At 47.7% G+C, this 72,089-nt stretch overlaps 1 protein-coding gene across 1 annotated transcript; it reads left to right on the top strand.

Annotated features, from left to right (window-relative positions):
- The first annotated feature begins 14,337 nt into the window (after window positions 1-14,337).
- On the top strand, window positions 14,338-42,608 carry LOC307096444 (protein Shroom2-like). Its single transcript, XM_079766059.1, is given in 6 exon segments — window positions 14,338-15,039; window positions 27,484-27,712; window positions 27,714-28,003; window positions 29,448-29,616; window positions 35,546-35,818; window positions 40,201-42,608. Coding segments are annotated over 6 exon segments (1,320 nt in total). The 5' UTR covers window positions 14,338-14,947; the 3' UTR covers window positions 40,468-42,608.
- The last annotated feature ends 29,481 nt before the right edge of the window (window positions 42,609-72,089 follow it).

Below are 72,089 nucleotides of genomic sequence, written 5' to 3'. Positions count from 1 at the left end.
TTTAGCAATCTCTATGAGCCCCGGTATCCACAGGTTGTAGTATCCAACTGCCTCTAAGAATTCCCGCTCCGTCCCCCTCAAAGGATATGGTGGCAGTCCAAATAGTTTCTGTAGGAGGTCACATCTACACAGGGGGTACGGGCATTCTGGCATGACCAGAAATGAATGCGTTACCGTGTCCTTCCGAGGTCTACAGTCCTTTTTGATGTTCAAGGAAAACAGGCAATTTGTCCGGTGGCTCCCTGGACTGGTGTCTTTTTAGAGGTCACGGGTCCCATTGGCTCTGTCAAGACTGAATAGGCTGCCCCAGTGTCCACCAGGAAACTAACAGGTTTGCCTCTCACTTGTAAGGTTACCCTGGGCTCCTGGGGGCTCAATGGAAAGGAGCCCCAGTCCTGTCAGTTCTCTTCCTCTAAGTTAAAGACCCTTGGAGTCTGAGTCTCCCCTTTTGCTTCTTAGGTAACCTGCCAGGACATTCTCTCTTGCAGTGCCCCCGCTTCCTACAGTAGGCATACTAATTCCTTCCTATTTGCTGCTGGCTTTTTTCTTTTTTCTAATATTTCTCTGTTCTCCTTTTTACTATATATATAAATCTTTACAAATTTCATAATTTTAAATTAGCCTTTAAACCTTCTTCTATGTCCTTCAAAAATGTATAACTATGCCTCAAATATTTTATTATTTTAAAATATTTAGAGAAAGGCAGAGGGAGGAGGGAGCAGGCCCATCACCCTGTTCCCAGGCCTCCAGCCGCTTGAAATCCAAAAATGCTACATTTTTCCTACAGATAAGGATCTCAGATTCTGATAAGCCTGAAAAGGGGAATTACTAGCTGTGTTTTCTTTAAGCCCCCTAACAGAACATGCCTTTAAGCCCCCTAACAGAACACGGTGAAAAGTGTCCAAGGAGTCGTCAGGGGTTCTTGGGTCTCATTGGGGCGCAGGGGGTCACAAGGGAATTTCCCTTTTTCATCGCTGCCTCCAGCAGCTATTCAAAACAACCCCTGAAGGGGATGGACACCGGGTGGGCGGAGGCAGGGAGAGCGGCGAGGGTCCCAGGTGGCGAAGGAAGGCTCCCACCGGGGCGTTTTCATCTGGCAGTCCACTCTCTGTTCCCACTGGGAAAAGCGCTTGTCTCCTGCCAATGAAGGTGGCATGGGGGGGGGGGACCAGTGACCCTTACACTGCAATCAGACTCCCTGACCTTTCTGAAAAGCCCCTCTGTTTGAGTGTGTTTCTATTAAAATTACTGATTTTAAAACTATAACTTAAGAGTTGATATAAACATACAAGGACCAATTGGCCCACAAAATATTTTCCTTTTCTTCCTAAAGATTTTACAATGTGCTGTAATCATTAATCACATCAAAGTTAAATGGCCAATTGAGACAAACACTTCTGAGACCGTTTCTCTACCACTGATTAAGACTGGGTGGCAGCAGGTATCAGAAATAAGATTCATTTAGTTTTTGAGCTTGCTGGGCAGACTTGGTGACTTTGCCAGCTTAAGTTTTCTTCTTATAAATAGTTAACTTTAAAATTTGGTCCTTGCTTTTAATTTCTTGGACCACAATTGTTACAACTTCATACCTTCAAATGAATAAACATAGACAGAAATGTTGTTAGGCGGGCCGATTCCCCCTCTGACGGAGAGAAAACACCCCCGGGGAAAAAAGAATCCCAGTGGCCACTCGGGGGGGTTGCTACCCGTCAGAGCACTCAGCCTTAAACAAATTAAATGTTTCTTATTTCTTTTTACAGATTTCTATATATGAACAAATAATTATAACCAGGCAGACAACAAAATATCAAACAAACATCTGTCCTTATATCCTTTCAGTAAATAAGTATTCTTACATTCTTGGGATCTAAGCAGATAACAAGAATACTGCCTCTAAGTCCCCTGATGGGGGCCTCCCTTTCCTACCGTCGCTTTTCTGGCTTCTGCCATAGGCCAGTGGGCGGGACCAGTGTGTTGAAGGAAAAGTCATCCTGCAGTCCGGCTCGGGGAGGGACAGTTTACACATAGAGCGTTATTTCAGGAGAGGCAAAACCTTGATAAAAGCTCAGTAATCCAATTACACAGTCAAAGGTTAAACAGGAAGGGAAGAACCACTCAATGTCCTTTGAGAGGATTTTAACAAACTGATAACAAACTGACAAAACCTTGACAAATCAAAACTCAACAAATAATATATACATATAGGGCCCAATTATGACAGAAAATATAAGACAAAAAGACAAAACAAACAGTCCTGATACCAACACGACAAAACACAAAACAAACACCTGTTGAGAGGGAGAGCCTCCAGCCCCTTCTGGGGGGTCCCTCTCTCCTCTCGCAGGAGAAGATTTCTTGTGAGCTGAAAGCCTGGATGGCCTCCTGAAAGAAAATATTTTTAATCCAGTTACAGATGCTATTAGAATCAGAATGAGAGAGGAAGGGAAAGATCAGGTTGTGTCCTCTATGAGGATCCTAATAACTGAAAACAGCAAGTTAAACAAATGGTTAACGGCGTCTATAAAGAGTTAATAGTAACTTCAGCCTTAGTTTCACGTTGGACTATGATGTCACAGGCAGGGACAGGACCTTGAAAATCTCTTCGCCCTGTGGAGCTGTTAGCTGGGAGTCTCCCAGCACTAAAAGAGATAAGGAAGCTGTAAATAAAAGTTCTTTTGTTCTTTGAAATGTTATAAATGGACTAGAGGCCCAGTGCATGATTTAATCATGCACCTGGTGCACCAGCGGGCTGTCCGCCGGTGCCCCAGGCCTTCCGAAAGCCTCCGGCGCTGCGGAGGCTTTCGAAAGGCCTTGCGCCGGAGCAGACAGGCGGCCAGGTCCCCCACTTTGGCCTTTGATCGCGGGGGACCTGGCCGGCTGGCTGTCCGCCGGCGCCCCAGGCCTTCCGAAAGCCTCCGGCGCTGCGGAGGCTTTCGAAAGGCCTTGCACCGGAGCAGACAGGCGGCCAGGTCCCCCGCTTTGGCCTTTGATCGCGGGGGACCTGGCCGGCTGGCTGTCCGCCGGCGCCCCAGGCCTTCCGAAAGCCTCCGGCGCTGCGGAGGCTTTCGAAAGGCCTTGCGCCGGAGCAGAGAGGCGGCCAGGTTCCCCGCTTTGGCCTTTGATCGCGGGGGACCTGTCCGGCTGGCTGTCTGCAGGCGCCCCAGGCCTTCCGAAAGCCTCCGGCAGCCATGGTACAGACGCTGAGCTCCCGGCGCCAGAGGCGCCGCGAGCTCAGCGTCCTTCTGGCCCAATCAGCTACCCCGGCCACCCTGGGTCCCGCCCCCTGCGCCTCCTGCTGGCCCAATCGTGGGCGTAGCGGAGTGATGGTAATTTACATATTACCATTTTATTATGTAGGATACTTTTAAATCAACCTTAGGACTTTAAAATTCAATTTAATACAGTAAATTCACAAATCAGAGCAAACTGAAACCTTCATTTATACAAACAGAGGAATTTTTGTCATCTAAGTGGGCTGATTCCCTCTCTGACGGAGAACAAAGGACTCTGAGAAAAAGATGTCTCAGCAGCTGCTAAAGACCTTTGTATTCCGCCATAGCAGGTCCGCCCTATTTTTAAATAAATTAAACAGCAGAAAGAGATAACAAATATTTTCACATTTATATTTATATACTAAATAGTCTGAGTTTTTGACTCCTATTAGATATTTACCAGAGTTTAAGCAGTCACCTTATTAATTTGCCTGAGGAAGCTCTATGGCCTCCGGGTGGGGGATGGGGGATTAAGCTCCCCTTTCCATTCACTTGGAGTGGACTGAGTCTATCCCATAACGTCCGTCCAGTAATTCCACAGAAGTCCACAGAAAGACACAGAAAGCAAACAGACAAAGACACCCGGGAACAGCTGGACGATGGCCCTGCGCCAACCAGCGGGAGCGACCCGCTTCGTCCCAGAGTTTTGAGGGGAAGCCACTCCCCTCCAGACGGGGGTTTTTACGCCCCTCCAGATGGAGAATCAGAGCGTCCTCTGACCCTCCGACCCAAGGTCCACCTGTGCGTCCACTTAGACCGTTTTTGGGCACTTCAGACTTGGCTTCAGAAGCGAGCTCGCACAGAACAGACAGTACAGACACTTACCGCGGTCAGTCAGCAGTCAGACTCTTCGGATCGGGTCCCTCGTGGGTATTGGGGAACCCCGGGCGAGCCCCCACATGTTATGCCCAGAGTTCAGGGTCCCCAATAATCAACCACCAGGGAGCCTTTTCTCCGATGCAAAAGCAAAGAGTCTTTATTCAAACCCAGGTTTGGCTCCCAGCCTCCTCCTGATGCAGCAGTGGGGCAAGAGAGAGAATCCCGGGGGAGGGGTAGTTTATAAAGGGTTGGTCATTTGGGTGGGCTTAGGGAAGTGACGTGGGTTACAGAGATTGCTTAATTTGGACTGAGTCTACTTCTCTACACTCCTATTGGCAGGTTTATGCAACTGTTACATTCTCGCGGTTTTCTAAGAAAAAGGAGTCATATACATAGTTACACAGGATGGAGGGTACAGTACATTTTGTGCTGGCCTGCTCTGCCCTTTCAGCTTCCACATACAGTGCATAAATCCTCTTATATTTCTGCTTTTGCTAGTTGTCGATCTTGCCATCACCAATGATTTTATACTTGGAAATATATTAACTATTTTATTAAATTTATTGGGTGACACTGGTTAATAAAATTACATAGGTTTCAGGTGCACAGTTCTACCCATCATCTGTACACTGTATTATGAGTTCCCCACCCAAAGTCAAGTCTCCTTCCATCACCATTTATTGCCCTTTACCCTCTTCTACCTCCTCCATTCCCCTTTCCTTCTTGTGATCACCATACTGTTGTCTGTGTCTATGAGGTGTGGTTTTTTTTTCCTTAATACCATCATCTATTTTATCCTGTTCCCCAAGACTCCTCCCCCTCTGACAGCTGACTGTCTGTTCTCTGCATCTAAGAATCTATTTCTCTTTTGTTTTGTTTTGTTCTATCTTGTTTTGTTTCAAATTATTTTGTTCATTAGATTCCACACATAAGTGACATCATATGTTATTTGTTTTTCTCTGACTGGCTTATCTCACTTAGTATTATGCCCATCCATATCCATCCATGCTGCCCCAAAAGGTAAGAGTTCCTTCCTTTTTTACACTAGAGTAGTATTCTATTGTGTAAATGTACTACAGCTTTTTTTTTTTTAATTTATTGGGGCGAACCACAGTCTGTTACCCATTTACTACTGATGGGCACTAGGGCTTCTTCCATATCTTGGCTATTGCAATTAACTCCGCAGTGAACATAGAGGTGCATACGTGTATATATACACATGCACATGTACACATCCACATAGATATGCCACATAAGGAATTAAATAATATGCATGATACAGACAGACACACATAAACATTCACATTACACAGTAGACATTTGGAAGCTATTAGAAACACAGCTTGGAGGAGAAACCAAGATGGCGGCATAGGTAAACACCTATACTGCTGCCTCGCACAACAATTTCAAAACTGCAACTGGAAGACAGAGCGGACATCGTCCAAAACCACTGGAAAGCTGGCTGAGTGGAAATTCTACAACTAGAAGGAAAGAGAAAAGGCCACTGAGACTCAGAGGAGCTGAGGAGGACAGAGGTGCATAGACCCGCACGTGCGGAAAGGGCGGGTGGCTGAATACGTGGCTGGCTTACTCGCGGCACACGGAGAGGGCGGGCAGCAAGCGCACAGCTAGCTTTCTCATTCGGTAAGGAAACAAAACCTCCCGACTGCACTGAAATCCAGTTCTGGGTGAGACTTTGGGTACCCAGACTCATTCGGGGAAAAACTGGACTGTCTGGCAGTGGGCGAAACTCGAGGGCAGCCTTCTCTCAGAGGTGCATGCAGCCATTGCCAAGGGACACTGAGAAACAGGGGCCTCTTAAGGCAAAGCTGACGGGAAACCAAGGCTGTCTGCTCCACCCTGAGCCTCCGCCCCATCCAAGCTGAGCACAGAAGCCCTCCCAGCAGAGACACTGCTGATCGTCATAGCCAACTGGCCTGGAGGTCAACTCCCCCCAGTGATACCAACAACAATCAAGGCTTAACTACAACAAGACTGCACACACAGCCCACAAAGGGCTGCACCAAGAGTGTCCGCTCAGGTAACTGGGGAGGCTGAGCCACTGGGCCCTGCTAGGACACCTAGCACACAAAGCTACCCTACAAACTCAGGAAAGCAGCAAAAATGTGGAGACAAAGAGGCAGGTCACAAATGAAGGAAGTGGAGGAAAGCAAATGACTGGATATAGAGTTCAAAATCACAGTTAAAAGATCTTTCAAGAATTTCCTAGAAAAAGCCGATAAATTTAATGAGACCCTCGAGGATATGAAAAAGGATCAACTAGAAATTAAGCATACACTGACTGAAATAAAAAATATTATACAGAGACCTAAAAGCAGTCTAGAGGATCGCAAGAAACAAGTCAAAGATTTGGAATATAAAGAAGCAAAAAACACTCCTCCAGAAATGCAAAAGCAAAAAGAATCCAAAAATATGAAGACAGTGTAAGAAGCCTCTGGGACAACTTCAAGTGTACCAACATCAGAATTATGGGGGTCCCAGAAGAAGAGAGAGAGCAAGATACTGAAAACCTATTTGAAGAAATGGTGACCGAAAACTTCCCCCACCTGGTGAAAGAAATAGACTTACAAGTCCAGGAAGCACAGAGAACCCCAAACAAAAGGAATCCAAAGAGGACCACACCAAGACACATCATAATTAAAATGCCAACAGCAAAAGACTAAGAGAGAATATTAAAAGCAGCAAGAGAAAAACAGTTAGTTACCTACAAGGGAGCACCCATACAATTGTCAGCTGATTTTTCAACAGAAACTATGCAGGCCAGATGGGAATAGCAAGAAATATTCAAAGTGATGAATAGCAAGAAACTACAACCAAGATTACTCTATCCAGCAAAGCTAACATTCAGAATTGAAGGTCAGGTAAAGAGCTTCACAGATAAGAAAAAGCTAAAGGAGTTCATCACCACCAAACCAGAATTATATGAAATGCTGAAGGGTATTGGAAGGAGAAGGAGGAGGAGGAGGAGGAGGAGGAGGAGGAGGAGGAGGAGGAGGAGGAGGAGGAGGAGGAGAAAAAGATAAAGATAAAAATTATGAACAACAAATACATATCTATCAACAAGTGAATCTAAAAACCAAGGGAATTAAAAATCTGAGGAACAGAATAAACTGGTGAATATAATAGAATCAGGGGCATAGAAAGGGAGTGGACTGACAATTCTCAGGGGGGAAAAGGGAGTGGGGGATGCAGGAAGAGACTGGATAAAAAGCGTACACCTATGGACGAGGACAGTGAGGGGGAGGTAAGGGCAGAGGGTGGGATAGGAACCTGGTGGAGGGGAGCTATGGGGGGGAAAAAGAGAAACAATTGTAATAATCTGAACATTAAAGATTTATTAAATTTTAAAAAAGAAAGAAACACAGCTTGGAATATGATCCCAGAAGAACCACAAATTCCCATTTTTGTTCCTTTTTTTTTGATCCTGATTCTTGTGAACTAGGGCAATAAAAACCAATTAGTGGTTTTATGGCTTTGATGTTACAGGTTTAGGGGAAATAAGAGGGCAGGGGACAAAGCTGGCCCATGAGGTGCTGTGCTCCTGTGAATGCATCTAAAAGGAGTGCTGTGGTGGAGGCGTGCACCACTCTCCCAGTAGGAGGAGTGACCGGGCAGTTGTACTACCCTGGGGAGTAATGCGCATGAGGCCCCACCAGGGAGATGGGAAGAACCCATGCTGGGCAGCAGGGTTTGGTTCTGAGTCATTATTTACTCCCCAAGGATGTGGCTCCCACAGGTAAGTACTCTCTGTAAGAAATAAGGCGAGCCCCCTAATCAGGCATCCTGGTAGAACACAAAGCACTTGGGATCCAGGCAGTAAGGTGAATATCTTTTCTCCTGCAGGAGGCTGTGCACACATGGTCTGGGAGCACCCGCATACTGAGTAGGCGGTCCGCTCGGCTTTTTCATCCTGATGCACGTTTTGATTAGAGCTCAGATGCACAGTTTTTCATGACTGGCTAATTCAAGGGGAGGGGTTGGCCTTTTCAGTTCAAGTTGGTGGCCCCCAGGGGGCTGCAAGTCACACAGGCCAACATGGTGGCTATCTAAACTGTTCTTTGACAGGAAAGATGATTTGTCTATTCTCACATCTCCCAACTGGGTGGCTCTCACAGCATGTCCTGTCCAAGGCGCTCTGCAGACAGAACTCCTTTTGAATAATCACATCCAATGTGGGCCTACACAGCCAAGGCGATGAGACCTGAGCAGTAAATAGCAGCTCCTTTCCTTCTCCCATTTCTCGGAGGTGCTGGGTACTGATTAAATGGCACGTGCCAGCACTTCCATGGGGGTCAGTGGATGCTAGAGTGGAAGAGTTTTAGCAGGAGGAGAAGAAAACCTCCCAGGATCCCCCACGGCTTGGACATTAAAGGCTGGGCAGGCATTTGTGATTTGTCATGAGTTAGGACACGTTTCCCTGTCACCCAGCGCCCCGCTGTCCAAGCAGGCACAATGCCTTAAGTGAAGGGGGACGTGGGGGTCGCAGGGCCTTCCCTGCCCGCTGGCCATCAGAGCCAGAGCCGCCCCTGTCAGACGGCATGGTCACGTGGACAGGATCACTGCCATTCTGAATTTTGTCCACACAGCTGCTTGTCTGTGCATTGTTTTCTGAAACACTCATTGCCATGTTCAGGTTATTTTGATAACTTCCAGTTTGTCTTGGTGTGTACCTAATACCCATTTTAAAAAAATCTGCCTCCCCACACTGGGTTGATACTGTCTAAGCTCTGACACTCAGCTGTTTTCTCAGCTTGTTTCTAAGCGGAGGCGGTGCCCACAGCCTGGGAGCAGAGGACGAACCTGTCCTCTCTCAGGTCCCAGTGGGACCCTGTTCTCTGCCAGATGCAAGGAGTTGCAGTTTCTGGCTGGGAGCAGGGTCCTGCCCTTGGACTTGCCGTAGTGCAGGGTGGGGACCGCGGCCCCGGCTGGTGGAGGCAAGGAATTAGGTGTGCGATGTGGGTTCTGCTCTGAAGCACCCACTGAACCTGACGGACCTTTCTCCTGAGGACACGAGAGGGACATGGACAGGACACTTGCCACTTAGTACCCAAGACAGGGTTGGAACAACTGTACAGTAGGTTCTCGGGTTCCATCGGAGATCCATTCCTACAGCATGACTGTAACGCGATTTTCAGTAATGCGATTTTCGCCGTTAAGTCAGAAACCCACCTACATAAGCACCTACGTCACACACATGGAGCACATACACAGCAGTAATGAAGTGAAACAGTAAAAAAAATTAAAAGATAACAACTCTTGACCTTTACTTGTGGCAAATTCTATATGATAAAGATGTAATATGCAAATTGACCATCACTACAACACACAAGATGGCCACCCCCTTGTGGTCAAAGATGGCCGCCCCCATGTGGACAGAAGATGGCCGCCACAAGATGGCCGGCAGTGGAGGGCAGTTGGGAGGGACCAGGCCTGCAAGGGAGGGCAGTTATGGGCGACCAGGTCAGCAGGGGAGGGCAGTTGGGAGGAACCAAGCCTGCAGGGGAGGGCAGTTGGGGGCGACCAGGCCACAGGGGAGGACAGATAGGGTCAACCAGGCCAGCATGGGAGGCCAGTTAATCAGGCCAGCAGGGGAGCAGTTAGGCATCAATCAGGCTGGCAGGGGAGTGGTTAGGGTGTGATCAGGCTGGCAGGCAGAAGCGGGTAGGGGCAATCAGGCAGGCAGGCAAGCAACCAAGTATTTGGGAGTTAGCAGTCCTGAATTGTGAGAGGGGTCCCAGATTGGAGAGGGTGCAGGCTGCGCTGAGGGACACACTCCCCCTGTGCACGAATTTCGTACATTGGGCCTCGAGTAAATAATAAAAAACATAAAGGAGAAACCAAGATGGCGGCATAGGTAAACAACTAAACTGCTGCCTTGGACAACAATTTCAAAACTACAAAAGACAAAATGTCTATCACCCAGAACCATGGGAAAGCTGGCTGAGTGGAAGTTCTACAACTAGAAGGAAAGAGAAAAGAGCATTGAGATGTGCACAAGCGCAGAAAAACTGAGGTACGGAGGCGCGCAAATCTGGTTGGTGGTGGGCGACTGGGTGTGCTGCTTTTTTCAACCTGAAGGGAGACAAGCTCCCGATTACTCTGAAATCCAGTTTCTGGGGAGACGCTGGGGACCCAAACTGCTACGGGGAGAAGCTGGACTGTTTGCCATCAGTTCGTAAAGTGAGGGTGGCTTGCTTGCAGAGCTGCACACAGGAATCATTGTTTATGGCACGGGGGTGCGAGACGCAGGGACGCGGAAACTCAAAGACGCAGAGATGGCTGACTGGCAGCCATCGCTGTTTGCCACGCCCTAGCCTAGTGACTCCCTGAGACCCTGCCCCACACAATATATAAACCCACCCAAGCTCCTTGCAGTGGCTTTTGAATATGAATGGCCTCCCCTATTCACAGCTTAACCTAACAAACTGCAGCTCTGGTCAGACAGCTCCAAAACCTCCAAACCCCAAGCAAAGAGGAGAAAACTGTAGTTCTCACTGTAGCTCCTGCTGGGTGGCCTCAGACAGTAGCTGAGCTGCACCCCATTGAAGATCCAGAAGCCAGTGTATCTAGTGGTTAGTGTGAGACGACACCAGATTTCAACTCCTCACATCCACAAGTGACACATTCAAGAGGCAGATTCAGTGAGCACCAAAGCCCCACTGAAGCAAGTCCTGCCCCATAAGCGTGTCTCCAGCACAGCAGTTCTTCCATTATAAACATAGTGGGTCCTCTCAGCCAATTGGCCTGGAGGTCAATTCCTCCCAGTATACCAACAGAAATCAAGGCTTAACTACAACAAGACGGTGCACCCAGCCCACAAAGTGGTGCACCAAGAGCATGCACCTCAGGTGATTGGGGAGGCTGAGCCACTGGGCCCTATTGGTCACCTACCACACAAAGCCACTCCATCAACACAGGGAAGCAGCCAAAATGCAGAGACAATGAAACATGTCACAAATGAAAGAAATGGAGGAAAGCAAACTACTGGACAACATAGAGTTCAAAACCACATTTATAAGGTTACTCAAGAATCTTCTAAAAACCGCCGAGAAACTTGATGAGACCTACGAAGAGCTTAGTAAGACCTTCAAGGACCTTAATGAGAATGCCAAAAAAATGGAAGAGGACCAGTTAGAAATAAAGCATACACTGTCTGAAATAAAGAATATACAGAAATTCAACTCTAGATCAAAGGACCCCAAGAATCAAACCAAAGATCTGAAATATGAGGAAACAAAAAACACCCAACCAGAAAAAATAAAGAAAAAAGAATCCAAAAATATGAAGATAGTGTAAGGAGCCTCTGGGACAATTTTAAGCGTACCAACATCCGAATTATTGCAGTGCCAGAAGAAGAGAGAGAGCAAAATATTGAAAACTTATTAAAAGAAATAATGTCAGAAAACTTTCCCTACCTGGTGAAAGAAATAGACTTACAAGTTCAGGAAGCACACAGAACCCCAAAAAAGAGAAATCCAAAGAGGACCACACCAAGACACATCATAATTAAAATGCCAACGGCAAAAAACAAAGAGAGAATCTTGAAATCAGCAAGAGAAAAACAGTAAGTTACCTACAAGGGAGCACCCATACGACTGTCAGCTGATTTCTCAACAGAAACTATGCAGGTCAGAAGGGAGTGGCAAGAAATATTCAAAGTGATGAACAGCAAGAACCTACAACCAAGATTACTCTACCCAGCAAAGCTATCATTCAGAATTGAAGGTCAGGTAAAGAGCTTCACAGACAAGAAAAAGCTAAAGGAGTTCATCACCACCAAACCAGGATTACATGTAATGCTGAAGGGTATTCTTAAGGAGAGGAAGAAGAAGAAAAAAGTAAAGATAAAAATTATGAACAACAAAATGACATCAAATACATACCTACCAACAAGTGAATCTAAAAATCAAGTGAATAAAAAATCTGATGAACAGAATGGACTGATGAATATAATAGAATCAGGGACATAGAAAGGGAGTGGACTGGCAATTCTCAGGGGGAAAGGGGTGTGCAGGGTGCGGAAAGAGATTGGACAAAAATCTTACACCTATGGATGAAGACAGTGGCGGGGGCGTAAGGGCATGGGGTGGGGTGGGGAATAAGATGCAGGGGAGCTATGTGGGGGGCGGGGAAGAGGAACACCTGTAATAATCTGAATAAAGATTTATTAAAAAAATAAAAATAAAAAACATAAAGCACATATGTACATATGTCAAAATGACAGAACTTTTTTTTTTATATATAAACTAGAGGCCCGGTGCACAAAATTTGCATGGGCGTGTGTGTGGGGGGTCCCCTCAGCCCAACCTGGACCCTCCTCAATCCGGGACTGCTCGGGGGATGTCCGAAACTGGCAGTCGGACATCCCTCTCACAATCCGGAACCGCTAGCTCCTAACTGCTCAACTGTCTGCCTGCCTGATCACCCCTAACTGTCCCCCCACCCCAGCCTGATCACCCCTAACCACCTCTGCCTGCCAGCCTGATCACCCCTGACTGCCCCCTCTGCCAGTCTGGTCATCCCCAACTGCCCCCCCACCAGCCTGGTCACCCCTTAGTGCCCCCCCTGCTGGCCTGGTTGCCCCCAACTTCCCCCTGCCCGCCTGGTTATCCCCAACTGCCCCTCCCCCCCCGTTGACCTGGTCACCACTCATTGCCCCCCTCTGCTGACTTGGTCACCCCTAACTGCTCCCCCTGCCAGTCTGGTCACCCCTCACTGCCACCCCCACCCTCCTGGTTGCCCCTCACTGCACCCCTGCCAGCCTGGTCGCCCCTCACTGCCCCCCTGCTGTCCTGGTCACCCCTAACTGCCCCCCCTGGCAGCCTGGTCACTCCCAACTGCCCCCCCCCCTGACGACCTAGTCACCCCACACAGCCTGCTGGTCAGTCATTTGTTCGTCCCTTGCTAACCCCCATGCCGGCCTGGTTGCCCCATGCAGCCTGCTGTTCAGTTGTTACTGTGAGGGCGTCATGACCAATTTGCATATTACCCTTTGGTAACCCAAGGACTGCCTGATAATTCCCAGGCCTGGTAGCATGTCCTGGGGTGCAGTTCATCCCTCAGCCACAAGGGGCGCTGGTTCCCAGGGAAAGGTGTCCTATCCGCTTGCTGGTTAATAGGTTGCAGGTCTCCCTCCACTTGCTGGTTCCTGGGTGTCTGCCCTGGTCAGGGTCTCCTTCAACAGCGCAGAGCTGGTCTCTTCAGCGGAAAGCTCTGGCCGTCCTGGGAGTCAGCCCCGGGCTCATTTTATTGCTGTTGGGTTGCAAGAGGCAGTGTGTCGGCAAAGGCGTGGCCGGCTGGTTTGTTGCAAATGTAATAGTTATGTCATGAGCTTTGCCTACAGCACAAATGAACATGTGTGTGAAGCATGTATGCATGTTTTTCAGGCATGTTCATGTGTGTATGTCTATGAACATAAATACATCTATATATCATGGGAAGACAGAAATAGAATATGGATAAAGAGACGGCTAAGAATTTGAAAAGATCAGTTAATTGTTGCAGCTTCCAAAAGCAAGTCATTCTTTTCTTGTTGATGTTGGATATTTTTCCACTGATTTTTAGGGAGAGTGGAGAGAGGGAAAGACAGAGAAACACTGATGGGAGAGAAACACATTGACTGGTTGCCTTCTGCATAGAGCCCCGACTAGGACAGAAGAACCTACAACCAAGGTAGGTGCCCTTGAACAGAATCAAATCCAGGAACCTTTAGTCTGTGGGCTAATGCTCTATCCACTGAGCCAAACTGGCTAGGGTATTCTTTTCATGTTTCACAATATATTATTGATTTTAAAGGCTTTATTAAGAAGTAAACTTGCAGCCCATCTTAGAAAGTTCTCTTTCTTTGTATGTGGTGATTTTCTGAATGAAATAAGCCACATAAAAATATTGTGGCAACATGAAATAAATCTTTCCAAATAAAGCAGTGTATGAGAATTTTCATTGTTTTCTAAAATGTTTTTGTAAATTTTTATTTTTGCTCCCAAATGCAGCTTGTGTGGACATATATGTAAGATTGTATCTCACGTCCTATTGTGGGATGTGCCCACATGTGGCCTAACGGTGCCCAGTGTGTGCTTGGACTCAAGACCTGGCATTAGGAATTGCGATGAGCACGGGTGTGGGAAAATGCCTGTGGATTTAATTCCTTACAGTGATTCAAGGAGATTAGCAAGATCTGGGTCTAGTCCCCTTGGGGAAGAAGATGTTCATTGGAATGGGTTGCTCATTGTTACTCGTTCCTCCTCTAGACCAGCAGATGCCCAGTGTCCGGAAGACCATCCGGGAGCACAGGGGGGCCTGCGGCACCCGGCCTAGGTGTCTGAGCCACCCCGCGCCCTGGAAGCGCCGGAGGTGCCCCAAGAGGGCCAAGGCAGGGCAGGGACCCTACCCCGGAATTACAAATACTCTGAGGACCTCGCCCCCGCCCCCCTGTCCCCGCCGGGCCCAGGGTCCCAGGCGCAGAGCAGCCTCTAGGTCCCGCACTCCGGGGGGCAGGACCCCCGGCCTGTGAGCGCCGCGCTGCTCGCCAAGAGACCTGCCCCGCAGAGGCCGCCGCCGCCCAAGCAGGAGCCCAGGCCTTTCAGGGGACCGGCCAGTGCCACCCCCGCGGGCACCCCTGCGGGCAGTCAGCTGGCTGTGCCTGGCAGGCCCCTGCCCCCTCTATCTCCTGTGCGCAGCCCCTGTGCCTGGGCTGAGAAGCCAAGCAGCGCCCAGCCCGCAGACGGCCCCCGGGCCCCGGGGAGCAGGACAGGCAGCATGTAGACTAGCACCCAGCCTGTCCGAAGCGAGAAGCCCCGCTGCCTTCTAAGTTCCGGCCCCTGCAGACGCCCACCATGGAGACCTCGCGCTCCCCTTCTCCTCAGTTCGCCCCCCAGAAGCTGATGGACAAGCCCCCGCTGCTCATCCAGGACGACAGCTCAGCAAGGTAGGGCCCTGGGAAGGTGGCCTCTGCATCCTTCCCCTTTCACGGGCTCCCTTCCCCCTGCTGGAGGTTTTCTGTGCGCCCTCCCTGCCCAGTGCCTGCCCTCCCTGCCCAGTGCGCTCTCTCTGGTGATATGGGAACTGGCCAGCAGGAATTCTTCCCGGGATCCTGTCTCATGGCACCAAAGAATGAAGCGGTGGACCAGAGGCGTTCAAACAAGGCAGGAGTTTATTGCAAAGAAACACAGGCTTCTCGCTTGGGAGAGAGATTCAAATCGGTGTCCACCAGGTTGCGCCTCCTCCGTGTCCCTCTCCCCCAACCTCCTTACCCCCGCAAGCATGCTCTTTGTCTTATCTGTACCCTCTGATTAATTCCGGGCCTTTTTGCAACATTATTTGTTCTCTTTCACTTCCAAGAAAAAACATCCTGTTTCCTGCAAAACACATTCTTTGTTTCAACTAGCTCCAGGATTCCTCCTTCTTCCACCTCTCACTCCAAATACCTAATTGTACTTAACTCCTTTCACTGGTGCCCTGTTCCACTCCTGATGTTGGACTTTCCCTTGGTCTGGGAATAGCACAGAGGGAACCAGAGTTCCATGGTCCCCGGATTTCTAATTTATTGGGGAGCTAGACCACACCTAATTACCTTTATCCAAGTCCCAAACCCTTATATGTTCATTTCCTAGGGACAAGGCTGGGCTTATTTCTAAGCACTTTCTGATTGTGATCATAACCCAGTATAACCCTGACATGAGTGAGACCTTTGGATGAAATTGGTGGGTTTCATAATATCCACCATGTCCATACGCTTTTTTGTCTAGATCTTTTTGTTTTGTTTTTTGTTACTCCTCACCCGAGGACATTTTTGCCATTGATATTTAGAGAGAGTAGGAGGACAGTAGAGGGAGAGAAAGAGAGAAACATCAATGTGAAAAAGACACACGTATTGGTTGCCTCCAGCATGTGTCCTGACCAGGGTGGGGGATCGAACCTACAACCCAAGTACATGCCCTTGACTAGGAATCGAACACGAAACCCTTGGTGCATGGGCCAGTGCTCTAACCAGTGAGCACACTGTCCAGGAATGGTAGGTCTTTTTATGTGAAAAGGTAAGTGGGCATACACCTTGTGTGAAAGCAGAAGAAAACCTGGTTCCATTCCCTGCTGTTGTCAGGATTTCAGGCACGCAGGTGGAGGTGCTGGCAAATGTGGGCAGGCAGGGACTGGCTGGTGAAGAGCCCTGACAGAGCCTTCAGCCCCCCCTGACTGTGTGCCTTTGAGGGACTGAGAATGGGAAGAAGGGAGTTTCCATCTCCTCCTCAGCTGGGGGAGGGCACTTGGGCCTGGGGAGATTTGGTGATGTCTGAAGACATGTCAGGTGCTACAGCTGGCAAGAGGGGTGCTCCTGGCATCAAGGGGGTAGGGCCAGGGATGCTGCTAAATGTCCTACAGGACAGTTGCCCCCACAGGGGGCACCACCTCATGTGGCTATGTGAATGTCAGTTGAAGGCTAAATGAAGTGTGTTCCTCGCTGCACCACAGCGGTCAGCAAAGGGGCAGGCTGTTTGCATCCTCCCAGAAAGTTCTCGCAGGCTCCCTGCTCTCGTGTCTTGGAACTACTTTTTAAAAAATATATTTGTATTGATTTCAGAGAGGAAGGGGGAGGGAGAGATAGAAACATCCATGATGAGAGAGAATCATGGATCGGCTGCCTACCACACACACCACACTGGGGACTGAGCCCACAACCTGGGCATGGGCCCTGACCAGGAATTGAACCATGACCTTCTGATTCATAGGTCAATGCTCAACCACTGAGCCACACCAGCCAGGCAGAACTATTTTTCTTTTAGCTTGAAATAACTCAGCAGTACAACTGATGTCAACCTATGTTTTCATGTGTGGCATCTCAACCATATCTTCCTATGTGTGCCAATACTATGCTCAGTGTCACTCAGAGTGCAGCAGTCACTTAATAGCCTCTCATACTGACTTCTGCACAGGAAGAAGAAGCAGGAAAGCAGGCTGAAGGGTGAGTCAGGTGTAAGATATGGTCACAGGCTTACCTATGGTGGCCTCTTAGTGTTATGGAACTGGTGCAGAAAGGCAACAGTCAAGTACTCAGAGGTTTTAGGAGAGACCTTTAATCAAGCAGCACTGCTGGCTCAGGGGATACAATGATCCAAAGCCTGAATAAGTGATACAATGAGATTGCCCCATATATACAGTATATACTAGAGGCCTGGTGCATGAAAATTCATGCACTAGAGGGGGGGTCCCTCAGCTTGGGCTGCCCCCTCTCACAGTCCGAGAGCCCTCAGGGGCAGGAGGTGACCCAACGATCAGGGGAAGGCGATGCCCCATCACACCTCTGCTGCTGCCACTGCCGGCAGCACAAGCCTCAGCTGACCCTGATTACCTGCACCTCGGGGGGCCCTAGGCAGCTGTGCAGCCACCACCAAGGCTTGCCTGCACCTCGGGCCGGCCCTGGGCAGCTGGGCAGCTGCCATCTGAGGCTTGCCTATGCCACAGGCCAGCCCTGGGCAGCTGAGGGGCTAAGGGGACTGGGGGACTCCAGAGGCAGTGGGCATCACCATCTTTGAGGGCAGGGCAGTCAATTAGCATATTCCCTCCTTATTGGCTGTGGGTGCTGCCATCTTTGCGATGGCATGAGGGTCAATTAGCATATTACCTCTTTATTAGATAGGATATTCCTAGGTTTCTTTGTTTTCTGTTTCCTAACTACCAGGCTTTTGTGGTGGGCTTCACAGCCCCTCTTGAGTCAGTTAGAATGGGGGAAGTTAGATTGTATCTAAATGCCTGTTCTGGGTAGTGCCTCTAGCTAAGCTGTTACATTCTTTTGTTTTTGTTGTATTGTCAATCAGTGAGCTAGACAAGACACCTTAATGAGCCTATTGGTTAGGAATAATCTTTATTGCCACAGGTTCAGAGCAGAATACCTCTGTCAAATTCTGGACAAACACAGGAAGGAGTATTCCCTTTTTATATCCTTCTAGGTCTTTGTGTAAGTTATTTTTACAGACAGTTTGTAACCTTGAGTATATATCATATCTAACAAACATCTGTCATATCTATCAAACACCTGTAACCTTGAGTACATATCTATACAGACACCTGGCATTAGTATCAGCATATCAGTTCCTTATGTTAGATGGCTAGCTTGTAAGGTCAGACAGTTAAGTTTATCTTTTCTATACAGAATAAGCAAGTATCTAAAAATAAGGTAGTTGACTTACAGAGCAACTCTAAAATAGCAGAGAATTTCAATCAAGAGTTTTTCCAAAGGAGAAATCATTACTATGCTTCATTCTCCACTGGTTTTGTGTAAATGAGTCAAATAATTGACTCTTGTGGGTAATTTTTGGGGAGGGGGTTGTTAACATTGTTAACATACTCAGCTTTGAGGTTTCCTTTACCAAGTCCTATAAAGAGAATTAATAACACAGCACATGTGAAAGTTTTATCTATAGAGGATCCAAAGAGTCCTAGATTCTTCATTCTGCCTGTGCTGCCTTGAGCTGGGTGTGATGAAGCCACGTTGGGATCCCATCAACCTTGACTGCCATGGGGGTGGTCAGGATGATGGTATGTGGTCCCCTCTAGGTACGAGTCAGTCCTTGTGTGGTAAATTTCTTTACCCAAACAGAGTCACCAGGGTGGAAGGTATGAACCAGATCAGAAGTTGGTACAGGCAGAGCGTTTTGGATGTGCTTCTGGACTGTTCTTTGGGTGGACTGTAAAGCCTGTAAGGAATTGAGTAAAAATTTCTTTTCTTAATGAATTTCAGCTTTTATTAATTTTTCTAAATCTGGGGACTATTTCCTGGTGTAACTTCTTAGCTATTATGGTAGCTGTTTCTGTCTTAGTCAGGTAGGTCAGGGGCTGGAAGAGTCACTAGAATCTGTAGAGCCTATTAGTTAGGGCTGATTTTTAGTGCAGCCTCCCAGCCACTTCATCCATGGCTCGGTTCCCTCTTGCTTCTGGGGAGTCCCCTTTCTGGTGTCCCTTACAATGGACCAATGCCACTACTTTGGGTAGCCAGATGGCTTCTAGTAGAGCCAGAATATCTTCCTTATTTTTGATGTCCTTCCTGGCTAAAGTTAAAAGTCCACGTTTCCTGTAAATAGCACTGTGTATGTGAGCCGTTGCAAATGCATACCTGCTATCAGTATAAATTGTTACTGATTTGTATTTTGCCCACCGGAGAGCCTGAATAAGGGCAATTAATTCGGCCTTTTGTGCTGACGTTCTGTGGGTCAGTGCCTGAGACCAGATGGTTCAATCTAAGCCCCTTGTCTCACATACGTAGAGGTGGAAAGACTTGGTTACATTTGGTAGTGCCAGTTGGCCCATCGTTCTTGCTCTGCTCATGCCTGTCTTACTGCCTAATATATTACCTTAAGGATCCTGGCTCTTAATTCTCTCAGGGAAAATGGATGTCGGTGGGCTCCTCTGGCTACTTTCATGCTGAAGAGGGGTGGAGTTTTTTTTTTTTTTTTTTTTTTTTTTCAGAGCCAAGAGATCCTTGCTGTCTGTCAGAGGGACGATGAGGCCTGGGCACAGAAGGAGGTGGGCTTGTGACCTGGCGGAGACAAACTGTAACAAATGGTCTGATGGAAGAGAAAGAAAATATTTTAATTCTAATGACTTCTATTGAAATATAATTTTTCTCCTTAAAATTATTCCTCTGTTCATTAAAATAGCCAAATCAAGACTAATTTATCTATTGTATTTAATTTGGTCTGATTGTTTGCATAAACACAACAAAAATGGTAACTGACTACCTTTGCCGGAATTTCATGATTGAATCTTAGTGTGCTCCGTAGGGCTGGGAAGCCAAGCTATCCAGGTGCCGTCAGGCCTGACTGTAGTACCTGCTGAGTTAGGTGAAATGCTCACCTGCAGTGACTACACCTGGGCTCATGCCCTAGGCTTCAAGGCCCATCTCAGTGGCCCTCCTACTCCTCATGGCCTAGAGTATGTGTGGGTTCCACAGGGACACAGAGGCACCCTTATTGCTCCCTTTCTACTCTGGTCCAGAGATGGTAAGGTATGTGCTTAACATGCCAGTGCCATCTATTTTCAGGGCTACCAAGCAGCATACCAGGCCTTTTCCTTGGCACTCTTATTGGCTTCAAGACTTCAGAGTTCAGGCAGGGCTCTTTAAAACATGTTATTCCAGTCAAAGTTTTTGGTCAATAATACCACTATTGGAAACCGGTCTTATTGAATTTATGCAAAGAAATGTATTGCCATGATTTATTTATTAAGAATTGCCAAATTTTGGAGGAATTATATAAGGAGAAAATTATACTGACCTGCTTTAAGATCTCTTGATATTCTTTGCCCATTTGGCCACCTGCTCTTTTGGCAGCTAAGTACCCTTTACTTCTTTTGGGATTCAACCCTATATAACCTTCTTCTAGGACAGCTAACATACGGCCATAACAATGACACTCGCCAGCTACTCTTAAAGACTACTAAAGCCTGTGGACCTACATCCTCTCTAATAAAATGGTAATATGCAAATTAACCATCCCTCCGCTACATAAGCCACGCCCACCAGCCAAGCCACACCCACCAGCCAATCTGGGCGAGTATGCAAATTAACCCAAACCAAGATGGCTACAGCCACAGAGAGCAAGGTTTCCCAGGTAACAGAGCAAGCCAAGCTTTCCATAGCCGTTGCAGGCCTAAGCCTCCACTCAAGCTACAAAGTTTCAATTATAGAAGGTAAACAAATTCAAACAAATGGCGGCAAAATGGAGCTTGAGAGAGCAGGCCAGGGTTGCCGGCGGCAACAGGGGAAGCAAAGCTTTCTGCACACCCTGGCCGGGCCCACCCGCTTAAGGCTACAAAGTTTCAATTGTAGAAGGTGAATTAACTGCCACAGAAATGGCTGCTGCCCTGGAGGGAGCAGCAGGCTTGGCTCTGCTCCAGGCTACAAAGTTTCAATTGTAGAAGGAAAATAAATCCCAGATACCAGGGCCCTGCTTGGGTTGCCAGGGGGCGTGGCTGGCCTGCAAACCACCACAGGCCCCTCGCTCAGGCTGCCCCACGCCCCAAGGGAACCCCACCCTGACCCAGGACACCCTTCAGGGCAAACCAGCTGGCCCCCACCCATGCACCAGGCCTCTATCTTATCTAATAAAAGAGTAATATACAGATTGATCATCACTGCAACACACAATATAGCTGCCCCATGTGGTCAAAGATCCTGCCCTCATGTGGACACAAGATGGCCACTACAAGATGGCCAGCAGGGGAGGGCAGTTGGAGGTGATCAACCCTGCAGGAGAGGGCAGTTAGGGGTGACCAGGCCTGCAGAGGAGGGCAGTTGGAGGTGATCAACCCTGCAGGAGAGGGCAGTTAGGGGTGACCAGGCTGGCGGAGGAGGGAAGTTGGGTGCATACAGGCTGGCAGGGGAGCAGTTAAGCATCAACCAGGCTGGCAGCGGAGTGGTTAGAGGGTGATCAGGCTGGCAGGCAGAAGCGGTTAGGGGCAATCAGGAAGGCAGGCAGGCAAGCAGTTGGGAGCCAGCAGTCCTGGATTGTGAGAGAGATGTCCGACTGCCCGGGATCAGGCCTAAACGGGCAGGACATCCCTCCAGGAGTCCCAGATTGGAGAGGGTACAGGCTGGGCTGAAGGACAACCCCCTGCCGTGCACGAATTTCGTGCACCGGGCTTCTAGTAGGTCTATAGTAATTGGTGGCAGCTGTATTCAGATCTGTAAGAGAATCAAAGGTTAATAAAACATGTTGACATAATGAAGTACAATATTGGCAATGTGGACACTTCAGGCAGCCAAATTTTCTGCTACCAAACATGACACATGGTAGGGCTATACAAACATCTCAGGGAGGTGACTAAAGTCCAATTTTGACCTTCCTACACAAAGCAAAACTCTCCTTGTCTCTCTGGAGCCATATTCATGAGAAGAAGGCATCAGCGAAGTCCATTATACAGTTTTCTGCCGGCCACTGTCAGGGCTGTGCATGGTGGTCAGGTCTTCTTTCTAGCTACAAACACAGTCTGCCCAATTTCCCTAAAATGTATTTTGACACGGGAGAAATTTGTTTGCTGCACACATGCATCTTAACCCCTACACAACCGGGCTTGTACATCTGCCCAGCAAACTGCAGTCTATGAGTTCAACATGCATCCTCAGGTCCTCTCAGCTCAGCGGGTTTTGGCCAGTCCCTCAGTAAGACTCCTCTCTAGGAGAGTCTGAAAGTCCTAAAGGCTCTCCGGTCTATGGAGAGTTCCTTTCCTTTACCCTTTCCAGTTAACCCTGTTTACCAGTTTACCTGTTTACAGTTTACCCTGTTTATAGTTAACCCTGTTTACCCAGCCTTGCCATCCCAGTCTCTCACCACTGCTTGGTTCCTAGTGGTGAGCCCAACACAGCTGGGGCTGCAGGAAGAGACAAGATTGCACATAGCAAAGCACTCCAGTTGCGGCTTGGGCGTCAAGCCTTTGCCTACCCTCCTGTCCTCTTTCCTGGCAGAGACCACACCCTCTTCTGCAGGCTCCCTTGCTGGAATGGGGCATCTAGCCCCCCTCCCAACTGGGTGTCTTGCCCACCCCTTGGTCTAAGGAGTTAACTCTCTCCATTTCTCTGGGAGAGTCCAAAGTCCTGAGCCTACCAACTCAAAGGTATGTCTTTTCTCCTGTTAACTCCTTGCAGTACCAGAAGCTTCTGCTGAAGTCTTAACACATTCAGTATATTTGCAACCAGAAAACTGTTACCAGCTCTTTTGCCGGCTACTTTCACATATCCCAGGGCCTGTTGTTTGTCATTTTTATTTTTAAACAGTAAGTCAAATGTTTAAGTTTTTTATTGTGTGTTGTAAAACACTCATAATTCATTGGGCAGCAGCTCAGGTGTCAGCCTGGCATCCCCAACTTTCTCGCTGCTGCTGCTTCTTCCAGCTGCTGCAGGTGACTCAGGCATCTAGCCCCTCTGCCTTCTTTCACCTGGCTCTTGGTGCTGAGTCTTTGGTCTACCTAGCAACCAGCTTTAAATCACCAGGGCAGCTGTGTACTTCAGCTTCGTCTCTCCTCCACTTGGCTCCTGGGAGTTTAGTGGGTGTTTTTTTTTTTCCAAGTCATGCCTGCCCCTGTCCTGACTGCTTTTTTTTTCTTGCTACTAAAACCTTACTTTGTCCCTTCTTATTACGTACATAATCTTTATAAACTTCACACTTTCAAATTAGCCTTCAAACCTTTGTATGTTCTTCAAAAATGCATAACCATGCCTCATACCTTCTACTCAGTAATTCCTTATTCTTAGAAACCTTAATCTTTTAATGATTACCAAAAAGTAAACAGGCAGCATTTCTTAGATTAACATTTATGAATACACTTTAAATGTACTTTTACTTTTAAGAAAATATACCTTTAACAAAGTACAAGAGACCTTCCTCCTGTAATAAAAACTAAGAGCAGGTAAATTAAGACTTGTCTAGTAAAAACTGCTATATTTTTCCTTATGTAATTTTAAGTATATTGTATTGATCTAATTTAGTAAAAAAATATTTCTTTTTGAGAGAGAGACAGATTTTTGTGTTACCTTAGGGCCCTGGAGAGGCCATAAAACTGCCTTTCAGTTAAATTCTTGAAATATTACATTTGGAAAAGCTGTTATATTTAATTTAAAGATTATTAAAACTTAAACCAGTTGTAACATTAAAGATTTGGTAAAATTAACTCTTTTTAATCTGGCCAATAAAATATTATATTTCAAAGTTTCTTTGCTGAACATTCCCATGCAGCCCAAGAAGCACCCAGTAGCCCCACCCTGCCAGTCTTGGAGGCAAACTTTTGTCAGCCAGAGGGAGGCTAAGCAAGCTGTAAATAACAAGTTCTTTGTTCCTTAAAAATGTTATAGCTTTTTACTACTTTGTTGCAAATAGTTACTTTGAAAGACTTTTCTTTTGATTTTTCTTACAAGCAATCTTGGAACCTAGCCAGCCTTTGTTTTCATCTTCTCTGGGCTTTACCCTTCACAAATTTAAATTAACCCCAGAATTCTAATATTTCAACCTAATACAGCCAAATCACAATTTAGGGAAGAGCAAAACAAAACCCTTACTATACAAATATAGACAGAAATTTTATTAGCTAAGTGGGATGATTCCCTCCTTGACAGAGAGCAAATCTCTCTAGGGAAAAAACAATCCCAGCAGCTGCTTGAGACCATGGCAGTCTGTCACTGCATTCAGCCTTTAATAAATCAAACATTTTAAGCAGACGAGTCAACAGAAGTACAGAATAAATTACAGAATAAATCAAAGTAGCTTTCGCTTTTATGCAGATTCTCACACTTATATTTATAGACCAGTCAATGAACAGGTAATTATGCTGAGACAGACAAACATCCGTAATCACACATTTTCAGTAGATGAGCACTGTTGGGAGTTAAGCAAATAATCAAAATACTGCCCAACTCCCCCAAATACTTGGGGTTTAAACAGATAACCAAAACACTGCCTAACTCCCACAATGGACATGGGGGCACTCTTGGCACCCATACCCCAAGACAATGTTCTTGACCAACGTCTCCGTGAGAACCTACTGGAGAAGTTAAGACTGCATCCAGTCCTCCTCTCAGTAGCAAAATGACTAGTTCCAAGAAAACAAACAGAAAAGTGAACTGAAAATTCCTTAATCAAATTTGAATTCCCTTACCTCCGGAGGCTTTTTCTGATGACTCCAAAAGAATTCAGGGGCATGTTAGGTATCCCTTGTCTGACTGTCACGACCACTGAGAAGTGTCTCTGGGGCCCTAGAACTTCATCAGGTGGTACCTCTCCGAAGAGATCCTCAAGGCCTGGCAGCCAGGCAGGGGAGGCTGTCTGTACCAGGCATCCGAGACCAGGTCTTATATAACCTATCTCTTATCTCACTGGGGCCTCCAAATGTTGTATCGTCAATCAGTGAGCTAGACAAGACACCTTAATGAGCCAATTAGTTAGGAATCATCTTTATTTTGTGCAGGTTCAGAGCAGAATACCTCTGTCAAATTCTGAACAAACACAGGAAGAAGTATTCCCTTTTTATATCTTTCTAGGTCTTTGTGTAAGTTATTTTTGCAGACAGTTTGTAACTTTGAGTATATATCGTATCTAACAAACACCTGTCATATCTATACAGACAACTTGTAACCTTGAGTACATATCATACCTATGCAGACATCTGTAACCTTAAGTACATATTTATACAGACACCTGGCATTAGTATCAGCATATCAACCCCTTATGTTAGATGGCTAGCTTGCAAGGTCAGACAGTTTATCTTTTCTATTATTCAAGCTTAAAAACAAAGTTATATTTTACAGAATAAGAGACTGTCTAAAAATAACATAGTTGACTTACAGAGCAAGGGATTATCTAAAAATAGCAAAGAATTTTAACCAGCAGTTTCAAACAGCAGTTTTTCCAAAAGAGGGATAATTTCTATGCTTCAGTTTAAGGCCCATTGTAAATTGGGAGTAATTAGGAAAATAGTTCTTGCAAGACCAAATTGTTAAGAAAGGGCAGTGACTTAATCATAGGCTGCCAAGAATGTACTGATTAACAGATTCAGACTGCTAGTCTTTCTATATCCTTTCTCATTAGTTCTCAGGTGCTAGTCCCAGCACTGAGGGCTGCCAGGACAAACAGGTCACATTGTAGAACAGTGCTCATGACTGGAGTTGGCTGTGGGAGGTGGGCACCGGTTGCCATTTTCTCTCACCTGAAGTGGGCATAGGTTTTCTATGCGTGTGAAAGGGATTTTCACAAGCAGTGACAGAATTGTGCTACAGGAGTCTTTAGTCATCCACATGGAGAGCTTCCTCCAATAGTTTTCTGGACAAAGAAGCCATGCTTGAATCAATGACCCTGCCCTAAACATCCCATACAGAGCCGGAATCCTGGTGAGTGTACTCTCTATCCTTGTCTGGGAGTACAGTATGGCAGAAGGTGGCCATGCCACTCATGAAAGTAGCCACCAAGGAAGTCTCTCATACTATGGCCAGGGTGGCTGATGGGGCCAGTGGGACGCTGAGCTCGCGTCGCCAACGGTGGCTTTGCTTCCCCTGTTGCCACCGGCAACCCTGGCCTGCTCTCTCAAGCTCCATTCTGCCACCATTTGTTTGAATTTGTTTACCTTCTATAATTGAAACTTTGTAGCTTGAGTGGAAGCTTAGGCCTGCAACGGCTATGGAAAGCTTGGCTTGCTCTGTTACCTGGGAAACCTTGCTCTCTGTGGCTGTAGCCATCTTGGATTGGGGTTAATTTGCATACTCGCCCTGATTGGCTGGTGGGCGTGGCTTGGCTGGTGGGCATCGTTTATGTAGCGGAGTGATGGTTAATTTGCATATTACCATTTTATTAGAGAGGATTATTATTGTTATTAATCACCAGCCAGGGACATTTTTCCCATTGTTTTTTAGAAAGAGTAGGAGGAGGGAGAGAGATTAGAGAGAAGAAAACTGATATGAGAGAGACACATCAACTGGTTGCCTCCCATATACACCTCTGACACGAAGGCTTGGGATCGAGCCTGCAATGGAGGAATGTGCAATTGACCCGGAATTTAACCTGAAACCTTTCAGTCTGCGGGCCAGCGCTCAAACATTGAGCCACACCAGCAAGGGCAGCACAGTTAGCCTTTTAAAATCTTCTCATGAAGGCAGCATTATAGGAACCATCTACAAACACCTAGATTAAACACATGTGTTCCTGCTGGTTTCCACTACACAGCTGTTTCATTTTAGCTGAAGGCACAGCACACCTTCCTGAGTGGGGAGAGATCCTTCCTGTGTTCCCACCCCCAGTGAGAGGGTGAGTCAGCAGGTGATGTGGGGCACGCAGCACCCCTGTGCTCCATAGAGTAAGCTCTGTTGTGCTCACATGACAGAAGTGGCATTAAGCCACCAAGTTAGAAGTCAGTTTGGAGTGTAGGTAGGGACTTGGGCTTGATTTTCCTTTCCTTCCTGGGTGCCAGTAGGTGGCTCTCTGTCTCAGATAGGTACTGTGAGAAGACCTGGAACATTTGTCCTGCTGGCCTCCCCAGCAGGGTCCCCGGGGCGTGGTCCTGTGAGGTGTGGGGGAGGGCACCAGCTTTGAGGTGTCTGGGATGCAGCCCTGTTCTGTTGACCAGGCTGTTAGTTTCCGTTTTCTGTCTCTTTCCTGTGGGGGTTCCAGGTGCCTTCCAGCTTCTTATACCAAGAAACTTTTTTTAAAGGAAAGTGTGTGCTTAGTGGCTCAGTCCAGATAACAGGGGAGCGGTGCGCCCGTTTGGTGCCAGGCCCCCGGCTCCCTGGTATGCCAGCCGCGCGGAGGGTGGCTTCAAGTGCTGGGTGGCGGCATGCAGGCCCGAGTAGCACCAGCTGGCCCGGCGCGCCATGCCTTTCAGTGCCCGGCTCTTCTGTTTGCAGAATCAAGCGGGTGATCGACAACACGACGGTGAAGATGGTGCCCATCAAGATCGTGCACTCGGAGAGCCAGCCCGAGAGGGAGAGCCGCCAGGGCCTGGCCAGCGCCTCCGAGCCGCCCGCGCTGCCCAGCGGGCTGGAGAGAGACCAGATCAAGACGCTGAGCACGTCGGAGCAGTCCTACTCCTGCTTCTACCTTCTACCTGTACAGCCTCCCGGGCGCCGAGCCCCAGCCCCGGGCCCAGCCCCCCGCCATCCCCAAAGGCCTGGCCTCCGCCCCTGCGCTCAGCTACGGGAAGGCCAGGGAGAGGACGGCAGAGGACCTGAAGTCGGAGGAGCTGGCGCGGGAGATCGTGTGCAAGGACAAGTCCCTGGCGGACATCCTGGACCCCAGCGTGAAGGTCAGGACCACCATGGACCTGATGGAGGGCATCTTCCCCAAGGACCAGCAGCTCCTGGAGGAAGCGCAGCAGCGCTGGAAGCTGCTGCCCAAGGTCCCCTCTCCCAGGGCCGCGGAGGACAAGTGAGTGCCCGCTGTGCGTCTGCGGGGTCTTGTGGGCTGCGGAGGGCCAGGGGCGTCTGTGTATGTATATAAATTAATCCTTGCCCGAGGATATTTTTTTCCCATTGATTCTTTAGAGAGAGAGGGAGGAAGGGAGAGATAAACATAGCTGATGAGAGAGATACATTGATTGGTTGCCTCCTGCACACATCCCAGTGGGGCAGGGGGTGGAACCTGCAACCCAGGTACATGCCTTTGACTGAGAATCAAACCAAAGACTCTGGTTCATTGACAGAGGACCTAACCATTGAGACACACACACTGGCCAGGTCAGGGGGATGTATTTTCTTGATTGATTTTGAGGGGCTGGGTTTTCATATGGACTACCCCAATGCTTAGTACTCTTTGGCTGCTTATAACCCTCTTGAAAGAGGCTGATGCATTTCAGACCATGTTCATGGGGATGGTGACTGTGAGGCCTGGCAGAGATGTGAAAATCCTGCATTGGCTGGGTCTTCTCCAAGTGAGGACGTTGTGGTTTTGCTTCTAGTACAGAAGCTCTCAGCAGGTCCACTGTCTCCCCCCCCAAGAGACAGCAGTATTCACACACAGTTTTTTAATATATTTTTATTGATATCAGAGAGGAAGAAGAGAGAGGGAGAGAGAGAGACAAACATCAATGATGAGCAAGAATCACGGATCGGCTGCCTCCTGCACACTCCACACTGGGGATGGAGTCCATAACCTGGGCATGGGCCCTTGACTGGGAATCGAACTGTGACCTCCTGGTTTATAAGTTGACACTCAACCACTGAGCCACGCCGATTGGGGTCCATGATCATCCTTTAGCAGCAGTAGGCTGCAGTGCCAGGGAAGAGCATCAGATGAGAGAAAAAGGCCACCACAAGGACCAAATCAAGAAGGAGTAAATGTGGCTGTTGTCAGGGGGTGCAAGGGCACCCTTCATAAGTTTTTGTTTATTGATTCATTTTAGAGAGGGAAGAGAGAGAGAGACTTAAATGCATTCATTGGTGGACTCTTGTACGTGCTCAGACTGGAGATGGAATCCACACCCTTGGTGTATGGGATGATATTCTAACTGAGCACCCAGCCAGGGTGAGGGGTGCCTCTCTCCTAGACAGTGACACTCATGTCATCCTCATACACCTTGGATGTTGCCAGAGGAAATCATGTGTCTGCACTCTGCACTCAGCTTTAGACATCCTTACTTATTGCAGTCCACACACTCCCCCCCCCCACCCCTTTTAGAAACCCTGCCCCTTAGCCTTGATGAATATCCATCTGGCAAGTCCTGACCTTGTCACCTACCTTGTCCTCCTTTTGCTGCCATCTCCCTGGCTAGTGTCCTTCCGAGGGCACCATCATTTGTCGCAGCCCCGGTTGCCAGGTGACCGTGGGTTGGTGCCCATGATCGCAGATAATTGAGGTTCTGGCATTTTTACAGGCGAGAGGAGCCGAGCATGCTGGCAGCTGTGTCCCTGGCCACCAATTCCGCATACTACAGCATGTTGGCCCCCAAGGCGGAGCTGCTGATTAAGATGAAGGACCTGCAGGAGCAGCAGGAGCCCGAGGAGGACTCGGGGAGTGACCTGGACCACCTGTCTGTGAAGAAGGTAGGACAGCCTGGGTTCCCCATGGCGGTACGTGCAGAGGCAGGCGGGGGCGCACCCGGCCGCACCCCTCAGGGGCCCCGCAGCACATGTCGGGGTGTTTGTGCTTGCTTCTGTGCAGGGCAGTGACGTTGGGGGCAGTCATGTTAAACCCTGGGGTTAGGTGCCCTGTTCTAAGATGGGGCATTTCCACCAGGATCTTTGCCACCTTTTTGTAATGAGATCCAGTGTCACACAAGCTAATGGGCACCATTCTCTTTCTTTTCCTTTTTAATATGTTTTTATTGATTTTAGAGAGAGAGGAAAGGAGAGGGATAGAGAGATAGAAACATCAATTAGCTGCCTCCTGCACAACCCCTACTGTGGATCAAGCCCGCAACCCGGGCATGTGCCTTGACCAGGAATCGAACCTGTGACCTCTTGGTTCATGGGTCAAGGCTCAACCACTGAGCTACACCAGCCAGGCATATTTTAAATTCAGCTGATATGTCTCTTTATCCTGATTAAAATCTGGGAAAATAATTGTCTGCCCTTTAGAATATCCGGTTCACATGTCTGTAAGCAGATGATCCCAACTCCAGCAGTGGGCTGGAAAGTGCTTGCTTAAGCAAATAACATTGTTGGATCAACTCCAAGACACCGCCCCCCCACCCCCATCAACTTGGGGATATGGCCATGGACAGACCAAATAGAGCACCTTCCTTGGGTGGGCGGCAGCCAGCACATAGACAAAAAAACATACTACATGAGGCCAGTCCACATGCACTGCCCAGCCTGGCCTACCACCTATGTGTGTCAGTAAATTGTATTGAAACATGTGGGCTGGTGGCTCTCATACAATAGCTGCAGAGCTGAGTCCTGGAAACAGTGTCCACATGGCCAATAAAGTCTGAAACACTTACTATATAGCCCTTTACAGAGCAAGGTTGCCAAGTCGTTGTCATTATTATTATTATTATTATTATTATTACTACTACTACTATTACTACAAGAGGCCTGGTGCATGAAAATTTGTGCCCTGGGGGAGGGGTCCCTCAGCCCAGCCTGCCCCCTCTCACAGTCTGGGAGCCCTCAGGGGATGTCCTACTGATGGCTTATGCCCACTCCCAGGTGGGCCTAAGCTGCAGTCTGGCCTCCCTCTGCAGGAGGTGAATGGCCTATCAGGGGAAGGCGCCGCCCCCATTACTCCACTGCTGCTGCTACTGCCAGCCCTCCTCAGCCCTCACAGCTGCCGCAGCTTTGTCTGGAGGATGTCTGGAAGATGTCCAGTCTATCCAGTCTAATTAGCATATTACCTTTTATTAGTATAGATTATTATTTTGTTGTTGTTGTTAACCCTCACCCAAGGATATTTTTCCTTTGATTTTTAGAGAGAGTAGAAAGGAGGGAGAGAGAAACATTGATGTGAGAGAGATACATCAATTGGTTGCCTCCTATATGCACTGCAATCGGATCTGGGGAACAAACCTACAACCCAGGTACGTGCCCTTGACTGGGATTCGAACTTGTGACACTTTGGTGCATGGGCTGACCATTGACCCACACTGGCAAGGGCTATATTTTTAATCTAATTTATTGGGGTGACTGGTTCACAAAGCCATATAGGTTTCTAGTATACAGCTCAATAAAACATCATCCACACACTGGATCATGCGTCCATCACCTCAAGCAAAGTCTCTTTCTACCCTCCCTTTACCCACCTCTGCCCACCTCTACTCCCGCACCCCCTTTCCCTCTGGCCATCACCACACTGTCATCTGTGTATATGTGTTATGCTAGAGACCCAGTGCACAGATTTGTGCACCATTGGGATCCCTTTGGCCTGGCCTGTGGGATCAGTCCAAAACCGGCTCTCCAACATCCCCAGAGGGGTCCCAGATTGCGAGAGTGGTGCAGGCTAGGCTGAAGGAACCTCATGGGTGCATGATTGGGGCCGGGGAGGGACGTGGGAGGTTGGCCAGTCCAGGAGGGACCATGGGAGGGCTCCAAGGTGGGTCCAGCCAGTCTCGGTCAGTCCCAATAGACCGGACCCCAGCAGCAAGCTCACCTACCGGTTGGAGCATCTGTCCCCTGGTGGTCAGTGCACATCATAGCAACTGGTCAATCAGTCGATTGTCTGCCCCCTGGTGGTCAGTGCACGTCATAGCAAGCAGTTGAGCAGCCTTAGCATATCTATAATAATAAAAGCGTAATATGCTAATTAGACTGGACATCATTCCAACATCCTTCCAGACGAAGCTGGGGCTGGAGCAAAGCCCAGGTCCCAGCTCCCAGAGGGAAGCCGGTGCCAGCAGCTGGGGAAAGGCCTACTCTTGCATGAATTTCATGCATCAGCCTCTAATCCTATATACAGTAGGTCCTCAAGTTACATTGGAGATCCATTCCTACAGTGTGATGTAACACGATTTTTGCCGTAAGTCGAAACCCACCTACATAAGCACCTACCTCACTCACATGGAGCACATACAGAGCTGTAATGAAGTGAAACAGTAAAAAACATTTAAAAGAAAGATAACAATTCCTGAACTTTACTTGCGGTAAATAAATAATAAAAAACATAAAGCACATATGTACATACTTCAAAATGATGGAACTTTTTTATATAAATAAATGGGAGATGGTGACTTAACCAATGAAACAACGTACATCAATTCCAATGTAACCAGAGAAGAACTGCATGTAATCAAAGCTTCATATGCTAACTAACCGATCATCCAGTCAGATGTTCAACCAATCAAAGCGTAATCCTATCTAATAAAAGAGTAATATGCAAATTAACCATCACTCTGTTACACCCACAAACCATGCCCACCATCCAATCAGGAGCAAGTATGCAAATTAACCTAACCAAGATGGCTGTGGCCACGGAGAGAGCAGGAGGCTTGGGTTTCCCCGGTAATGGAGGAAGCCAAGCTTTCTGCACACTCTGGCGGGCCCAGGCCTCCACTCAAGGCTACAAAGTTTCAATTATAGAAGATAAATAAAACTCAACAAAAATGGCCACAGCCACGGAGCTGGAGAGAGCAGGAGACTTGAGTTGCCCCCAGCAATGGAGGAAACCAAGTTCCCACAGCCCTGGCCTGCCTTGGCCTCCTCCGCTCAAGGCTACAAAGTTTCAATTATAGAAGATAAATAAATCCCAGATACAAGGGCCTCCACTTGGGTCGCCGGGGGCGTGGCTGGCCTGCAAACCACCACAGGCCCCTTGTCCAGACCGCCCCACACCCCAAGGGAATCCCCACCCTGATCCAGGACACCCTTCAGGGCAAACCAGCTGGCCTCCACTCATGCACCAGGCCTCTATCCTATCTAATAAAAGAGTAATATACAGATTGACCATCACTCCAACACACAATATGGCTGCCCATGTGGACCCAAGATGGCCGCCACAAGATGGCCAGCAGGGGAGGGCAGTCGGGAGGGACCAGGCCTGCAGGAGAGGACAGTTAGGGGTGACCAGGCTGGCAAAGGAGGGAAGTGGGGGCGCCGGGCCTGCAGGGGAGAGCAGTTGGGGGAAACCAGGCCTGCAGGGGAGGGCAGTTAGGGGTGACCAGGCCTGCAGGTAAGGGCAGTTAGGGGCAAACAGTCTGTCAGGGGAGCAGTTAGGCATCAATCAGGCTGGCAGGGGAGTGGTTAGGGGTGATCAGGCTGGCAGGCAGAAGCAGTTAGGGGCAATCAGGAAGGCAGGCAAGCGAGTAGTTGGGAGCCAGCAGTCCTGGATTGTGAGAAGAATGTACCAGATTGGAGAGGGTGCAGGCTGGGCTGAGGGACAATCCTCCCCACCCCGTGCACGAATTTCATGCACCAGGCCTCTAGTATGCTAATAATAGCTAAGGCCACTCAACTGCTTACTATGATATGCAATGACCACCAAGGGGCAGACACTTCGACCAGTAGGTTAGCTTGCTGCCAATCGTGACTGAGTGAGAGGTCCAGACATGCCTTGGACTCCTCCTGCGGTCCCTCCCCCCTGTATAATCTCCCATGTCCCTCCCCAACCCCAATCATGCACCCGTAGGGTCCCTCAGCCTGGCCTGTGCCCTCTCACCATCAGGGACCCCTCGGGGGATGTCAGAGAGCTGGTTTCGGCCCAACGGCGGAATGATTAGTCACTATGATGCGCACTGACCACCAGGAGGTAGACTCTCAACACAGGAGCTGCTCCCTGGTGGTCAGTGCACTTCCACAGGGGAACACTACTTAGCTAGAATTTGGGCTCAGGGCTGGCAAGCACACCTGCGGTGGCGGAAGCCTCTCCTGCCTCTATGGCAACACAAAGAATGTCTGACTGTCAGCTAAGGGGTGCGGGCCTAAGCCGTCAGTTGGACATCTCCCAAGGGTTCCCGGACTGCCAGAGGGCTCAGGCCAGGCTGAGGAACCCCCCTGCTCCACGAGTGCATGAGTTTCATGCACTGGGCCTCTAGTCATTAGCATATTATGCTTTGGTTGGTTGAACGACTGACTGGTTGACTGGACACTTAGCATATTAGACTTTTATTATATAGGATAGGATGGTTTTTGGTTATTTCCTTCACTTCCTCATCCAATGCTTAATGCCACCTTTTATTTATTTATTTTTTAATCCTCACCCAAGGATATTTTTCCATTGATTTTTAGGAAGAGTGGAGGAGAGAGGGAAAGACAGAGAGAAACAATGATGGGAGAGAAACACATCAATTGGTTGCCTCCTGCACAAGCTCTGACCAGGGCCCAGGCCAGAGAGAAGCCTACAACTGAGGTATATGCCCTTGTTCAGAATCTAATCTGGGACCCTTTGATCCACAGGTCAATGCTCTATCCACTGAGCCAAACTGCCTAGGGCTTAATGCCGCCTTTTAACAGTGGATAAGACAGAATAGTTTATGTTAATCTAGTTTACATTAGAAAATTGGTCCTTAATTTGCATTTAGGTCAAGTTGAAATCACAGACTTTTAAGTTCATTGACATTCCTTTATTTGTCTTAAGTTTTCATTGCTATGCAGAGTACAATTTTTAATATATTATTTTAAATATATTTTTATTGATTTCAGAGAGGAAGGGAGAGGGAGAGAGTGATAGAAACATCAATGAGGAGAGAGAATCAGGGATCGGCTGCCACCTACATGCCCCCTACTGGGAATGGAGCATGCAACCTGGGTATCTGCCCTGACCAGGAATCAAAACCATGACCTCCTGGTTCATAGAACGATGCTCAACCACTGAGTCACAATGGCCAGGTCGAGAATACTTTTTAATCATGGAATTGAGTACTGGACATAAGACTTAATTGCCTCAGTACATGTAAGCCTTGAATTTGGGAACTTCCAAAGTAGGAAACATAAAGATTCACATAGACCCTGAGAATTCCTGCAGAGATTCAGGTTGAAATGAGGTTTACCATATGTAGCCCAAAGGGACCCACTCATGCACAACCCAATAGGACTTAAGAGGATGAACATAGGTTTATTTTATTTCTAAATTGTCAGTGATTTAACTGGGAATCATTATTCTTTCCCATGGTCTTGTAAATGCTGTTTGTTTGTTTGTTTGTTTGTTTGTTTGTTTGTTTGTTTGTTAATCCTCACATAAGGATATCTTTCCCATTGCTTTTCAACCAGACAGTCGAATGGGGCGAGAGAGAGAAACATTGATGTGAGAGAGAGACATCGATAGGTTACCTCCCACATGCACTCCAACAGGGCAGGGAGCAAACTGCAACCCAGGTACGTGCCCTTGACCAGGAATTGAACCAGAGACCTTTAGGTGCACAGGCCAACGTTCTAAGAACCGAGTGACACCGACTAGGGCTGCTCTATTATTTGATGATGCAAAATGAACTTGCACCCAGTGGGGCTGACTTCCATGTGCCAAGACCCCGCAGTGCCCCCATAGCAGCGGACAGCCCAGGTTGCGCACTCCTGACCCCGTTTGCATGCTCCCTGTGCCCTGCAGCAGGAGCTCATTGATAGCACTGGTCGAAAGCTGGAGGTGCTACAGGGCGCACGGGAGAGCCTGTTAGAGGACACCCAGGCCAATAGCGCCCTTGGAAATGAGGTGGAGGCCATTGTCAAGGGCATCTGTAAGCCGAATGAATTTGAAAAGTTCTGCATGTTCATCGGGGACCTGGACAAGGTGGTGAACCTTCTGCTGTCCCTGTCGGGGCGCCTGGCCCGCGTGGAAAACGCCCTCAACAACTTGGACGACAGCGCTTCTCCTGGCGATCGGGTATGTACAACCCATGGGACCTGGAAATCGGGAGGGCTGGGGGCTGTGGGGGGCTGGGGGAGGACCTGCAGGGAGGTTCTTGGGGAGTTGAGTGAATGCCTCGTGGTGCAAGATGCTATGGTGCTCTCCTGGTATAATGTAGTGATGGCGTGGTCCTCCGGGTATCAGACTGCACTGCCTGCCCAGCATCCCAAGGTCCATTGCAGAGATGCAGAGTGGGTGGGCCAGCCATTATCCCCTCAGCTATGCAGGGCTGAGACGACTCCCCATCTCATTCCACCCCCTTATCTGGCACCACTCAGTGGCCAGGAGTGAGCGTAGCTGGTGGTGGGTGAGAACCTCATGTCAGGCAGATGTGCTAATGCAGTAAAAAGGCTTTCAGAGACAGATGTACTAATGCAGTAAAAAGGCTTTCAGAGGCAGATGTGCTAATGCAGTAAAAAGGCTTTCAGAGGCAGATGTGCTAATGCAGTAAAAAGGCTTTCAGAGGCAGATGTGCTAATGCAGTAAAAAGGCTTTCAGAGGCAGATGTGCTAATACAGTATAAAGCATGGCCTCGAGTTGTAGAAGGTGCCTTCATGATTCTAGGTAGAAAATGAACATGTGAACAGAGTTGAGGGAGGTCCTGCTCCTGATCTCAGCAGCTTTGAGCCCGACTACTTTGAGTCTGAACCGAATTTGTAGCATTGGTTATGATCCGCTTCTCTTTCTGTTTGGAACCCACCAGATTTGCTTCACCTCTTTCCACCCAAGTGCATGGTCCTTTGTTTCACAAGCGCCTGGGGCCATGTGTCCCAGCGAGGTGGGTGGGGTACATCAACCCCAAGCCACCCACAAGCCAGGAGCAGGCTGTTTGCAGCTGCGTTGAATGTCAGCTCCCCTTCCCTAAGCTCTTCTGTGTGTTGGCTTTTTTGCAAACTGCAGCCTCACTCTGGATGCCCCCATGCAGCCCTGCAAAGCAGCAGGATGGCAGGGAGCCTGTGTTCAAAAGTCCCACAGAGGGAAGGGGTTCCTGACACCCCTGGCTGACAGGAACATGATGCATTTGTCTCCTCCTTTCTTCTGTTCTTTACACTGGGAGGGTGTAGAACACAAGTGCATGCTCTGCAGACACAGAGGACAAGAGTAAGAGCCATGTTCTGGGAGTTGGTGTTCTGTGCCCCAGAGCAGAACGCTTGTAAGGGGGGGAAGGAACCTCCCCACAGCATTGTGTGTCTCTCCTACCTCCCTGCATCGTTGTCTACAACCACTCCGGGCTCTGTGGTGGGTTTAAAATCCTGCCCTGGATTTCTTTAGAATGTATTCCCTTTACCACAATGTTGTCATGGAAAGGATGCTAACACAAGTAGGATGATTAAGTCCTTGGCACCTTTTTTTAAATTGCTCATATATTAGGAAAGCAACAGACAAGGTGTGAAAGCCGCAACCAGCATGGCTAGGGTTCAGGATCTGGAGAAGGGCTATGCACAAATGAAGGCATTAGACAAGAAATATGAATTTATAAATCATGGGCAGGCAGGCAGAAAGATCTTTCTCTAGTGGGAAGGCTTCACTGTGGCCCAGGCCTTATTAGCTTTTATTCAATTTTAGAATCCACATCTTGCCCTTAGGCAGGCAGGCAATCTGGTAGTGGACAGACTATCTTAAAGGTCTGTAAATATTAGTAAAGATTGACTTTGAGACTATTAGGTCAGGAAATTGCTTGAGCCACCATTATCTCAACAATCAGTGCATAGCTTTTAGCTCTTGCTAAAGCTCAAGGTCCATCAGCCTTCCAAGTTCCCTGTTTGCACTTTCATAATAGTGTAGACAATGGATAGCTTCCAGCAACAAGGGTTTTTTTTGTTTGTGTGTGTGTATATGTATATGTACATATATATATACATTATATATACATATATATAAAATGTATATATATATATATGTTTGTGTGTATATGTGTACGTACATATATATACAGTATATGTATATGTATATATATATATACATATATATATATACACACACACACACACATATATATATATACACTGAGTAGCCAGATTATTATGATCTCTGAATACATAATAATCTGGCCACTCAGTGTATTTGTATCTCAAATGGGTACCAAAAGTATTCTAGACTTTTGCTGGAGACTTTTGCCCTGAGCTTTCTATCAGCCAGTGCAAAGAGGAAAACTGATCAGGTGCATGATTTATAGTATCTTTGATATCAAATAAATGAGGTACTCAAGAGATGTACATGCATAATAATCTGGCCACTCAGTGTATATTTTCTATACAATGAAGACCTAATATGCAAATGGTCATCACACCCTTATGCTATCATGCCGTAATGGCTTAGACACTCAACACTGGGGAGAGATAAATAGGAACCAGCCAGGCTGTGGCCGGGGAGAGGGACAAGCCACCCACCCCACAGACCCAGGTGCCAGCAGCTGCACGTGCGCCTGCAGCCCAGGAGAGGGACAAGCCATCTGCCCCGTAGTCCTTGGTGCCAGCGGCTGTACCTGTGGCTCAAGAGAGGTACAATCCACATTCCCTATGTTCCCCGCGGTCCCAGGCACCAGTGGCTGCAGTTGCATCCCAGGTGAAGCCACCCACCCACATTCTCCTGTGGCTGTGGCTGGCCCAGGTGAAGCCAGAGGGAGGGAAGCACAGGTCCCAGGTACCTGCAATCAGCCAGAGGAGGGAATCCTAGGTTCCAGGTGCGGAGCAAGGCAGAGGCAGTTAGGGGTGATCAGGCGGGTAGCAGAGCAGTTAGAAGCAATTAGGCAGGCAGGCAGAGGTGGTTAGGGGCAATCAGGAAGACAAGCAGAGGGGTTAGGGGCAATCAGGCAGGAAGGCAGGCAAGCAGTTGGGAGCCGGTCGGTCCCGGGTTGTGAGAGGCAGACAAACATCCCCCGAGGGGTCCTGGATTGGAGAGGGTGCAGGCTGGGCTGAGTGACACCCCTCCTGTGCATGAATTTCATGCACTGAGCCTCTAGTATATATACATCTATCTATCTATATATATACATCTATATATATGTAATATATATATATTACACTAGAGGCCCGGTACATGAAATTTATGCACGGGAGGTGTCCCTCAGCCCGGCCTGCACCCTCTCCAATCCAGGACTCCTCAAGGGATGTATGACTGCCCATTTAGGTAGGATCAGGCCTAAATGGGCAGTCAGACATCCCTCTCACAATCCAGGACTGCTGGTTCCCAACTGCTCGCCTGCCTGCCTGCCTGCCTTCCTGATTGCCCCTAACTGCTTTTGCCTGTCAGCCTGATCACCCCCTAACCACTCCCTTGCCAGCCTGTTTACCCCTAACTGCCCTCCCCTGTAGGCCTGGTCACCCCTAACTGTCCTCCCCTGCAGGCCTGGTTCCCCCCAACTGCTCTCCCCTGCAAGCCTGGGTCCCCCCCCACCCAACTGCCCTTCCCTGCAGGCCTGGTCGCCTGCCACTTCCCTCCTCTGCCGGCCTGGTCACCCTTAACTGCCCTCCCCAGCAGGCTTGATTGCTCCCAACTGCCATCCCTTGCAGACCTGGTTCCTCCCAACTTCCCTCCCCTGCTGGCCATCTTGTAGCAGCCATCTTGTGTCCACATGCGGGCAACCATCTTGTGTGTTGGAGTGATGGTCAATTTGCATATTACTCTAATTTTAGATAGGATGGGGGCCTGGTGCATGGGTGGGGGCTGGCTTCTTTGCCCTGAAGGGTGTCCGGATCAGGGTGGGGGGTTCCCTTGGGGCATGGGGTGGCCTGACCAAGGGGCCTATAATGGTTTGCAGGCCAGCCATGCTCCCAGCGACCCAAGTGGAGGCCCTGGTATCTGGGATTTATTTATCTTCTATAGTTGAAACTTTGTAGCCTTGAACAGAGGCCTGGACCGGCCAGGGTGCGCAGGAAGCTTGGCTTCCTCCATTGCCGAGGAAACCCAGTTTGTGGCCACAGCCATTTTTGTTGGGATTTATTTATCTTCTATAATTGAAACTTTGTAGCCTTGAGGGGAGGCCAGGGCCAGCCAGGATGTGTAGGTCAACTTGGCTATCTCTGTTAGGCAATCCAGGCCCATGTGCAGCACTGGAGGTGGAAGAGGCCTGCAAACAGCGTTAGAGGGGCTGAGGAGAGAAGCAAGGGCGGGCCTGCTGTGGCCACAAGTGCTTGCCAGCCACACTCTCAGAACTCAGTGCTGACCCATCAGGTCTGCATCACTCCAGCCCCAGAATTGCGGTATTTCCAGGGTGTCAGGGTGGCCACTGCTTCTGCCCTGGACCTCACTGGCTTCTCTCTCTCTCTCTCTCTCTCTCTCTCTCTCTCTCTCTCTCTCTCTCTCTCTCTCCCTTCCCCCCCCCACTCTCTTCCCCCCCACCTCCCCTCTCTCCACAGCAGTCGCTGCTGGAGAAGCAGCAGGTCCTCATTCGGCAGCACGAGGATGCCAAGGAGCTCAAGGAGAACCTGGACCACCTGGAGCGCGTGGTGTTCGACATCCTGGCCAGCTACCTGAGCGACGAGAGCCTGGCTGACTACGAGTACTTTGTCAAGATGAAGTCGGCCCTCATCATCGAGCAGCGGGAGCTGGAGGACAAGATCTACCTGGGCGAGGAGCAGCTCAAGTGCCTGGTGGACAGCCTGCAGCCCGAGAGAAGCAAATGAGCCGGCCTCCTGGGGCGGAGCCGGGCCTGCGCACCGCCCCGGGCAGCGGCCCCCAGCCTGGCTGGATGTCCCATAGTGAGAACCGTCTCGTAGCGACGTGGCTGTTAGAAAAGCGATAACTCATGTTTGTCTGGGGTGATGCATTGGGTTTCCCTTTGGATGCTGAGCAGAGTGGCTCCCCTGGGGTATTGTCCTTTACAAGGAGCCTCATGTGGCACGGGCCCTGGTGGCTGGTGAGCTTCTGCCACGGAGACCGCAGGCTCTGTCCCTTACTGCGCACAAGGGCCCCTGGCAGTGATCGCTCTGGCTTCCTGCGTCTCCCGCTGCCAAACCAGCCATTTGGGCAGCGCTCAGCGAGTCCCCAGGGTGCTCAGAGGGGACACCTGGCGCACGGCTTCACAGCTTCTCTTGTGATCCACGAGGGGTGTGGCCTGCCACGTTTTATCCGTGTCCGTCCAATGCTGTTAGCGTTCACTGTCTTTCATATAATGTGCTCTCTGACCCGGCACAAACCTGTGATGATGATGATGATGATGATAGTGATCATTTATTAACATAGTTTCCAAGTGGTTAGAAACCAACTGTGAAATGCATAGCCTTTGTGTTGGGTCGCTCATTCTAAAAGCGCCACTCGAGTCGTGTGCATGCTTTCAAACCCACGCACCAAATGGACGGCTTCAGTCCGTCTCACCTGGCGGCGCGGGTCAGGCGTGTTCCCGCAACGTGCAATGCCTGGTAACAAGTGTGTGAGGTAGTCCTGTGCTTGCTAGGTGTTTCCCAAGACCAGTGGATCGTTCTTAAATTACTTTGTCCCCAGAGCATTTGTGTCGTGTGCATATGGTCATTAATGGGAATTAGCTGCTTTTCTCTTTTTGCCTCTTGCAACCTGTCAGCATGCCCCGAAGGCCCATTCGGTTTCCTTAGAGCCCGCCTCCGGACTCCCGGGGGTCCCTCTACAACTTTGCCACAGAGTTGACCGATTCCGGGCCCTTTTTATTGGTTGACATTGCAAGATTCTGAAGAGTCTGTTCACTTCAAAAACAAACACTGTCATGGTGTCAGTTTGCAGTTGACAAGTCAGGCTGGGAGAAATGATATGCAAATCACATGTGACAAAGGAATCCTCTCCAGAATATATTAATAACTCTATACATCTCAACCGCAAGAAAACCAACAGCCCAGCTGAAATGTAGGCAAAAGATTTCACCAAAGAGGACATGTGCGTGGCAAAGAAGTGTAGGAGAAAGATGGTCAGCCACCAATGGCTGGATGGTAACTTATTTTTACCTAAATCACTGTGGAGCTGGTATCTCTCTCCTCTGATGCTCCTCTGATGCAATGCGTGGTTAATGGTGGGAGAACCCCTTGAATGAGTTCATGTCGGGGTAACGTGGACATTTGTTTGATGGAGGAGTTCTTTGAGTCCTGTTTCCCCTTATTCCCTATAAAAGAAGTTTTCCAGCAGGTGGGGAGACCTCTCTGTCAGCAGCGACTGCCACCTACCCAAACCACACACGCCAGTGTCTTACGACCATGGTCCACACTTCCTGAGCCAGGAGCCACGAGCCAGGCTCCCGGGCTGCGGTCTGGATGTTGGCTTGCCACGCTGAAGGGTCCGCACGGGCCAGCTTCAGGCGTACAGGCTGCCACCGCTCTTTTTGGCAACTGAACCACGCCAAGAAGACAAATGCCTTTCCAGGCGTGTCCATTGCTGTCAGTTCAGCTGTGATGTGGGAATCCTGCCTCTGGCGGTGAGAAGTGGCCACATCGGAGAAGGCCCAGCTGGCTGCTCACGGACCCCCGTGGCCCTCCCTCGGGGGGACCACACCCATTCCATGTGTTTGTTTGCTTTTTAATTTAGGCGAAGCTTTTACCTGTGATTCTTCCCCCTCTGATACAGTGTTGTGGCCGTTTTGATGCTATCTCTGTACGTAAATGTGAACCTAGGAAGTGTGTGTGTCTGTGCCGGCCTTTTGATGTCTGTGCGGACTTCCTTCTCCCTGGGGATATATAGTGCAATCCCCCTTTTAGTGAAGCCCCAGTGCCCACACCTTCCTGTCCAGTCCCCGTCTGCCTCTTCAGTGTCTGCTTGGCGGGACCTAAAGATCCAGGAATCCGTGTACATACCTTAGAAAATAGTGATATCATCATCTATATATATAAAAAGCCAGCGACCGGAATGCCGTAATGACCATAACAACCGGTCACAATGACACCCACTGCAGCCAGTGAACTGGTTGGATTGGGGGGTGGGGCTGGCCAGCCAACCTCCTGCAGCCCCTTCCCTCAGCTGGCCCTGCCCCTGATCAGCCTCTCCCACCCCAATAGGGGTTGAGGCTGGCTGGCCAACTGCCTGCAGCCCCTTGCCCCAGCCGGCCCCACCCCTGAAGGGCCCCCCTCACCACCCCAATTGGCCCGTGGCCCCTCCTCCCAGCCAGCTCTGTCCCCGATCAGCCCTCCCCACTCCATGTGGGAGCAGGGCCAGTTGGCCCACTGCCTACAGCCCTTCCCTACGACCGGCCCCCACCACCCCAATTGGCCCGCAACCCCTCCCCCCAGCAGGCTTTGCCCCAATCGGCCTCCCCAACACCAATCAGGAGTGGGGATGGATGGCCAACCCCCCCTGACCCTCCCCCAGCCACTGACCCCCAATCAGCTCCCCCACCTTATTTGGGGGCAGGCCCGCTGGCCAATTGCCTATAGCACCTCCCCCCAGCCAGCCCAGCCCTGATCGAGGCAGGTCAGCTGGCCAAACTACCGCATCTCCTCCTCCAGACAGGCCTGGCCCCAATCCGCCAATTGGGGCCAAGCCAGCCGGATCCCACCCGTGCACGAATTCGTGTACTGGGCCTCTAGTACCTAATAAAATGGTAATATGCAAATTACCATCACTCCGCTACGCCCACGATTGGGCTGGCTGGAGGCATGGGGGGCGGGACTCAGGGTGGCTGATTGGCTGGCGGTAGGAGCGGGGGTCGGGGACTCGCGAGTCCCCGACCCCCGCTCCTCCCGCCGGCTTAAACGGCTGGCGATGCGGAAGACGCTGGTGGCGGAACTCGGGGTGGCCGATTGCGTGGCTGCTGGCACCAGTTTTCCGCCAGTACCAGTTTTCCTCTGGCCACCTGCCCGATCGGAGCACCTCCCGATCGGAGTTTCTCTCGGGGTGGCCGATCGTGCTGGCGGGAGGCGCTCTGATCAGCGGGTGGCCAGAGGAAAACTGCTGCTGGTGGATAACTGGTGCCGGCAGCCAGGTGAAGGAAAAGTCTATTGCACGAAACTTTGTGCAACGGGCTCCTAGTCTATAATAAAAGCATAATATGCTAATTAGACCAGATAGCCAAATGTCCTTCTGGACAAAGCCGAGCCAGCGAGAGCCGAGGCAAGCTGCTGTGGCGGCGAGGGCCAAGCCCCTTGCATGAATTTTGTGCATCGGTCCTCTAGTCCTATATAATAAAACTAGAGGCCGATGCATGAAATTCATGCACGGGGGGTGTCCCTCAACCAGGCCTGCACCCTCTCCAATCTGGGACCCATCGGGAAATATCCGACTGCTGGTTTAGGCATGATCTCTACCTAAACCAGCATCCCTCTCATAATCCAGGACCACTGGTTCCTAACCACTCACCAGCCTGCCTGCCTGATTTCCCCTAACCACTTCTACCTGCCAGCCTGATTGCCCCCTAACTGCTCTCATGCTGTCTTGATTGATGCCTAACTATTCCCCTGCTGGCCTGATTTCTTCAACTGCCCTCTCCTACCAGCCTGATCGCCCACAACTGCCATCCCCTGCCGGCCTGATTGCCTCCAACTGCCCTCCCCTGCCACCACCTGCCTCCTCCAAACAAGGCAGCAGAGACACCAGGACTGGCCTCCTCCCCAGGACCCCCAGGCCTCACCACGCAGAGTGGCCACCAGGCCTCATCTCCACTGAGTGCACAGCCATCTTGTGGCGGCCATCTTGTGGCAACATCGTATGAGGGCGTCACACAAGGACGTGATGCCACCTAGGCTAGGATAGCCTAATATGCTAAGTGTCCAGCCATAAGGTCAACTGTTCAACCAATCAAAGCGTAATCCTATCTAATAAAAGAGTAATATGCAAATTGACCATCACTCCAACACACAAGATGGCTACCCCCATGTGGTTAAAGATGGCTGCCCCCATGTGGACACAAGATGGCCAGCAGGGGAGGGCAGTTGGGAGGGACCAGGCCTGCAAGGGAGGGCAGTTGGGGCAATCAAGCCTGCAGGGGAGGGCAGTTAGGGGTGACCAGGCTGGCAGAGGAGGGAAGTTGGGGGCAACCGGGCCTGCAGGGCAGGGCAGTTGAGGGGGACCCAGGCCTGCAGGGGAGAGCAGTTAGGGGTGACCAGGCCTGCAGGGGAGGGAAGTTAGGGGTGACCAGGCCTGCAGGGGAGGGCAGTTAGGGGCAAACAGGGGAGCAGTTAGGCATCAATCAGGCTGACAGGCAGAAGCAGTTAGGGGGTAATCAGGCTGGCAGGCAGAGCGGTTAGGGGCAATTAGGCAGGCAGGCAGGAAAGCAGTTAGGAGCCAGCAGTCCTGGATTGTGAGAGGGATGTCCAACTGCCCGTTTAGGCCAGATCCTAAACGGGCAGTTGGACATCTCTCAAGGGTCCCAGATTGGAGAGGGTGAAGGCTGGGCTGAGGGAACACACACACCCATGCACGAATTTTGTGCACCGGGCCTCTAGTCCTATATAATAAAGAAGTAATATGCAAATTGATCATCACTCCAACACACAAGATGGCCGTCCCCATGTGGTCAAAGATGGCCACCCCCATGTGGACACAAGATGGCCACCACAAGATGGCAAGCAGGGAAGGGCAGTTGTGGGTGATCGGGCCAGCAGGGGAGGGCAGTTGGGGGCGACCAGGCTGGCAGGGGAGGACAGTTAGAGGCAATTGGGCCAGCAGGGGAACAGTTAGGCATCAATCAGGCTGGCAGGGGAGTGGTTAGGGGATGATCAGGCTGGCAGGCAGAAGCGGTTAGGGGCAATCAGGCAGGCAGGCGAGCAGTTAGGAGCCAGAAGTCCTGGATTGTGAGAGGGATGTCCCAGATTGGAGAGGGTGCAGGCTGGGCTGAGGGACACACTTGCCCTGTGCACAAATTTTGTGCAACGTGCTTCTAGTACACTAATAATATATTAGGCCTCTCAACTGCTTGGTATAACATGCACTGACCACCAAGGGGCAGACACTCTGACTAGTAGGTTAGCTTGCTGCTGGAGTCTGGCCAATCGGGACTGAGCAAGATGGGCTGGACATGCCCTGGAGCCCTCCCCACGGTCCCTTCCCAGCTGGTAACCTCCCGTGTCCCTCCCAGACCCTGATTGTGCACCAGTGGAGTTCCTGGGCCTGGCCTGCACCCTCTCGCAATCCAGGACCCCTCAGGGGATGTTGGAGAGCTGGTTTTGGCCCAATCCCACAGGTCAGGCCTCTAGTTGCAGATAAAAATATTCTGGTGCTAAAGTTCTGCCCTCTGCGCATGGATGGTGGCTATTCCAGATGCTCTGTGAAGCTCACCTTGGAATGCCCTAAATCACAAGACTTCAGCCAGGCCATCACCTGCAGCTCACTGTGGAAATGTGTGCGGATTCATCCTCGACACTGACCACTTACCTCTCAACAGATCATCCTGCCTGACTTTGATGAATATATAGTGTCTTTGAGTGCATGGAGCCTGTCTTTGATTTACCTATTTTATCAAAACTTTTGTTTGCATTCTTTGTGAATCCTCGCCCAGGGCTATTGTTTCCATTGATTTGTGGAGCGAGTAGAAGGGAGGGAAGGAGGGAGAGAGAGAAACATGGATGTGAGAGAGACGCATCGATTGGTTGCCTCCCGTACATGCACCGACTAACAGGGACCGGGAATTGAGCCTGCAACCCAGGTATGTGCCCTGGACTGGGAATCGAACTCCCGGCCCTTCCGTGCTCAGGCCGATGCTGTCACCACTGAGAAACACTGGTTAGGGCTGTTACAGTATTTGTAAAGAATCAGAACGTCTTCACCCTATGTAAGATCCCTAAACCATCGATGAATTGTGGGGATTGGTTAATGCATAACTATTCGTGCCAGTCGGATACGGCCCGTCAATGAGCAGTCGGGAAAAGTCGGGCATGTGGTTTATACAGGTTACCTGTGGCCACGGTCATTGCATAGCGAACAGGTGTAAGGTCTCGGCGGGTCCAGTGAGAAGTATTTCTTGAGCTCGTGAACTTGAACATCAGCAGGCTCTGCTCCATGTGCCCCTCGTACTCCTCCTGGGACCAGCAGTTGCCGGGGCGTGTCAATGGCAGGTGTGCAGCGCAAGACCAGCGACAGAGGTGCTGTTGACGCCTCTGGTCCTGTCACACCTGCTAAGCTTCCACAGCCGAAGCTCGCCCCACAGCCCAGCCCGAGGTCCAAGGGCGTGGGGTGTGCTGCTCTGCAGTGGGAGGAACAGCAAGGCCGGTGGCCAAGTGGCTGCCCGAAGGTGTGAAGACAGGGCCGCCCCGAGGCTCCATCCCGCACACACTGCCACTCCTGCCACGAGGCCCTCACATGTCCTGACCCAGAAGCTAAGTTCCAGGAGCAGAGTCACCTGGGTCCTCAGGGGCTTAGCCTCCACGAGCCTCAGTTTCTTCCTTGGTGTTTGGAGAAGAGCTGCTGGGAGATCGGGTGAGCTTACACGTGTGCCTGTGCTTGGGACTTGGTTCAGAGGGTGTGAAGGTGCCCCTTGATTTTCATCACTGCAGCCTGGACCTGGGGAAACTTCCCCACCTCAGAACTTCCAGGAGAAGGGTGTGCTTTTGATGGGTGGGATTAGGAATATTTCTGTGATGGAGCAGGTGGTGGGACTCAAAGGTGAGGGAGGGATTCTTTAATAAAAACTATTCAAAATGAGGTAGAAGGTTGAATATTTTTAAAAAATATTTTTTTATTGATTTGAGAGAGGGAGAGAGAAGTAGCAATATCAATGATGAGAGATAGTCATGGATCAGCTGCTCCCCGCAGGCACCACACTGGGGATGGAGCCCACAACCCAGGCATGTGCCCTGACCGGGAATTGAACTGTGACCTCCTAGTTCATAGGTTGACATGCAACCACTAAGCTGTGTCAGTTGGGCGAAGATGGGATATTTTAAATGGGGGACAATTCACACAAATTACATATTTTAAAGAGCAGACAGATTCCGCACAGCTTAGTTCTATTTTAGCTTCAGCCAGACCTGAGTTCCTATTCATATCGTTCTGAAATGATCAGGTAGGACAGGAGGCTGTGATATCTGGCTGTGAACCTGTGTGACTCATGTCCCAAGACCCATTGATGGTTATGTGCAGGGGGGATTGTCCTCAGTCCCTGTGTGACCACATCCTATGATAATAAGGTACAGGGGATCATTTGAGCAACTGCTTGATCCACATCCCTCTTCCTTTTTTCCTTTAAAGAAACAGGCTTACTTAATCACATATTTTTTTTATATATGGTTATATAATCACCATAACTTCTTGGTTCCTAGGTCCACGCTCAACCACTGAGCCACATATTTTTGAAACCTGCTTTTTACTTAACATTGGGAACTTCCCCCCTCTTATTATTCTTCAGCATAAGGTTGAATTTCTGTGAAATAGTCCATTGTGAGGACACAGTGGTTTACTGACTGAGTCTGGTGGGCTGTAGGGTGATTTCATTTGTCCCTTGTTCCCTCAGGTATGAGTGCATGTGGTGTGGTCCTGTGCGCATCCTTGCCCATCCCCACTGGCTGGAATAAGCTCCTTCTCACAGGAACTAAGCAGGGGGTTCCTGCGGAACTTGACTCCCACATAAAATTTGGTCCTAAGTATGGGCCGGCGGACACCCACTCCCATGTGCCTTTTCGCAGCCTCATTCCTCACAGCAGCCCCATGACATGCTCCCGCTTAACCAACCAGCTTCTCCAGGCAGGAGTGACCGTCACCTTCCACCGCATCTCATGGGCGCCACGTTCACAGTGCCGTCACCCGAGGTGCAGCGGGAAGGACATGGCCACAGCTCCAGGGTCTTTCCTGACATGCTGGCTATCACTGGGCTTTCACAGAGACCCTCGCCCGTGCAGGACACTGCTGCTGACGCCTGTGTGGGTGTGTTGTCATCGCTGTTTGTTTGTTTGTTTGTATCCTCACCAGAGGATATTGATTCCCATTGATTCCTTAGAGAAAGGGAAAGACAGAGAAACATAGATGTATGAGAAACTCATCAATTGGTTGCCTCCTGCACAAGTCCCGACCAGGGCCCGGGCTGGGGAGGAGCCTGCAACCAAGGTACGTGCCCTTGACCGGAATCGAACCCAGGACTCTTTGGTCCCCAGGCTGACACTCTATGCACTGAGCCACACCGGCTAGCATCATTGCTGTTTGCATGGCATTTCCTCCAGGTGGTGTGGGAGAGACCAGTTCTGGGGGACTGAGGGACGGGAGAGGGAGTGGTTAGGACAACCACTGCCTTCAAGCAGACCTTGAGGACTCCATGGTCCGCACTGAGCGCAGCCCGCCCGGGAAGCGGGCAGAGAGGGTGCCTGATGAGGAACAGAGAAAGCCTGCTGGCCAGTGAGGAATGGATGCTGCCATGTGTTCCGCACCCAGCGACAGGACCCTTCCGCTCAGGACAATGCGGGGTGGAATGTGGCCGTGGACTGGAGGCTGAGGAGAGGGCTTGGAGTCACGTGCCAGGCCCGCGTGTAGCTGAGGCCATGTGGCCTGGTCCCACATGGTGTGGCCGTTCCCACATAGCCAGGAGTCGGCCGGAGGACACCCAGAGGAGTCACGTGTGCGTCGGCAGCACTGCCTGACCTTATCGTTGTCCTTCCCAGACACCCACTCCCTTGGAGACACATCCCTGGTCAGTGGGTCTCAGCCTGTTTATTTCTGGTGGTAAAGTGGGTATAATAAAACACTTACAGTGTCACCGTCAGGGTCGCCGTACGAGGAACACACTTGGCTGAAAGGGTTGAAGGACTATGAATGCATTTGGTTATCTGAGAATCAGATGGGCTGAGCCCCAAATGGCACCTGCCCCAGTGACAGACAGTCAGAGGGTTAAAGGACACTAGGTGGGCTTTTTTGGGGGAAACTCTCTGGGCAGGTCCAGATCCTGGGAACTTCAGAGGGGAGAGAGAATGGTCTTAGCAAGTGGAATGTGGTCTTACCAGTGGGATGTGGTCGTACCAGTGGGATGTGGTCTTGCAAGTGGGATGTGGTCTTATCAGTGGGATGTACAAGTGTGATGTGGTCTTACCAGTGGGATGTGGCCTTACCAGTGGGATGTGGTTGTACCAGTGGGATGTGGTCTTGCAAGTGTGATGTGGCCTTACCAGTGTGATGTGGCCTTACCAGTGGGATGTGGTCTTACCAGTGGGATGTGGTCTTACCAGTGGGATGGAGTCTTACCAGTGGGATGTGGTCATACCAGTGGGATGTGGCCTTACCAGTGGGATGTGGTCGTACCAATGGGATGTGGTCTTACCAGTGGGATGTACAAGTGGGATGGAGTCTTACCAGTGGGATGTGGTCGTACCAGTGGGATGTGGTCTTACCAGTGGGATGTGGTCTTACCAGTGGGATGTGGCCTTACCAGTGGGATGTGGTCGTACCAATGGGATGTGGTCTTACCAGTGGGATGTACAAGTGGGATGGAGTCTTACCAGTGGGATGTGGTCCTACAAGTGGGATGTGGTCTTACCAGTGGGATGTGGTCTTACCAGTGGGATTGAGTCTTACCAGTGGGATGTGGTCTTACCAGTGGAATGGGGTCTTACCAGTGGGATGTGGTCTTACCAGTGGGATGGAGTCTTACCAGTGGGATGGGGTCTTACCAGTGGGATGTGGTCTTACCAATGGGATGTGGTTTGAGCCAGAAGGAATGCCTGTTGTGACTTGGCCTAAAGGGCAGACCCAGGGGAGGGGTATTGATTCAATGATTTGATCAGACCTAGCAGTTATCTTTTTTAAGCGTACAGTGAAGTTTCACTAGGGACCTTCACAATGTTGTGCTACCATCATCACCATCATCTCCACAACTTTTTGGTCTCCCCAAATGGAAATTTTCCCAATTGAACACTATGCCCCCTCTGCTCCCTAGATCCTGGCACCCACGGTTGCTTTCTGTCACTGAGTGTGACTACTCTAGGAACCTCATAGAGGTGAAATGATACAGTATTTGTCTTTGTGTTGCTGGATTCTTTCATTCAGTAGAATGTCTTCATAGTTCATCCATGCTGTAGTGGGTGTCAGAATATCCTTTGTTTTCAAGGCTGAGTACCGTAATAGTCCTTGGTATGGGTGGACCATATGTTGTCTGTGCACTCATCCAAGGTGAACATTTGGGTTGGTTCTAGCCCTTGGCTGTTGTGAATAATGCTGCTATAAACATGGGTGTGCAAATACCTTCTTGAGTCCCTGCTTTTCCTTCTTTGGAGTATAAATCCAGAAGAGGGATTGCTGAATCTTGGGGTAATTTCATGTTTAATGTTTGGACTCTATGCTGAGATATAATTCACAGACTATTCACCATTTTGAAGTGTACAATTCAGTAGGTTTCTGTATATTCACAAGATCATGCAACTGTCACCGCTAATTCCAGAATGTCCTCAACACCTAAACAGGAATACTCTTTTCTCAGTCTTTCTTTTTTTTTTTTTTTTCAATTTTTTTATTAAGGTATTATATGTGTACATATCTTACCATTGCCCTCCCCACACCCCACTCCCATATATGCCCCCACCCCCCAGAGTTTTGCATCCATTGGTTATGCTTATATGCATGCATACAAGTCCTTTGATTGATCTCTTATCTCCCCCACCTCTCCCTAACCTTCCCCTTGTAATTTGACAGTCTGTTTGATGCTTTACTGTCTCTGTATCTATCTTTTTGTTCAGGTTTATAATGTTCTTTATTATCCATAAATGAGTGAGATCATGTGGTATTTTTCTTTCATTGACTGACTTATTTCACTTAACATAATGTTCTCCAATTCCTCCCAGGTTGCTGCAAATGATGAGAATTCCTTCTTTTTTATGGCAGCATAGTATTCCATTGTGTAGATGTACCACTGTTTTCTGATCCAGTCATCTGCTGACGGGCACCTAGGCTGTTTCCAAATCTTAGCTATGGTGAATTGCGCTGCTATGAACATAGGGGTGCATATATCCTTTCTTATTGGTGTTGCTAGTTTCTTCGGATATATTCCCAGGAGTGGGATTACTGGGTCAAATGGGAGTTCCATTTTCAGTTTTTTGAGGAAACTCCATACTGTTCTCCACAGTGGCTGCACCAGTCTGCAATCCCACCAGCAGTGCACGAGGGTTCCTTTTTCTCCGCATCCTCGCCAACACTTGTCCTTTGTTGATTTGTTGATGATAGCCATTCTGACAGGTGTGAGATGGTACCGCATTGTTGTTTTGATTTGCATCTCTCGGATAATTAGTGACGTTGAGCATGTTTTCATGTGTCTCTTGGCCTTCCTTCTGTCTTCTTTTGAAAAGATTCTATTTAGGTCTGTTGCCCATTTTTTTATTGGATCATTTATCTTCCTTTTATTAAGTTGTCTAAGCTGCCTGTAGATGTTGGAGATTAAACCTTTATCAGTGATGCCATTTGCAAATATGTTCTCCCATGCAGTGGGCCTTCTTGTTGTTTTGTTGATGGTTTCTTTTGCTGTGAAAAAGCTTTTTATTTTGATGTAGTCCCATTTGTTAATTTTCTCTTTAGCTTCCATTGCCCTAGGGGCAGTGTCAGTGAAGAATTTCTTTTGGCATATGTCTGACATTTTGCTGCCTGTGGATTGCTCTAGTATTTTTATGGTTTCCCGTCTTATGTTTAAGTCCTGTATCCATTTTGAGTTTATTTTTGTGTATGGCGTAAGTTGGTGATCAAGCTTCATTTTTTTGCGTGTATCTGTCCAATTTTCCCAACACCATTTATTGAAGAGACTGTCTTTATTCCATTGTATGTTCATGCCTCCTTTGTCAAATATTAATTGAGCATAGTGGTTTGGGTCAATATCTGGATTCTCTATTCTGTTCCATTGATCTATATGTCTGTTCTTGTGCCAGTACCAGGCTGTTTTGAGAACAGTGGCTTTGTAATACAGCTTGAAATCTGGTATTGATATCCCTCCTACTTTATTCTTCTTTCTCAGGATTGCTGTGGCTATTCGGGGTCTTTTTTTATTCCAGATGAATTTTTGGAGAGTTCTTTCAAGGTCTGTGAAATATGCCGTTGGTATTTTAATGGGGAGTGCATTGAATCTATAGATTGCTTTGGGTAGTATGGACATTTTAATGATGTTGATTCTACCAATCCATGAACATGGTATGTTCTTCCATCTGTTTACGTCTTCGTCTATCTCTTTTTTCAGTGTCCTGTAGTTTTCCGTGTATAGGTCTTTTACCTCCTTAGTTAACTTTATTCCTAGGTATCTTAATTTTTTTGGTGCGATGGTAAATGGGATTGCCTTTTTAGTCTCTCTGTCTGTAAGTTCACTATTGGTGTATAGAAAGGCCATAGATTTCTTGGCGTTAATTTTGTATCCCGCTACATTGCCGAATTCATTTATTAAGTCTATTAGTTTTTTGACGGAGTCTTTCGGATTTTTTATGTACAATATCATGTCGTCTGCAAATAAAGACAGCTTTACTTGTTCTTTTCCAATCTGGATGCCTTTTATTTCTTATTCTTGTCTAATTGCAATGGCTAATACTTCCAGTACTATGTCAAACAGGAGTGGTGAGAGTGGGCATCCCTGACTTGTTCCTGTTCTTAGGGGAAATGTCTTTAGTTTTTGTCCATTGAGTATGATGTTTGCTGTGGGTTTATCATATATAGCTTTTATTATGTTGAGGTATGAGCCATCTATTCCCACCTTGTTGAGAGCTTTTATCAAGAAAGGGTGTTGGATTTTGTCAAATGCTTTTTCTGCATCAATTGATATGACTATGTGATTTTTATCTTTCAATTTGTTTATGTGATGTATCACGTTTATTGATTTGCGGATATTGTACCATCCTTGCATTCCTGGGATAAATCCTACTTGGTCATGGTGTATGATCTTTCTGATGTACTGCTGGAGCCGATTTGCTAGAATTTTGTTGAGGATTTTGGCATCTATGTTCATGAGGGATATTGGTCTGTAATTCTCTTTCATTGTGTTGTCTTTATCTGGTTTTGGTATTAGGGTGATGCTGGCTTCATAGAAGGAGCTTGGAAGTGTTCCTTCCACTTGAATTTTTTGGAATAGTCTGAGGAGGATAGGTTTTAGTTCTTCCTTGAATGTTTGGTAAAACTCTCCTGTGAAGCCATCAGGCCCCGGGCTTTTGTTTGCCGGAAGCTTTTTGATGACTGCTTCAATTTCGTCCATAGTTATTGGCCTATTGAGCTGTTTAGATTCTTCTTGATTGATTTTTGGAAGGTTATATTTTTCTAGGAATATGTCCATTTCCTCCAGATTGTCCAGTTTGTTGGAATAGAGTTGTTCGTAGTATTTTGTAACAATCCTTTGTATCTCAGCAGGGTCTGTTGTTATTTCACCTCTTTCATTTCTGATTTTGTTTATTTGGGTCCTCTCTCTTTGCTTCTTGGTGAGCCTGGCTAGAGGTCCATCAATCTTGTTTATCCTTTCAAAGAACCAGCTCTTGGTTTTGTTGATCTTATGTATTGTTTCTTTGGTCTCTATGTCATTTATCTCCGCTCTGATCTTTGTTATTTCCTTCCTTCTGGTTACACTGGGCTTTTCTTGCTGCTCTTTTTCTAGCTCTTTGAGTTGTAGGGTTAAGTAATTTATTACCATTGTTTCTTGTTTTTTGCAATAGGCCTGTAGAGCTATGAACTTCCCTCTCAAGACTGCTTTCGCTGTGTCCCATAGATTTTGGATTGTTGTGTTTTCATTATCATTTGTTGCCATGATGTTTTTTATTTCTTCCTTGATCTCTCTGGTGACCCAGTCCTTGTTTAATAGCATGCTGTTTAGTCTCCATGTGTTTGATTTCTTTGGATTGTATTTATTGTAGTTGATTTCCAGTTTTATGCCACTGTGATCTGAGAAGATGCTTGATATAATTTCTATCTTCTTGAATTTGAAGAGACTTTGCCTGTGACCCAGCATATGGTCTATCTTTGAAAATGACCCATGTGCACTTGAGAAGAATGTATATTCTGTGGCTTTGGGGTGAAATGTTCTGAAGATGTCAATTAATTCCATCTGGTCTAGTGAGTCATTTAGGATTGCTGTTTCTTTGCTGATTTTTTGTTTAGAGGATTTGTCCAGTGGTGATAGTGGGGTATTAAAGTCTCCTACTATGATTGTGTTGCTATTAATCTCTCCCTTGATATCCTCCAGGAGTTTTTTTATGTATTTGGGTGCTCCTATATTGGGAGCGTATATGTTTATCAGAATTATTTCTTCTTGTTGGATTTCTCCCTTTAGTATTATGAAGTGGCCTTCCTTATCTCTTGTTATGGCATTTACTTTGAGGTCTATTTTGTCAGATATAAGTATTGCTACCCCAGCTTTTTTTTCATTTCCATTTGCCTGAAAGATATTTTTCCATCCCTTCACTTTCAATCTGTGTGAGTCTCTTGTTCTGAGGTGGGTCTCTTGTAGACAGCATATATATGGGTCGTGTTTTTTTATCCATTCAGCTACTCGATGTCTTTTGATTGGAGCATTTAGTCCGTTTACATTTAAAGTTATTACTGAAAGGTATTTGTTTGCAGTCATATCTATTTTTGTGTCTGTATTCCTTCTTACCTGTTTATTTCTTCTTTTTACAGTATTCCCTTTAGCAATTCTTGCATTGCTGGTTTGGTGGTGATAAACTCCCTGAGGCTTTTTTTGTCTGCAAAGCTCCTGATTTCCCCTTCAATTTTGATTGATAGTCTTGCTGGATATAGTATTCTTGGATTCAGTCCTTTGCTTTGCAACACTTTGTATACCTCCTTCCATTCACTTCTAGCTTGTTGTGTTTCTGATGAGTAATCATTTGACAATCTGATGGGTGTTCCTTTGTAGGTAACTCTCTGTCTCTCTCTTGCCGCCTTTAGGATTCTCTCTTTATCATTTATATTTGCCATTGAAATTATGACATGTCTTGGTGTGGGTCTTTTGGGGTTGATCCTGCTTGGGACTCTCTTTACTTGCGTAACTTTTATCTTTCCCATATCCGGGAAGTTTTCTGTCATTATTTCTTCAAATAGATTTTCTAAATCCTGCTGCTCTTCCTGTCCTTCTGGCAGCCCTATTATACGCATGTTACTTCGTTTCATGTTGTCCCGAAGCTCCCTTAGGCTTTCCTCCTGCTTTTTAATTTTTTTCTCCAATTGCTGTTCAGCTTGAGCTTGTTTCTGTACCTGATCTTCTAACTCACTAATTCGGTCCTCTGCTTCTTGTAATCTACTGTTGAAACTTTCCATGGTGTTTTTGATTGTAGCTATATCACTTTTCATTTCTTCCTGATTCTTGCATAAGTTGTTGATTTTCTCATCCATCCGATGTATAAATTCCATGACCATTACTCTGAACTCCTTTTCGGTCATGTTGCAAGCTTCATTTTCACTAATTTCCTTTCTTGGCGACTCCACATTTTCTTTCCTCTGTGAGTTATTTCATTTCCCCATTCTGGCTATTACCAGAAAGCTCAAGCTTCTGTTTGCGTGGACCTGGGCCGTGTGCTGTGGGGACTTCGCTCCACCCTAGTTTCAATGAAGTGCACTGACACTAGGACGTGTGGCTGTCTTTGGTTGGTGGGAACCAGACTTGCCCGGGATCAGTGTCCCCAGTGTTCCGTGTGGTCTCGTGTGCACATTTAGAATCAGGGGCCCTGTCTGCACCACACTGTTGGTATGTGCCGAGAATGAGATCCTTAGCATGTGCCAGGAGTCAGAGTTTCCCTGTGTCTGCACCAAGACTCGAGTGTCAAAGTCTCTGTTGCCTTGTGCGGTTTCTCGTTGAGAATCAGGGTCCCTGTGTGTGCACGCACCAACAATTGGGGTCGCTGGCTCTTAGTGTGAATGCGCTGTGAGTCAGGGATCCCAGGCAGCTGTGTCCGGCGTGCCAAATTCCCTGAAGTGGGGCTGCGTCCTGTGTGTGCTCTCTCTACTGAGCCAAACCGGCTAGAGCGCACATTCTTAAAAACCTGAAGGTGAGCCGGCTCAGTGCACTCTCCCAAAGTCCCAGAAGGGGGGCGGAGTCCGTCCTGCGCGCCAAATTCCCCAAAGGGAAGCCCCTCTTAAGAATCTCCGAAGGGGGAGCTGTGACCCGCGAGCCAAATTCCCCGAAGGGGAGCCCTCTGTGCGCACTGACAGATTTCCCCGACGGGGAGCTGCTTCTGTCCCGTGCGCGAGCGCGCGCCAAATTCCCTAAGAGGGAGCGCGTCCCTGCGCAAAGCTCGGCACCTTGGGCCAGGGGCGGGTCTATCAGTTACTATGGCGCTGTCTGTGCGCGCGCCCGTGAGCAGCTTGGGCGAGGGGCGCGTCTATCAGTTACTATGGCGCTTTCTGCACGCCTGTGGGCGCTCAGCAGCTTGGGGGAGGGGCGGGTCTATCAGTTACTATGGCGCTATCAGCGCCTGCGAGGAGGGGGATAGGCTCTTTGACTCACGGAAATCTGCCGGGAAGTCTGGATTCTTGTTGTTTGTCTGAAGCTGTGATAGCAGTTCTCTGTCCCCAGTGGCTGCAGGGTCCTGGTTTGTGTTAGAAGCCAGGATCCGAGTCTCAGGCAGCTCTGTTTCCCAAGATGGCGTGGTCTCTGCGTCCGCACCAACCGCCGAGAAGTGTCCGCTTTGTGCGCGGGGCTCCGCCGTCTAGGGCTGCCCTGTTCGGGAGCCCCTTGGAAGACCTGCAGAATCTAACTGACCCTATCTCATACACACACACACACACCACACACATCTACACTCTCCTCTATGGGTTCCTCACTCACACTCTCTCTCTCCCTACCTTCCTGCCGGTCGCCATCCTCTCAGTCTTTCTTGTCTATGTTTTGACTGACTTCTTGGCTACTTTGGTGTTTATTCCACTCACTGTCAGTGGTTAATTGCCTGTGTCTTTTTTACATTTTGATGCTCACTGAATCTGTACACTTCAAAATGGTGAATTTCATGGTGTATGAATTCCATCTCAATTAAGCTGTTTTAAAAACAAAAGATATGCAGCAATGGTAGAAATGTGCCCAGGAAGTAGGGAAGCAATGAGGTGGGTGCCCATAAGCCCCGCCAGGAAGACAGCTTCTGTTCTTTTCCTCCTTTCTTTCCTCCTTTCTTTCCTCCTTTCTTTCTTTCTTTCTTTCTTTCTTTCTTTCTTTCTTTCTTTCTTTCTTTCTTTCTTTCTTTCTTTCAGAGAGGAAGGAAGAGGGAGAGAGAGATAGAAACATCAATGATGAGAGAGAATCATGGGCCAGCTGCATCCTGCATGCCCCCTACTGGGGACTGAGCCAATAACCTGGGCGTGTGCCCTGGATCAAACCATAACCTCCTGATTCATAGGTCGACACTCAACCACTGAGGCACCCTGGCCTGGCAGCTTCTATTCTTGATGATTTTCTGAGGTGGTCCCTTTCTTGAAAATCCATATGTAACCCATGGAATGGCTTTATTTTCCACTCAGCTCCATGTTTCAATGGCCTTATTCCAAACTTTTCTAAAAGGGTTTAAGATGCTAGGTAAGTACGTATGTAGTTTGCCAATGGCACACAAGTGACCCATAGAACTGTGATGAGGTGACCCCTAGACCAGTGGTCATCAACCAGTGGTCCATGAACCACTGGTGGTCGGTGAGGCCAAAAGGTTGGCGACTGCTGGTTTAAAGAAACCTTTGGAGCAGTGGTCACCAAACAGTGGTCCATGGACCGCTGGTGGTTCATGAGGTCTGAAAGGTTGGCAACCGCTGCTCTAGACCATCACAGCGGCATCCTTCAACAGAGCATTCCTCCTGTCAAGTGGTGAGAAGAGGGCAACTGAGCTGGGTGATGTGTGAAGGGAATGGCAAGCTTCTGGGGTGCATAACCACAGACCAAGGGCTAGAACTAGTCTCTACTGGAGCCTAAAACAAATGTGACAATTTCTCCACCTTTCTCACATTGGGTCATGGAGCTTTGTAGATGAAGGGTTTGGAGTGGTCCGGGGTCGCATACCTATGACTTGAGGCCATAATGAATCAAAAGAGATTTTTTATTTCAGGCACCTGGTTGCAGGTGGGCTGAATCCAACAAAGGAATCAGTGGAGACTGAAGCAGGAGGCAGACTTTTATTAATCCTTGCAGGCTGCAAGCTGCTCTGCTAACGTAAGGGTCTGGTTCGTCCTTAGTTCCTCCCGGTGCTAGGTGTCTTCTGGTTATCTAAGCTATGCGGTACTCAAGGCTGCATGCTTTCTGCAAGATATCTGTTAAGCACAATACGTTTTCTCTACCCCGTTTTATTCTCTTTAACCCTTTCAGTAGAGTTTCTATGAGAGCCAGAAAGAAGTTGTGTGCTTCATGATGATGGGACATGGATTAGAAACACTCTGGGGTTCTTTGTATGAAGTTCTGATTCAACAGGTCATTGGCACTGAGCAATGTTTTAAATAGTTAAAAAAAACATTTTTAATGTGGATGTAACAATTTACACAAGCACTTTGCATGGACGCTTCGGGTCTTCTGTTCCTTCTATTCCAGTACACTTTTTGGGTGTTCACCATCACACATGCCCCCTTGCTGTCTTCACCCCACCCACTCTCCCTGCCTGGGGAAACAACCTCACCCAGTAGTCACCAGTCACATGTAAGTAACTGCAAGTCCTTGTTCCATTGGGTTGCTCAGCTAGGGACCAGGGCTGGAGCACCAAACTGTTGTGAAGAATGCTCTGAGCTAAGGACACAGTGAATTGTGTCATTGTGCTTTGCTAACATCCCAGGACCGCTCACCCTTAGAATGTGTGCCCCTGAGTGCTGGGCCCACCCCTGGGATTCAGAGGGAGGAGTGACTTTAACACCTTCGTGAAGTTTTATGTTCTTTCCAGTATTATTGTCATGAGTGTGCCATGGAAAAGGTGGAGATGCCGGAAACAAATCAGTTTCACTAAAAGAGAGATGTTGACAGGAAGCCAGGAAGGCTGGTCAACAACCTTAATTGCTCTAACCACTCACCCTTTAGTTGAGACATTGTTAGCTGAAGCAGCTTCCACCTTTGTTTGTCACATGTAAGTTTCTGTTATTTTGCCTAAGATGATTTTTCCCAAAACCTCAATAAAAGGGATGGCAGAGCCAGAGCAGTTGTCAGTTGTCCCACTAGAGGTGGACTACTGCCTGGCCCCCCATTTCGCCAAATTGAATTTCTTCAAGTCTCCATTCATTTGTGTGCGGCCCTTCTCCAGAACTCGAACCCTGAACCGGAACCCTGGACCACGCTGGACGTGGAAAGGGATTCTTACATTCTGGTGATCACGAAGGGACTTCTGGAGGAGAAGGTATTTTTTGCCTAAGAGCGAAGGAAGGAAAAAGTACACCGAGGAAAGGTGTGGAAAATTCACCGGAAAAAGGTGAGGGAAGTTCACCGCACACAAAAGCCCACGGCCAGCTGCAGAGTCACGAACTGTAAGTAGGGTGGGAACTCCTTTTTCAGCCAGGCTAATGGGGAAGAATTAAGTTATAAATAAAAAAGTAAACTTTATTAGAATTTTTGTTTGAATGCTTAACGAATTAAAAGTTTCAGAAGGTATTCTTTTATGTTATAGAACATAACCCTTGGTTTTCTGAGGAAGGTACATTAGATCTTGAGTATTTGGCAAAAAGGTTGGTAAAAAAAATAAATTAATTATTTAAATAAATAAATAAAATTGTTTCTCCATGGGGAACATAATACTGCATTTGCTAGAGCCTTTTAGAGAGGCTGAGGAGGAGCTTCCTCCCCTGGTTCCCTTTGCTCCTCCCAGAGAGGAGCAGGAAGAAAAATTGAAGAAAAGGCCTTTATGGCCCCCTCCACCTTCATGTCCTAATCCTGAAACATTTAATTCACCAATAGAATCATCTATACAGAGGGCCATCAGAGAAGGAATGAAGGACATGTCGGTGGAAGAAAGGCTTGCTTTTCCTGTTATACAAGTAGCTGACCCACAGCACCCAAATAAGATAATAAGACGCCATGAAAAAATTGATTTTAAAATGATAAAAGCTTTGCGAGAAAGCGTTGTTCAAAATGGTCCAATGGCTCCTTTTACAGGAGAAATCATGAATAATATTTCTGATGCATTCTTAACTCCTTCTGATTGGTATTCTCTGACTCGTGCAACTCTGGATGGAGGAGATTATTTACTATGGAAGGGAGAATACTTGGAGAAATGTCAAGAGCAAGCCCGTACAAACGGAGGGCCGAATGCTCACATAACTTATGAAATGCTGGCAGGACTGGGACAGTATATGGATGTACAAAATCAGTTACATTATGTGCAACAGGCATATGAGCAAATTAGACTTTGTGGAAGGAAAGCTTGGTGGGCTTTACCAGCAAAGGGGGACCCTCAGGGAGCTTTTAGTAAATGTATGCAGGGACCTACAGAGTCATTTTCTGATTTTGTGGCTCGTCTCACTCGAGCAGTGAGACGACAGATTCAACATGAGGCAGCAGGAGATATTTTAGTTCAGCAATTAGCTTATGAAAATGCCAATGCTGATTGCAAAAAATGCCTGACACCTCTGAGAAGAAATAGTACCATTACAGAAATGATTCAAGCGTGTCAGAATGTGGGATCAGGCACTTTTCAAGCAAATTTACTTGCTGCTGCAGTAACAGGTAGAAATAAGAGGTGTTATAAGTGTGGAAGAATAGGACATTTCCAAAAGGAATGTAGGCAACTGAGAAGGACACAAGGTAGCACTCTAGGAAGAGGCGTGAACACTCCGCCTCCAGATTTAAGCTTCTCTCGGTGTCCTAGATGTCAGAAAGGGAACCACTGGGCCAGTTTTTGTAAATCAAAATTTCATAGAAATGGGCAGCTGCTAGATCAAGATAGAGGGCATGGTCAATCGCCGGGAAACGGCCAAAGGGGTACCCCCCAGCCCCGTCATCAATAGGGGAAATCTGCCCTGCAAGGCCCACAGTGGATTCCCTCATCCGAGCAACTCCAGGAAGCGCAGGCCTGGATCTTAATAGCACTATAGCAGTCACTTTGACGCCCGATATTGCTCAGCAAGCTATTCCTACAGGAATTTGGGGACCTGTGCCACTAGGAACTTTAGGATTAATCTTAGTGAGGAGTGGAAACACTCTAAAAGGACTAACTGTCCTGCCTGGAGTCATTGATTCAGAGTATGAAGAAGAAGTTAAGGTTATACTAGAATGTAATCATGTTATGCAAGTTACTCCAGGACAAAGAATTGCTCAGATACTACTTTTACCTTATGTTCAGCAAGGTGAGACTTTAAATAGGAAAAGAGGCACGCAAGGATTTGGAAGCTCGGACATTTATTGGATACATGAAATTAACAAAACCCGTCCTATGATTAATTTAAGAATAGAGGGAAAACAAGTTAGGGGTCTAGTGGACACTGGAGCGGATGTTAGTGTTATCAGTAAAGAATTCTGGCCTCCAAGTTGGTCCATGGCAGAAGCTATGGGCTCAGTTAAGGGGGTAGGAGTTCCTAATGACACACAACGTAGTGCTGCTGTGCTAAGGTGGCAAGATGAGGAAGGACAGACAGGATGGTTTCAGCCCTACGTCATCTCTGGAATTGCAGTCAACTTATAGGGGCCGGGATGTTTTAGAAGGTTTAAGGGCATGTATTGTTACTGGCAAAGGAAAGCAGTTAATAACTCAGATAGGACATCAACCTTTTTAGGAGTGGTCACTGCTCAGTCTCCTCACCCTCATGCTGATCCTATACAATGGAAAGATGATAGACCTGTATGGGAGGATCAGTGGCCATTAACCAGGGAGAAATTAAGTCATATTCATGAGTTAATACAAGAGCAAATAGAGGCTGGCCACATAGAACCTCCCAATAGTCCTTGGAATACGCCTATATTTACAATCCCTAAAAAGGTGACAGGAAAATGTCGATTGTTACAGGATCTTAGAGCAGTTAATGCTACTATGCATACCATGGGAACTTTACAACCTGGACTCCCAGCACCTTCACAAATCCCTTTAAATTGGTCTCTCATAGTAGTAGATCTTAAAGATTGTTTTTTCACCATTCCCTTGGCACCTCAAGATAAACAGAGATTTGCATTTTCAGTGCCATCTATTAATATAGAGCCTATGAAAAGATATCAATGGAAGGTTTTACCTCAAGGAATGGCCAATAGCCCTACTTTGTGTCAAAAATATGTGGCTCAAGCTGTTCAGCCTTTAAGAGACAAATACTCCCAATGTTACATTATTCATTACATGGATGACTTGCTCTTAGCAAGTCCACAGGAAGAACAGACCTTGGCCATGTTTTCCCAATTAGAAGAGGAGCTCCCTAAATGGGGCTTAAGAATTGCTCCAGAAAAGGTACAGAAAGAAACACCTTTCCAATATTTGGGAACCATAATTGAAAACCAATGTGTTAGGCCTCAGAAGGTGGAGATAAGAAAAGATTGTCTTAAAACTTTAAATGACTTTCAGAAATTATTAGGGGATATTAACTGGTTGAGACCTTATCTGAAGATCTCTACAGGAGAAATGACAAATTTATTTAGTTTACTTAGAGGTGACTCTACTCTTTCATCTCCCCGAACTTTAACAGATGAAGCTAGGAATGAGTTGCTAAGGGTTGAGCAGGCAATTTCCTCAGCCCAAGTAGCACGGGTCCAGCCCGAATTACCTTTATTGGGACAAATTAACCCCACTGCAAATAGTCCCACTGGAGTCATCTTCCAAAATAAAAATTCTCCTGCCATTATTGAATGGGTCCACCTAGGGCATCAATCCTCTAAAACTGCAGTTACCTATGTAGAACTATTGGCCCAATTATTATTTCAAATTAGGAAACGGTGTAAACAGCTTAGAGGGGAAGAGCCCCAGTGTATCTACTTCCCCCTCCCTGGGAAGCAATTAGAAATGTTATTTCAGACTGATATACATTGGCAAGTTGGGTTAAGTGGATATTCAGGGGAACTTAGCTGTCACCTATTAAAACATAAATTACTACAGTTTTTATATAATACCTCCATCATTATACCAAAAAATACTAGGCAAGAACCTATTCCTGGAGCCTTAACTGTTTTTACTGATGGATCATCAAGTGGGAAAGCTGCCTATCATACAATAAATTCAGACCGAGTCATACTGACCAATCATTCCTCTGTACAGAGAATTGAACTAGAAGCTATTAAGGCTGCATTGCAGGATTTCCAAGAGCCTCTTAATATAGTCTCTGATTCCTTTTATGCTGCAAACTTAGTGAATAGAATTGAAACTGCCCGGTTGAAATGGCTTAGTGACCAAAGTTTATTTTTACTATTCAAACAAGTTCAGCAGATTGTACAACAGAGACAATATCCTTTTTATATCACTCACATCAGGGCTCATAGTGTTTTACCTGGTCCTTTAACAAAAGGAAATGCACAGGCTGATCAACTGGTTGCTTTATTTAAAGAAGCCTTAGAATCTCATCAGCTTTTACATCAGCCTGCCAAAATGCTGTCTAAACAATTCTCAATCACTCAACAACAGGCAAAACAGATTATTAAGGAATGTCCAACTTGCATGTTACATCTACCTCAAGGGCCTAACACAGGAGTCAACCCTAGAGGTTTGCTAAGAGACCATATCTGGCAAATGGATGTAACACATTATAATCCCTTTGGACGCCTTGGGGCATTACATGTCTCTGTAGATACCTTTTCAAAAGTAATATGGGCTACTGCATCTACAGGAGAAACGGCAAAACAGGTTATTAATCATTGCCTAGCTGCTTTTGCCGTCATGGGAATTCCAAAAATTATTAAAACGGATAATGGGCCTGCTTATACAAGTTGTCAATTCCAGGAATTTTGTAAAAGGTGGAAAATTCAACACATTACAGGAATACCATATAATTCCCAAGGACAGGCCATTATTGAACGACAGCATCAGCGGCTAAAATCCCAACTTGAAAAACAAAAAGGGATGATGGAGAAATCACCTGACCTGAGGGTAGGCTGCACCAAGCCTTAATTACTTTAAATTTTTTCACTTGTAATGATGAAGGTAGGACACCTATGGAACTACATTGGTGTCAGAATAAAACAAAAGAAAATGGTCTAGTTAAATGGAAGGATCCCGAATCTGGTTTATGGAAGGGACCTGATCCATTATTAACCTTTGGCAGAGGGTATGCTTGTATATTCCCAGAAAATTTTTCCAAACCAGTGTGGATTCCTGCTAGAAATATTAGACGGGAACAGGGATCCAAGAGAGAAACTAGCCATACTAATGAGGACCTTGCACCTGGAGCCACACCATGCAGCTGCCGACAATCAACTACCTCAGCCACAGAGGGCATTGACTCCAAGCAGTCCACTGAAGATGAGGAGCAGGAGGAGGACGAGCCAGACAACAAACAGCTCGGAGGTCTCCTGGGGCATGGTAAAGAAGACAGTACGGACACCTGACGCCTGAGAACATCTTTCTTGCCATGCTAGAAGTAATCATCTGTACGGTAATATTATCTGGGGCAAATATACAAGTATTTCAGACTTATGCTTCTGACCCTTCATGGGTAAGAACCCTTACATGGGCTGATCCCCCACTAATGTAGTATCCAGGAGTAAAATCCTTACATGATATTTTTTCTACAATGTCATTATAGTTTTTTGATATTTTATAACAGCATATACCAAACAAACTTATAAACTAATTCTTTGAATGTTTGGCAGCAATTTAAAAACACATGAAAGGATTTAATCCCTTCCACGGTGTGGAAGTCCCCCTGGGAAGGCACTTGAGCATTCTATATTGGCCCTTCTTGCTCTTTTTGCCAAGAGGGACCCTCTTCTCACCATCCAATTGCCCACAGCTGTTGCCTGAGCTCTCTGTTCCTGCTGAGGTTGAAGCCTCATGGTGGCTGGTACCATGGATCTGTCTCTCGCACAATGGCGTGAGCTGGGCCCTCCCTGGAGAAGAAACCTGGGTTCCCCAAGATCAATGCCAGGGCCCCGCCAGCAGGTGAGGGGATCCCAAGGCAGGTGCTGGGCATGGAGGCCATAGGGGCATAGGCTACCAAGGAGACAAAACTGAACCTCACATCACCCTGCTTGGCCCCGGAGGATGGCTGGTTAGTCAAAGACGGGTAAGATTCCTCAAGGGAGGAATAACCTAAGACAGGCACAGTCGCAGAGGGGCCATCAGGAGAGAACTTGGGGGTCAACAGAGGTGTGGCACAGATCCTCACCCCCCCAACATTTCAGGGGCTTGAACACTCGCCCCTTCTGAGGGAGGTCTCCTGCCCCATGGCTGCTTTGCGCTTCCCATGTCCAGCTCAGATCGGGACCCAGGCAACAGAGACTTGGCTGACAACAGCTGCCCTATATCTAAATCCAGTATAATATCAGGAATGCTTACAGCCTTCTCAAGGATGCAAATAATCCTTTACATCAATATTTACAGGGTGAACTAAGAATGCTGTTAGAGTATTAAATTTGATAGTAAAAATAGTCAAGTTTTCAGATTAATCTAAATTGGCTAATTGAAATAAGTGAATATTCAAGAAAATTTAATTATATTGGACAAAAAGCTGTTTCTATAGTATTAACTAAAAATTCTTTTGGTAGTTCATTTCATGGTAACATTGCTTAACATGCAATGAACCTAAAACAGTCATATTTTTGTACAAAACAAGTAAAATTTAAAGTGATCAAGACTGCATTATAAAAATTTTCCAAAAGCCTCCTAATAATTAAATCAAAAAAAGGGGGGATAGTAGAAAAATATTATGTAAGGAAAAATATCCAAAAAAAATTTTTTTTCTTTGAAAACTAATTTTCATTTGTAATAGTAAGAGCAGGACACCTATGAAAAAACACACACATGGTGTCAGAATAAGCCAAAGGAAAATCGTTTGGGCAAAAATAAAAAGGATCCCAAGAAAAAATTATAGAAAAGATCCCTTTATTAACTTTTGGTCGAGAATATGTTTGTATATTTTCAGAAAACAACTCCAAGACCATGTGGATTCCTGCAACAGAGAGGAATTAACAGGAGTGCTCCAGCCATAAAGACAGAAGAGAAGCAGTCCAGAGATGGAAGACACTGATGACACCTTGCCATGCTAGCTGTCAGCAGCTGTGCCTCGCTGCAGGTTGCCCAGGACCAAACCAGAGGTCGGACCTGTATTACCACCATCTGTCCACCATCCAGATACCATTGCTGACATGTTCTCAAAAAACTGTTGGACATTGAAACTGGGATTCAAAAACTGTTGGCCCAGAAAGAAACTTACTGCAGACTGATTTCATTTGAACTCTCAGCATAGCCATTGTTGCTTGTCTCATTTTTTGTTCCTATATGTTTATTTTTAGTCTGCATATGCAAGATTTTTTAAGAAAAGAAAACGGGGGAGATGCCGGAAACAAATCAGTTTCACTAAAAGAGAGATGTTGACAGGAAGCCAGGAAGGCTGGTCAACAACCTTAATTGCTCTAACCACTCACCCTTTAGTTGAGACATTGTTAGCTGAAGCAGCTTCCACCTTTGTTTGTCCCATGTAAGTTTCTGTTATTTTGCCTAAGATGTTTTTCCCCAAAACCTCAATAAAAGGGATGGCAGAGCCAGAGCAGTTGTCAGTTGTCCCACTAGAGGTGGACTACCGCCTGGCCCCCCATTTCGCCAAATTGAATTTCTTCAAGTCTCCATTCATTTGTGTGCGGCCCTTCTCCAGAACTCGAACCCTGAACCGGAACCCTGGACCACGCTAGACGTGGAAAGGGATTCCTACATGGAGACCTTGCCCCATGCCCCTCAGCAGAAGGCTGAGTGGCTGCTTAGTGTGTGCCAGCAGGGCCAGCATGCTGCCTTCCCCACACTTCAGCTTCCCCTGGAACCACACATTCCTTGACCCTGAACTGCCACTCGTTTCTATTCTTGTTTTGCTGTACATGCCCCCATTTATCTCCAACTTAAAATATAGAAATATCCCTGGTTATCCCAGTATATGCCATCTTGTTTTATCTTCCCAGTGCATTTCAGAATGGGCAAAAATAAGATCCTGCTAAACACTTATAATTTTCTTATCCTCATTTTATTTATTTTTAATTTTGTATTATGAATTTTAACTGATTTTTAGAGAGAGAAGAAGGGAGAGGGAGAATAGAAACATCTGTCAGCTGCTTCCTGCATGCCCCCTAAAAGGGACCATGCTGGCACCTCAGATACGTGTCGTGACCAGAAATCAAGCCAGCAACTTTTTGGTGCACAGGACAATGCCCACTCAGCCAAGCCACATCAATTTTCATTTTAAATGCAACCCACCATGACCTTTTCCCATGATACTGAATTCTCTTCTCCTCTTATGTCTGCTGTGTACTACAGGGAATGAATTACTTTAATACTAAGTATTGCAACATATTTGTGTGCCAGAAATAATCCTCCATTGCTTTCTAAGGTTTTTTTTATTGTTTTTATTTCAAAAAATTATGCTCATGATAAATAACTGAAAGTTTTGAACAGACACAGATTATTTAAAAAATCAGCCAGGTCAGTGTGCCTCAGTGTCTGAGTGTCGACCTATGAACCAGGAGGTCATGGTTCAAATCCCAGTCAGGGCACATGCCATAGATGAGGGCTTGATCCCCAATAGGGGATGTTCAGAAGGCAGCAGATCCATAATTTTCTCTCTTCATTGATGCATCTATCTCTCTCTCTCCCTCTCCCTTTCTCTCTGAAATCATAGCCTCAGGTCATGGAGCAAAGGAAGCCATTTACACAGGAATGCCCTGGGCACAATTCCTGTCTTGAAAAACAGGCAGAAGGGAACCAAGGTGTTTGGGGATTCCTGCTGAGGTGGGAAACTAAAGACAAGCAAGAAACCAGAGATATTACCTCTTTAAAGCTGAGGGGTGGCAACAGGTGTATTTACCCCTTGACAGGTCATTGAGCTGTACACTTAGATTTGGTACACTTTTCTATATGAATGTGAATCTGCACAATATTAATAGCTTTAAAGCTCACCGTCCCTCTGATCCCATTGTCTGTATGAGTTTGTAACATGCTGCTAGCACTTGGTATATTGTGGACATCTTCCCTTTGGTCACATTACATTCTATTTTTTATTTTATTTTACTTTTAAATTTCTCTTTGTGGTTGAAAATATTACAGATGTCCTTTTTCCATGTCCCATTAACTCCCTCCACCCTGCACCCACCCCAGGCATTCACTGAACTATTGCCTATATCCATGTGTTATGCATATACATTCTATGGTTAATCTCATCCCATCGACCCACCCCCCTCTACACACACACACACACACACACACACACACACACACACACACACACACCATCCCTCAGAGATTTGGCATTCTGTTCTATGACTCCATGTCTCTGGATCTATTTTGTTCATCAGTGTGTTTTTTTAATCTTCATTGTTGAAAGATTACATATGTCCCCCTTTTCACCCATCAACCCCCTCCAGCACATCCTGTCCCACATCCCAGGAATTCAGCACCCTATTGTCTGTGTTCATGCATTCTGCATATGCAAACAAGTTCCTGTGTTAATTACCTCCCACCCACCCACTTCTCCTTGCCTTTCTTTCAAGACTCTGTCCTCTATCCATGCTTCTATATCTCTGGATCCACTCTGATCATCAGTTTATGTTATTCATTAGATTCCACATTAGAGTGAGATCATGTGATACTTGTCCTTCTCTGACTGACTTTTTTTGCTTAGCGTGATACTTTCCAGGTCCCTCCATCCTGTCTCAAAGGACAAGAGATCCTTCTTTTTGATAGGTGCCTAGTATTCCATTGTGTAATCAAAAACTGTTAAAAGTTGGAGAAGGTGCGGAGAAATTAGAACTTGAATATATAGCTGGTGAGAATATAAAAAACTCCCAACAGGCAGTTCCTACATTCACTGCAAAAGGGCAGCCGCTTGGGGAGACAGCTTAGTACTTTGTTCAAAGTTAAACACATACAGTTACAGCGTGACCCACGCACAGGTCTCACTCCTACCTATCTACACTCCAGAAATGAGAACATACACCATGCAAAGTTTTAGACACAAATGTTCTCAGCAATGGAATGTGTAAGAGCCAAAACTTAAAATGGATCTAAATGTCCCCAAACTGACGAAGGGATAAACAAACTGTGGTATATCCATACAATGGAAGACGGCTCTGCCATTGAAAGGAATGATCTGCTCCCAGGAGCTACAATACAGATGAACCTTGAAAACATTATGCGAGGTGAGAAGGGCCAGACACCAAACATCACACCAAGTGCTACTTGGCTGTACCTGTAAGGTTGGTATGGAGATCCATTGTATGGATGTAGTATACATTATTTCACCAAACCCTACTGTTGGGTTTGACATGGTTTCCCATTGTTCAATGTAACACAGCACTGTGATGCCCATCTCTATTGTAAAATATTTGTAGCCAATATTAATTGGGTCTTTCAACAAATGTCCATAAGTGGAACTGCCTCTTAGAAAGTATGAACATATTTTTGTTGAATTTTGAGACAGGGAGGGGGGAAGAGAGAGAGAAAAAGGAGAAGGGAGGGAGGAAGGGAGGCAGGGAGGGAGGGAGGGAGGGAGGGAGGAACATTCACTTGGTGTTCCACTTACAGATGCATTCACTGGTTGCTTATTGTATGTGCACTGACCAGGGATCGAACTAGCACTTTTGGCCCATTGAGAAGATGCTCTAACCACTTACGTACCCTGCAGGGTGAAAGTTGGCATATTTTAAGGCTTTCAGTAAAAATTGTCCAATGACCCTTCCCCAGCAGAGCATGGGGGTCAAGTATCTCCATTCTGAAATATGGAATTTCCCTCTCCAATACAGCCTCGCTCATCCCCAGGGGGCGGTACCAGACAGGTGGGTCCTACCCTCATGACCCTCTCTATTGGTTTGCAGTTCCCCAGGATACAATGCCATGATCTCGTTGGTCCACCGTGCCAACTGCCAAGTAGCGGGTTTCATTGTCACCACCGTAGAATGGATCTTCTCCATGACTTGCATGGGACTGGCCGAGTGGCGGGTTTGGTACATGGAAAACAGCTCCACCCCCTCCCCGGGGCTGGCCTGTGTAGGGATGTGTAAGGTCTGCACTTACCAGTCCAACAGCCTCCAGAGCAAAGCCATAGCGTGTCACTGCTACACCTACAGTGACACCTACCTGTCTCTCAATATCAGCATGGCTCAGCACCTGCTGCTGGCCGCCAGCCTCCTCATTCTCCAGGGTAAAGTGCTCATGGTCATGGGCCTGCAAAGAGTGTGCGTGGCTCATCTTCAGAAGGAAAACACCTGCAATCTCTTCTTGGCTTCCGAAGTCCTGAGCATCATAGCTGGCACATTTATCTTCATTGCTGTGATATGGAACTACCACTCTGTGATGAATGAAGAGGGCATATGCTTCCCGCCATCCTTCCACATCCCCTTCAGGCCCGACCAGCAGGAGATGGGCAGCACCATCCCTGTGGTGGTTCTGGCTGCCATCCTGATGCTGTTGAGTGGGCTGTTTACCCTCTTTTACCAGCTTCCCCCCAAAAGCCAAGTGTACCCCGAGGCCTCAGAGGTGTGAAATTCCCTGTTGCATAGCTTTGCAAATCCACAATGAGCAGTTTATGGGGGTGAAGTATTATCAGGATACTCTAGGAAATAGTTCCAAGGACTCACGACTATAGAAAAGGCCATTTTGAGGAGAAAGTGGGCATTTGCTTTATGTCCAAATTGGGCTCATTGACTGGTTAATGAACTTCCATTAAAAAACATTCCAATCCAACCACTGTCCATCCATCTTTATTAATATTGGGTAAACTAGGGGCCTGGTGCTCAAAGATTCGTGCACAGGGGGGTGGCTCCCTCAGCACAACCTGCATCCTGTCCCATACGGGAACCTTCTGGGGAGCCCTCTAATCCCAGAGTTTCTGTCCGTCTTTGCAATCATATGAGGGGGTGGTCTGAGACCCCGACCCAGTTTGGTTTGGTGCTTACAGCTTAATAGATGTCTTTTTTTTTTCTTTGATCTATTGGTGGAGATTTCCTAGAAGTGGAAGGATATCTTTCCTTTAATATTTCCTCGACACTGTGACTTTACTTACGTCTCTCACCTTTGCTTTCCCTCCATCCCCTACCCACAACAGTAACTTGCTCTAGGCTCACTTTGCTCTAGTGTTTTGGAGATTCCACAATGTGTCTGCCATCAGAACTATGATTCCCAGAGTCCCTGGTGATCCCCATGCTCTTGGTTTTCACTTCTCGTCCATGGGCTACACAAACCAAAGGACTGTGAATGCCAGCCGTCCTCAGGCAGGGCTGACAGGACCAGACAATCCAGTGGCATCCCCGGGACCCCGGCCGCTTGGCATCTTACCCCAACCCTGGCTGCTCTGGGCCTGTGTGCTTAGGCCCGGAGCTTCCGGGGAACTGGAACGCACACCGCGTCACAACAATGACACAGCGGGCGTCCTGCGCTGCTCCCAGCTG

The sequence above is a fragment of the Cnephaeus nilssonii genome (assembly GCF_951640355.1).
Source record: "Cnephaeus nilssonii genome assembly, chromosome: Y".
Lineage (NCBI taxonomy): Eukaryota > Metazoa > Chordata > Mammalia > Chiroptera > Vespertilionidae > Cnephaeus > Cnephaeus nilssonii.
The sequence above is the reverse complement of the archived record's forward strand: the minus strand, read 5'-3'. Positions and strand labels throughout refer to the sequence as shown.